The sequence below is a fragment of the Microtus oregoni genome, unplaced genomic scaffold (genome assembly GCF_018167655.1).
Source record: "Microtus oregoni isolate MIOR12 unplaced genomic scaffold, Mior012 000013F_ref0000133, whole genome shotgun sequence".
Taxonomy (NCBI): Eukaryota; Metazoa; Chordata; class Mammalia; order Rodentia; family Cricetidae; genus Microtus; species Microtus oregoni.
Genome location: NW_024543072.1, coordinates 34754047 through 34826135, shown reverse-complemented (window position 1 = coordinate 34826135; position 72089 = coordinate 34754047). Strand labels below are relative to the sequence as shown.

The 72089-nt window shown below is 41.2% G+C and overlaps 2 protein-coding genes across 2 annotated transcripts; both read left to right on the top strand.

Annotated features, from left to right (window-relative positions):
• Positions 1-16906: 16906 nt before the first annotated feature.
• Positions 16907-24345, top strand: Sele (selectin E). The gene is made up of 12 exons (XM_041662243.1): positions 16907-16943; positions 17452-17835; positions 18415-18522; positions 18938-19126; positions 20044-20229; positions 20332-20520; positions 21695-21883; positions 22204-22392; positions 22486-22662; positions 23268-23378; positions 24160-24181; positions 24288-24345. The coding sequence occupies exons 1-12, from the start codon at positions 16907-16909 to the stop codon at positions 24343-24345; spliced, it is 1839 nt and encodes a 612-aa protein (XP_041518177.1).
• Positions 24346-38876: 14531 nt separating this feature from the next.
• Positions 38877-56247, top strand: Sell (selectin L). Its single transcript, XM_041663060.1, has 9 exons — positions 38877-38944; positions 39738-39819; positions 41844-42230; positions 42742-42849; positions 45350-45535; positions 47058-47243; positions 48728-48856; positions 52421-52439; positions 56229-56247. The coding sequence occupies exons 1-9, from the start codon at positions 38942-38944 to the stop codon at positions 56245-56247; spliced, it is 1119 nt and encodes a 372-aa protein (XP_041518994.1). The 5' UTR covers positions 38877-38941.
• The last annotated feature ends 15842 nt before the right edge of the window (positions 56248-72089 follow it).

The window sequence follows — 72089 nt, the reverse complement described above, 5'->3', positions numbered from 1 at the left end:
TTTCTGCACTTGGAATATATGAGTTTTACCTATACTAAGTTTTATGCCTTTCAGGGTGAGCCACTGCCCAGCCCATAGTTTTCTTTCCATGAAGTCTCCTGTACCCATTGGCCTTTAAAGTTTATTTCCTCATCTTCTACCTTGCAGATTTTAAGTTTAATTGTATGCATGCATGCACACATCATAAAGGGTACATATGACTCTGATTTTTTTCTATAGTGAAGTGCATTGTATAGAATAAACTATCCATGTTTGTTTTACATGAAGGAGTAGATTGATCAAGACCTCAGACTAAATATATGCATATATTCCCTTCTACAATGTGTGAGCAAAGTAGTATGAAAGATCATTTAAAGATAACAAGTGTAGCTAGATGGTGGTGGCGCACAACTTTAATCCCAGCACTTGGGGTGCAGAGGCAGGCAGATCTCTGTGAGTTCAAGGCCAGCCTGGTCTACAGAGCGAGTACCAGGAGAGCCAAGGCTGTAACACAGAGAAACCCTGTCTTGATAAAACAAAACAAAACAACAACAAAAAAGATAACAAGTATAATTAAGACGCTGGATATTGACAAATTGTACCTTTGTGTTAGAACAACTTTGAGCAATTCCGGAAATACTGTCGTCAATCAGAAACTAGGCTAACAGAGATGGCCAAAATAGAGCCCAAAAATGTCTTAAAAAATAATTTCAAATTCCCAAACCAATCAATTTTCAAATGTAAAAAACCCTACTTAAAGGCTACATAACCTACCCCAAGACATCACCATTTAGGGTGTTCAAATACACTATTGGAGACCTTTCTTGTTCAAGCCACCAAATGTTATTTGGGGGCTTCTTAATTTTTCTTTTTGTATTGCAAACAATGTTAATGAACAACTTTTAATTTATGTCCTTATTAGTATTGCTGAAGAATGAAATGTAATTTATGGGTTAATGAGCTATTAGCTATTAAAAGTTTCTACAGTCTGTCTTGTAGCAATTTCTAATCCCATAAACACAACCTATTATCTCATTTTAGACCATTCTGTTCTTACAGACATACCCACCCATCTATATCTCAGTGCTATTACTAGACAATAAATCTGTGGAACCAACTTACAAGCTGGAGAATTCTGTAAAAGATAAATATTTGGGCTGGGGACGTGGTTCATTAGATAAAGGGCTTGGTTGTTAAGTATAATTACTGAAGTTTGAAATCTCAGCAACCCCAACTAGTCAACTGTGGGCATACCCTGCCTCAGGTGGAGAGCTGTCAAAGAAGACAGCCAATATCACCCTCTGGCCTTCAAGTGTGTATGCACACCTGAGCACATATGCACCTACACACACATGTTTGCACCCATGCACATACAGATATTCATGCACACCATACATACAAACATACATGAAGAAAAAGAACACTAAGAAGTGAAAACAATGTGCCATTTTATATCTCCTTAGTAATATGCCCTAGTTTAGGTAACTTTCTGTTTCACGTATGTATGTCAAAAGGTAAACAAACTTTATTATTTGCTTTGTGGTAGGATCTACAATGCAGCCCAGATTAGCCCAGGGAAGGTCATCCTTCAGAGGGTCTCAACCTATGGGTCACGACCCCGTACGTAGATCAAATGTCCTACATATCAGATTTTTATTGCAATTCATAGCAGTAGCAAAGCTGGGCAGTGGTGGCGCACGCCTTTAATCCCAGCATTTGGGAGGCAGAAGCTGGTGGATCTCTGTGAGTTCAAGTCCAGCCTGGTCTACAGAGTGAGTCCAGGACAGCCAGGACAGAGAAACCCTGTCTCAAAAAAAAAAAGAAAGAAAGAAAAAATGAAAATAAAAGAATAAATACGTAATAACAGTAGCAAACTTACAGTTATGGAATAATTTTATGGTTGGGGTGTCATCACAGCATGAAGATACATTAAAGGGTTGCAGCATTAGGAAGACTGAGAACCTCAACTCAGCTGAAGAGTCCTACCTTTATTTCCAAAGTGCTGGGATTACCTCTATAATGTCCAGCTAATTAAAAAAGTAAATTAACACTGTCTCATTGAAAAGAGACTAGACATGTCCATTACATATGTGAGGAAATGGTAGAAATGACAAAAAACAGAAGAGTCTAACACATGCCTCTTTGCATGCCTCTTTGCAGAGTCTTTAGTGTTTAGAATTCAAATAATGTGCCAAAATTTTACAAAATTAACCCAGAAAAAAGAACCCAAATTCTACCAATCTAGCACAACCGTTTCGTGCATCATTTTGCTTTTCCGCCCCATTTTCTAGAACAGTTGTATTTGGGGGAGGGGGAAATTTACATGTGATGGAGGAAGGTCATTTCATGCTCAACATTTACAACTTTTATTTTTAACTATTTATTTATTTATTTATTTATTTATTAAAGATTTCTGTCTCTTCTCCACCACCGCCTCCCATATCCCTCCCCCTCCCCCAATCAACTCCCCCTCTCTCATCAGCCTGAAGAGCAGTCAGGGTTCCCTGCCCTGTGGGGAGTCCAAGGACCTCCCACTTCCTTCCAGGTCTAGTAAGGTGAACATCCAAACAGCCTAGGCTCCCACAAAGCCAGTATGTGCAGTAGGATCAAAACCCAGTGCCATTGTTCTTGACTTCTCAGCAGTCCTCATTGTCTGCTATGTTCAGCAAGTCCTGTTTTATCCCAGGCTTTTTCAGACCCAGGCCAGCTGGCCTTGGTGAGTTCCCCATAGAACATCCCCATTGTCTCAGTGTGTGGGTGCACCCCTCACGGTCCTGAGTTCCTTGCTCGTGCTCTCTCTCCTTCTGCTCCTGATTTGGACCTTGGTGTTGTAGTCCGGTGCTCCAATGTGGGACTCTGTCTCTGTCTCCTTTCATCGCCTGATGAAGGTTAATATCCAGGAGGATGACTATATGTTTTTCTTTGCGTTCACCTTCTTATTTAGCTTCTTTAGGATCACGAATTATAGGCTCAATGTCCTTTATTTATGGCTAGAAACCAAATATGAGTGAGTACATCCCATGTTCCTCTTTTTGGGTCTGGCTTACCTCACTCAGGATAGTGTTTTCTATTTTTGTCCATTTGCATGCAAAATTCAAAAAGTCCTTGTTTTTTTACTGCTGAGTAGTACTCTAATATGTATATATTCCATACTTTCTTCATCCATTCTTCCATTGAAGGGCATCTAGGTTGTTTCCAGGTTCTGGCTAATACAAACAATTCAGCATTTACAACTTAACATCATAGCCATCTTCTGTTTTCATCAGCTTCATAATGGGTAATTTAGTAATTGCATAGTAAATGATTTCCCCAATGGACCCTTAGGTTGTTTCCAGTGTTTGGTTGTCCAAGTCGAATTAGGCTTTGTGCTAATAGCATTTTGTGACTAGTAAATTATTTCCTCGGGAAAAATTCCCAAGAGACACATTGTTGAATAAAAAAGGCTATAAACATGTTTATCGTCCTTGCTACATGGCACCACATCATTAGGCTAAAGGACTCTAGTATTCCCACTGAGTGCAGAGTCTGACACGTTCAAAAGACGCCATGATATTTTTTTTCATTTCCAACAACTCAGTGAGTTAGAAACATCAGAAGCCCTTATAAGTTAAAATAACCAAATATTGAATAAAATACAAACATCATGGTGGCTCACAACCATCTGTAATGAGTTCTGGTGCCCTCTTCTGGCCTGCAGACATACACACAGACAGAATATTGTATACATAATAAATAAATATAAAAAAAATACAAACATCATCTACTTAAAGAGAATTACTGAATAAAATATAAACATCATCTACTTAAACTGAATTACTGAACTGTCAAGAAAGTAAAGAACCTAAGATCTTCACAGTGAATCAAAACCACCCACTCTGACTTATAACAAAGCTGTCCATCACCCAGGGGTTTGCAGCACACCAAAGGAAATGTTGAGGCTGCATCTTTCCCAGCGCATCTTACTAGGAGACACAGGATTCTGTGTAATCCACTACTGGTGATGGTAGTTTGCTTACTGGCTCGCTTTCTCCATTATGAAGGCATGCTTTTTTATCTGGAAGGAACAATGAGCAGGGTGATTCTGTAAAACTGTGCCTACTCCGCTCCTCAGCCATCTTTATGCAATGATAATACAGCTGTTAATAAGACTGTCTTGAGCTGGTGATTACAGTGGTCTTTTAAAGATAAGTGTCTTCTCTATTTACTACTTGATAGTCTTCAGAACAACTAATATCTTTTTTCTCCCTTATCTGTACACTTGTATTTTATTCCTTCATCATCTATTATTTTTAATATTTTTTTTGGTTCTCCAATGGTTTCCAATATGGTCCTCAAAGACCACTTCAGGTGACTCCGTGTGTCTTCTTCTTCTATTCCATAAGTCTGTGGGCACTTCCTTACCCCTGGCTCAGGCTTACTGACCCTTCCTGTTCAAGACCTGGAATCAGTAGTGTTTCCAAGAACCCCCTGGTCCTGTTAGTAGATGACAGCATTTGTAAACTAAATTCTGGGCAATAAATCACTTCTACCAGAATATCACTGAAGCATACATTCATTCTTGGAGATCATCTTTACTACAGACTCCTAGAAGTGGAATTTGATTGGTGCAAAGCTAAACGTGTATACTCTCTTGTTAGTCATTGCCAAGGTTCCCTTTAGGGCGATGGCACTGTTTACAGCTGCCCGAGTTGTTCTAGTTAGAGTTAGCCATCAATATGACACAGATTAAATCGCCTCGTGGGTGGAGCTTCGGCTGAATAATTGTCTTCATTAGGTTTGCCTGTGAGGATTTGTTTTGACTTTTAACTGATGGAGGAGGGCCCAGGCCACCGTGAGTGGTATGATTCCCTGGCAGGTGGTCCTGAGCTAGATACAGAAACAAGTGAGCATGAGCCAGAAGGATCCAGTAGGTGGTGTTCCTCCATGGTTTCTGCTTCAAGTTCCTGTCCTGACTTCCGCTAGTGACGGACTGTAACCCACAAGCTGAAATAATTTTTTTTCTCACTTAAGTTGCTTATCATCAGAGTGTTTTTTTTTTAAATCACAGCCACAGAAAGAAATGAGAAAATTGGTGATGATGGATAAATTCTCCTTAGTTTCTCAACAGGGTGCATTGCCAAGCACTTAAAGATGCCTTTGCTTTAAATAGTTTGCCCTCATCTGTCCTTTATTTTACACATGTGTGTGCACAAACACACACACACATACATATATGTGGATAGATAGATAGATAGACAGACAGACAGACAGATAGATAGATAGACAGATAGATAGATAGACAGACAGACAGACAGACAGACAGATAGATAGAACACCAGATACAGCCCAGACTAAAAGTTAACCTTTGATCTGAAACTTTTGTATTGACATTTTGAGAAACGCTACTTATGTGGAATCAGTGTGTCCAAAGGTAACAAGGTTTTGCTTTCCATCTGAAAGAAGAATGGCTCTAAAAATAATACACTAGGAAAAATTCACATCCTATCAGGAGGGATTTTGTGAGGAGAAAAGTCAAATATCCTTTAACGTTCTACCAGTCAGCAAAACAGATTTCCAAACAAGTTCTTCTTGCCTTGAACTTTTACATAGTATTTGCAAAGGGGGAAGATGAGTGTGCAAGCCAGCATAAAGATTGCAAGGTAGGTGGAAAACAGCAAGAAAACAACTTCCATTCCTGCTTAGATAAGTAGAAATGAATCATATTCTGAACAAAATGTTTTATGCATTTTTTATCAATGGTGTTTTTTTTCCTCTGGAGGAGAATCAGTGTTCACAGAAACATTAAGAAGTTGGAATTTGAATTCTGTATTTAGCACACAGAAAGGTAAGTATATATAAAGTGGAAATTTCCCAGCTAGTGAGGGAGCCATTTTCTCTAGGAATGTTTCTCTTAATCACTTACATAATGTATACATACATAATTTGTGAAATAAGTATTATATATTCATATTAAATTATTCTCAATACATTGCTACTAAAATTATAGCATAATGAATAATCTAATGCATGCATTTTTATATTGTCAGTGGCATATTAGAGAATATCACTGTGAGGGAAAACTGTTCATGTCATGTATTAGGGTTCTTTCAAGGAAGAAACACAATGCAAAGAATTACATATGATTATAAAAGTTTTACTCACTGGATTGACATATGTTATTAGAAGATAGATAGTCTATAGCGGCCATCTGTTTGCTGGGAAGTCAGAGAACTGGATGACTTCTTAATTCAAGCAGATAGAAGACTGGGAGCGTAGGTGGTCAGTGGAGTAGCTCCAGTCTGAGTTTAAAGGTCCGAGCTCCTTGGAGATACACCAGTGTGAATGCATGGTAAACGACAAAAGCAGCTGCAGGCTGATGCCCACAGTCAAAGGCATCAGCAACAGATGCGCTCCCTCCATAGGAATGGAGTTTTCATGAGCCCCTTGCTAAAGGGCTACCTTCTTTAGCTGCCATCCCATCTGGGTCCCCACCCACAAGCCGGTGCCACCCACATGCATGGTGGGTCTTTTCTCCTCCTTTGCTGCTGGTCGACAAGTCAACTACTTCTTTTCTTTCTTCCTTCCTTCCTTCCTTCCTTCCTTCCTTCCTCCCTCCCTCTTCCTCTCTCTCTATTTATTTTCCAAGACAGGGTTTCTCGGTGTAACAGCCTTGGCTATCATGGAACTAGCTCTTGTAGACCAGGCTGGCCTCGAACTCACAGAGAGAAATCTGCCTATCTCTGGATCCCAACTGCTGGGATTAAAGGTGTGCCCCACCACTGCCCTGGATGTCAACTATTTCTTAAAATGCCCCATAGTCACACCCAGATAAGTGCTTTACTATTTCTCTCAAGTTATTTCTCAAGTACAAATGAGTTGACATCAACCATCAGGGCCGGCGTAAGGTAAAAATACCAAGTTAGATGTGAAATACCTTTCCCTGTAGAATGAGAATACAAAATGTCCTAAGATGCCTTTAGACTCTTTAAGAAGGGACTGTATTATTTAGTGTTTTAAAAATCATTTGGCTGTGGTATTTTTCTTCCTTGAGCATCTCTGTATAGGGAACATATTTTACTAACTTTTTCTATTTAGCCATTCAGGGGAGATTCTGAAAAGTAAGTCTGGGTCGCCATTTCACAGGAAGGTGAAGATCTCTCTGCTTCACCTTCCATAATCCCATCCACGCTTTCCGGAGCCTTGACAACGCTGCTTGTGACTCCAGAGCTCCACTCTGTCTGCTGCTCCTTTCCCATTATTCTCTCCATGACACGTTTCCAAGAAGCCAGGTCTACAGCATATCTAGAATTCTCCCAGCAACCCAGACTAAAAGGTTTCTCTTTGGAACTGAGGCATGGGGACAGTTTCTATTTCAGGAAAACTTCCAGTTGCTGTCTGATATAGCTACCTTTGGCTGATTGTCTCCCAGTTGCTAAACCTGAAACGAGAGTTTCTCTCTTCACATGCAGCCAGTGGCCATGTCAGAGGAGGACCAGGTGGCACTTGGGCTTCTGGAGTTCGGCCCACCAGAATGCAAGGCACTGATTGGTGAAACTTGGATAGGCAAGGCCCCGAGGTCTTCGGCTCCAGAATGTCTCTTGCTACCACTGTGCCTTTACATGCTTGCTGCTGCCATTTTTCTCTGGTATCTGGCATGGTATGAACAGGTGTGTGGGGATCCCCACTGCCCTTAATGTAGTGTGATTATCCCGTGGAAATATTACGTTCCACTGGGTGCTTTTACCTATGTATTATTATGAAGATGATTCTGTTTAATGGAAGTAATGATTTTATATAATAATAATGTTAGTTTAAATAGAATTTTGATTACTAAGGGTTTAAAACAAATATAGTAAGGGATTGTGATAGAGGCTATTTTAGTGAAAAAAAAATAATATAGGTAAAGGTAGGATATAGTGTTGCCCCCGGACCTTAGGAAGCAGGGGCTTCAAAGCGTAGAAAGCAGGACCAAGGGAGTGTCACACAGCTAGGACTGATGGGTTTCTCTCGAGGAGCCGTACAGACTGTCGCTTAGGCTAACGATTAAGGAAAACACCTGAGTCCCAGGAGTTAGCTCAAGTTCTTTTGGATGTTGGGAGATGTGTTCACGGATTCCCGTGTGCATCATAACTAAAACAAAGCTTTAAACAACTGACTTCACATAACTAGGAAACCAAGAATTTGATGGTTAGTTAAGATATCTGGACAGCACTCTAAAAAGCAACCTGCTTTTCTGGGAATTATAACAACTGCTGCCTATGTACACAGTTACAGCAGCAAGGCTCCTGCTCTGTGAGGAGTCTAAAAGACAATGTTTAACTGCTCTGGGTTGTTGGGGAAAACTCGTTTTTCACCCACAGTATGTAAACTGTTGACTCACGTAAGGGAAATGAGAAACACGTTGTTTCCTTTTTTACTTGTATTCATTATAATCATTCACTTAAAAATAGAATGTTGCCACATTGTAATTTTATATTGGTAGAAAGATTCTGCTGGGGTCTATAAGCCATAAGGGGAAAACAAAGAAATGAGAAGGAAGACATCGGGAGAGACACAGAAGGGAAACATTAGGGTAGAAGAACAAAACAGAAAAATAAAATAGAGTAGAACCAGCAACCAAAGGAAGAATAAAATGAAAAAGAAGCTTTTATGTCCCAGAAATGAAGTTTGCTTGTTTTTTTCTCACTGACTACATCTCGTTCCTGGTCTCTCCGACCTGCAGAAGGCTGGCCCCTCTATCTCATGCTGTATCAGATGACTGTGTATGCCCGTGGGCTTTTACACATCTTCATCTTCCTTTATCTTTTTTATTTATCTTCTTTTTCTTTTTGAAACAAAGTGTCGCTCTGCAGCCAGGATGGCCTGGCACTCATGACTTCACCCATCCCAGTCTCAGATTCTTTGTGCTTCTCCTGCCCAAGCTCCCATGTGCTGGGATTTGATTACAGGGATAGACTCGGGTTTATATTTGTTTTTAATTATTATGATGTTTTTAAAAAAGTCCTCCAGTTTTTACAGATACCATATCAGATTACACAAGAAGAGCCCGATGTCCAGAGAGATTTAAAGTCTTGCTTGGGGTCATGCAGCCAGCTTGTGGTAGTACCCAGAATATTCTGTTGGATTTGCAGATGTATGGACCACTAGAAACAGATTTTCCTTCTATTCTATACTGAGTCTCAGCGATCTGATAAAGTGGGAACTTTAGTGTATTAGACAATGAAAGTCCAGCAAAGCATACTTAGGATTCAATTTTCTGGGCATTTCCATGTGACTGAATTGCTCCTTCCCATGCACTCTGAGGGTGCCTGATTTCTCGCAAGCTGTCCCACGGCAGGCACGGTGGCACGGACATGTCTGAGAAAGTGGCTCATTTCTCAGAGTCTGTCAAGATTCGTTAATTAAAGGAAACATCTCACTTGTTCAAATCATAGATAAAGACTCTCCTATGCCTATTACCTCAGCCAGACCGACCGGAGGTATCCCTTAATGAGATAAGATGTTAAAGCGGGACTTCTTATAAGGTATTATTCATCTCTTGCTGTCTGCTAGGAGCAGAAACAAGGGCTTACTGGCGTAGTGACATTGCCATCTGTATTCCTGTAACATTCACCAGGGAGGGATCTCTGGAGACAGAACTCTTGTTTATTCTTCGAAATCAACATTATTCAACAACACAAAGGAACCTCTGAACACCAAACAGAGCAAGGAAATTCTGTTTGGAATGTCAGCCCAACGTCTCCCATGGTCCCCTCTCTGTATAATGTGTGCACGCGACTCGTCGTCAGATGTATCTGAATACCTTCTAATTGCTCCAGCGCACACACAGTAGCTTTCAACCTGGGTCTTTGGTGAAGTTGTTTATGGACACAGCTGACATCACAGATAGGTGGCTTTGTCTGCAGACAGGACATTGCACTAGGAGGTGGTGCCAGGGTGGCTGGTGCAGTTGGAGTTTCCATTACCAGGCACGGTGCCCATTCTTCTATCTGAATGTTTCCCTACATTTCTGTTATTAGTGTTGCCCAATTTAGATGTGAGGGTTAGAACCTGCCGTTTGTTGGAAAGGCCCAATTTGCTCTTCTCAGAATTTTAACATACTTAAAAGGATGTGATCTGTTTTGGGAAGCACTGTGGTTAGTTTCTTTTTCTCCAATTTTCCACAATGTAGTATCACCAGGAAGAGGGTCCCAATGAGGCATTGTCTAAATAAGGTCGACTTACGGATGTGCTTGTGGAAGATTTTCTTAGCTATCTCAACTGAAGTGGGAAGACCCACTCTGAATGTGGGTATACCATTTACGGGTTAGGGTCCTGGCAGAGAGAGGAAGCTGCTCAGTAAGCGTGCATTCACTCATTCTCTCTCTGCTCTTGACGATGGATGCCACTAGAATAGCAGCCATAAGCTCCCGCCTCTTCTCCACAGTGATGGGCTATGATCTAGAACTGTGAGCCAGGATAACTCCCTTTGCATCTCAGTTGTTTTCTCTCCATGATTTTTATCACAGCAATGGAAATAAACTAGGAGAGAAGGTGAAGGAGGCACGGACCAGGCAATGTAGCTTGTTCTTAGCTTATGGCAAACAACCAGAAAGTCACAAGAACCTCGGTCCCACGTCCACAAGTTCTGCCTACAATTTGAAGGAGCTCAGAAGTAGATTAGTTTCTGAGGCTTCCGATAAGAGCCCAGCTGGCTGACACCATGATGTTGGCAACATAAACCCAGGAGAGGAAAACCCAACCCGTTCACAATAAATGTGGGCTGTTTTCACCCACATAGTTTGTAATGAATTGTTAGGATAATGATAGAAAATGTACAAGCTAGACTGCTGAGCTCGCTCAGAGGGCAAAAGTACTTGCTGCCAAGCCCTAAAGATCCGAGTTTGATTCCCAAGACCCATGTGGTGGGAGGAAAGAAGTAACTCTCTCAGGCTGTCCTCTGATCTCCACACCTACGCTGTCGTATGTGTATATTCATGTGTGCATGTGGTCACACACACAACTAAATAAGTCATAATAAAAAAATGAAAAGGAATGGAATAAGCCCATAGTATCCCAGCATAGCAAATCATGTCCGACTGAGGCCCAAGTACCTGTAATTCATTGTGGGTGACTTTCTCTGGCCACAGACACCCACCTGGCAATGCAGGAGAGTTAACCATGCCTTCCCAGGACTGTCTTTCAGCCAGTAGTTGATGAATGGTAGATACACATTTTGAGGTTTTCTCATAAAACTGAGTTCTGACTGTACCAGGTAGTAAACCCTTCTTGTTAGAGTCTTTCCTTCCTGTCTCTCTTCTTTACTGCGCTGTGTCATTTCTTGGGACCATCTCTCAAATAAGTAACTTACACTAACCATGTTAGGACTCAGGTTCTTCAGAAAAATCCTCTCCAAGGATGCTGGCCCACAGTGCCAGGGTGGGAGAAAGCTGCTGGACCATTTACTTGTGTTAAAACAAAAGTGTACTTTCCAGGTGAGAACTCTGAGCTAGTATGACTTTACCAGAAGAATATAAGCTTCAGGATGATGCAGATGTGGATTCAAACCCAAGTTCTGCCAGTTGGTAACTGAAACAAAACCAAAAACAGATACATTTTTTAACTTCTCTGGGTCTCTGTTTCATCTTCTGTAAGATGGGTTTAATGTCTTCCTTTCATGTCATAAGTATAAAGCAACATATGTAAAGTAGTGGCCAACAGTAGTTACTCATTAATGATGTATCTAAATCATCTAAAAAACTGTTAGCAAATGTTTTCTATTTGAATGAACCATATCAGTTATGGGTTCCATGACTGATAGGAGTGTCAAGAGATCTAGGAACTTCAGGTGTGTTCCTACTTCTCTCAAATCACCTATTTTTAATTTAGAGAAAAAGTGATCCCCCTGACCATTTGGTATCATTTTATGCTATTTGGAACTGCTAAATTGTCTTCCTGATAATAATAAAAAATCAAAGTTATATTTTCAAGCATCACAGGCTGAAGCTTTTCTCCTGGGAAGGACTGAAAACAAATCTTGGAATAGTTCCTTAGGAAAAAAAAAATCTAACGTTTAAAATAAGCTGCACAAATGGCCGAGAAAAAAAACAAACCCGGGCTTTTCTCCCATCCTGAGCATTCTCTTGCCCTTGTTAGTATCAGACCCCAGGCAGCCTGGCTACACTCAGGAAAAGTTCAGCTAATTAACCAACCCAGCCCCATTTGCTTCTTCCGCTTGGGAATTCACCAGGGTTGGCTCACTTAGAAGATATTCTCATTAGTTATTCCTTAAATCCCTGAACAGAAAGTTTGGAAGCTGGGAGATAAGGTGCTGCCAAGCAGGAAGCAGAGTCACGGCAAGCTAGGAACAAAGCCATGCCAAGCAGGAAGCAAAGTCACGGCAAGCTAGGAACAAAACCATGCCAAGCAGGAAGCAAAACCATGTTAAGTTTCTCATCATTTTGGAAGGTCCAGAAGTGGGGTTAGAAAGTACAGAGTCCTCCTGAACCCAAGGGGAATATAAATAAAACAAGTGAACACACACACACACACACACACACACACCTTTCTTCCTTGGTAATAAATAAGCCATCTACTCCCCATGTGTAAGAATTAAAAATGGCAGCTCATCCTAAACACCCTTTCTATTTGCTCAGCACCATCACAGAGCTAATCATCTCTGTGCTTCAGTTTTCCAGTTTGGCCAGAATTTTGATACCTAAGGATGTGCTTTCTTTTGTTTGATTTTGGTGAACATTTTGTTTGTTCAGTTTTGTTTATGCTTTAAGGCAAGCTTCTGTGCAACCCAAGCTGTCCTCAAACTCACTATGTAGCTATCTACATCCTCCTGATCCTTCTTGCGTGCCTCCACCTTCCAAGTTCTACAGCTGTTTGCCATTACTCCAGTTGTGTGTGTGTGTGTGTGGGGGGGGATCCTCATGTTCTTTCTCTTACAGTCCTTGAACTTACAATGTAGTCCAAACAGACCTTGAGTTGACAGTCCCCCTGCCTCAGCACAATGAACTCTGGGATTTCAAGCTTGTGACACCACACTCAGCTAAGGTCCATTTTACTGAGATGTTCAGGGGACTCTTCTCCACTTCTTCCCAGGGGTGTGAGAAGCAGAGTGGGCAGCACTGCTCCTACCTTAGCTGCTTGTCTGAAGGTGTTGACAAATCCCAAGGGAATTATTGGGAAATGAATTGAGGGGTAGCCAGACCAATTTGACATCAAATGAACTTATGTTTCAATCAAACAAGGAACACCTCTCTGTGATGTTGTGGCACAATGCTATTATATTAGCCTTTTTGTATCATTTGGCTGTGGAAAAGAAGTATTTGCATGCTATAAATAAGATTGGCTCTTCACTAGGATTTTCTTCCACTACCCATGTTTATCACGATAATTTAGATGTATGTTCTCAAAGTAGGAATTTGGAGGTACCGAAGCTTTTTAAAATCCCAAAATAAGAGGTAAAATAAGCCTTTTCCAGAGGTAGGAGAAGGCGGAGCTGCACTCCAGAAGGCAGGAGGGGAAGCTTCCCAGTTACACTCAGCAGTGACGGTTGAAACATGAATTGACATATCTATAGAGGGTTGTTTGTTTGTTTGGTCATACATGGTTATGACCGGGGTTATGTTCCACCTTACCCCACAATCTGCCTTCTTTATGGGATGGTCTTGATTAGAACTCTAACACTTGTCTCCGTGACCCCGCATCCCCTGGTGGAACCTCATTGTCTCAGGAGTACTGAAGTGGTTAAAATCCTCTGTGTGAAGGGTGTGGAAGGAAAGTGCTAAAGAAGCAGGGATATGTGGTACCCAGAGGAGCAGCCTAAGGTGTGCTGTGTTTGCATCCTCTTCCTTCCTTCAGTGGATCACCTCCATGTCGGGCATTCCTTCTTCCAAGGTTGAGATTCTCAAGCATCTATACCAGCCTAGGTTGAGAACTGAGCAGCTCAGAACTAACTGGCTACATCTTCAGAGCTTGGGAGACTTAGTGCAGACTGAGGAACCACTAAGCAGCTTGTTCCTCCTGAAATTTGTATTGCTTGAAGGGAATTAATAGTCAAAACGCCAACCATTTATGTCTCAGCCAGTGTCCCTTTCCACAGCCCAGCAAAAGTGATTGCCTCTCAGCAGTACTAGACGGGATGAATCAGATGATGCTACTACAGAAGGCTGGCTAGCCCCTCACCCCCACACCCAGGGCTTCCTCAGGAAGCCTGTTTATGGCTTCTCTAGCAACCCAAGCAAGAAGAGCAGCTCCAGCAGCTCCCAGTGCCCACCTGCAGGATTTTCACCCTCAGTCTCAGGGGCAAGACACAGGAAACATCCTGGGACAATGCAGGATGGCAGGGTGAGTGGGTTTGGAATAATACACCTCTCATTATATTTGTGTGTATATTTAGACATAATGAATACAAAACCTCCTTTATATGAACCCCCTTTATTGAGCAATCTCTTCTACCACTGCTCTTATCTTTCTTTCTTATACTGAGTTCTTTACCTAAAGAATATAATATTCTTTAGTATAAGGATATAATTTATAAATATAAATTTAGAATACACACTTTGCCCTTTGGCCTCAGAGAAAGCTTGCCTCTGATCAGGATCTTTTGGCAAATGTGACTTAGAATCCACTCCTCCTTCCAAGCAAGGCACAGTTGCCTTGTCTGTTATTTTCCCTTTTCAACTTATTTTCTATTTGCTGAGGAATCAGGGCCTGTTCTCAGGCATCCTTTCCTTGTTATTTACTGTTGTGGGCCTTTTAGCTGTCCCCACGCCTCACATTCCTTGGCAGAAAGATTCAGTGATTGAGGGACTTCAGGAAGAAGAAGGCAAAGACTGGGAAGTGAGAAAGAGCAGAGACCTCAGCATGGCCAAACAACAGCAGGCACCACCACCACGGCCTGGGCAGTCAAGGGATGGGGCCCTGATGATTGGTTGCCTGGGTTTCAACAGCATATCTTTGTGCAGTTAGATGAGATGAAAATTAGTTAGATAGGTAGATAGATAGGTAGGTAAATAGATAGAAAGAAAGAAGAAACTGGTTCCTTAATTTCCTCAACTATAAAGTAGGGATGGGGTACATAATATCACAACTGATAGACTTAAAAAACAATACAAACAGACATGGCAACATTCTCAGAATAAAGCCTGCCACAGAAGAAGCACAGAAGAGATTATAGTCAGAGATCTACATCGTTAAGTAAGTATTGTATCCCTACAGATACTGTACCATGAATGTTGAAACTAGAAAATTAATTATGAAAAATCCATAGATGCAAATGTATGATTGAGGACTGTTTATGACTAATTTTCAGGGTAAAATTTATCTTAAGATTTAAGTCAATGCACATGATTTTTTTTTTCCATTTTGAGATGGTGTCTCACACTTGTAATCACGACTGAAACACAGGGTGGCCTCCAACCCTCATGTCAGCCTCCCAAATGCTAGGCTGGTAGGCAGATGTCACACTTGCTTGACTACACTTTTTAAAAAATATTAGACACATATTTGTCATTCATGTGTAGATAGACAAACATATTATGTATGAACAGAACTTTAAAAAAATTTTTATACTTCATTGTTTTTAACTGAACTATACATTTTCCTCACTCCTCTTCTTTGCTCCCCTCTCTCCTTCTGCCTTTGCCCCTGTCCCCCATGCTCCCAATTTATTTAGGAGATCTTGATTTTTTTCTCCTTCCTAGGCATATCCATGTATTTCTCTCTTAGGGTCTTTATTCTTTAGGTTTTAGATTTAATCTTACCAAAGATCTGAGTAAGCAGTATGTGGGGTTACATGTCTACAACTGGTGAACAATAACAACCATATTTAGCTACATAAAATGAAATGAAGGATTGAGATAGTGACAGTATCTAGAAAATGTAAGATGACAGGAAGGTCACAGGGGTAAATTTTTATCTCCCACTTAACCCTATTTTGTAGAAACAGGGCATTATTTGGAATAGATGAGTGAAACTTCATCATAACTGTAAGGATATGTGTGAGAATACGCGTCTACTTCACAAATCTCTCCACTGTGCTTGGTGCCCGTTGGAATGGGCTAAGGCAGCAGACGAATGAAGGGAAAGTGGCTACTGATGTATTAATGATGGCTAAGCATGAGAAAATGAGAGTGGCGGATCATGAGTGATATTTATAGCTTATGTTTATGAAACTAATTTCTACACATGAGTGAAAACAGTAGCTAGGCTTTATGACAAGGGAATTAAAATCACATGTTTGCATCATACTTAATAAAATTGCATACAAATTATGAAAGCCTAGAACAAGGATTAGCTTGGAGTTTCCAACAACACTATGAAAGTTTTTTTTTTAAGTGCGGTGCATATTTCCAGAAATCTTTTTGGATGTGGTTGAGGATTTCCTTTTTAACAGATTTTGATAATTATGTCCTGTGACTCACAGGAAGCCAGATCTCCTTTAAAGAGGCTCCAGCAGAAGCAATACTCAGTGGTCCTTGACTGACTGACTACACATCAAAACTGCTAGAAGAACGGAGGGACGGAAGCAGCAGCAATACACCTGAGAAATCCAACACCCCAGCGACCATTCCACAAAGCAGTAAGTGCAGCTTCCAAGTCAGAGGAGCCTCGGGCATAAAGCATAGATTTATATGTGTGTACACATATGCAAAAAACTCTGATAAAGAGATCTGTCTATGCTGTTAGAGCATTGTCATTAAGATCTGCCTTTTCTCTTTGCTTAAAATGATGAAAATCTTCAAGTTTGCGTCTATCCACCACAGTAAATGTCTCTGCAATAAGTAATGACGTACAGGAATCCTTGCCTAAAACCTCATGGTGTCGCCTTAAATGCTGTGACAGAAGGGTGTGAGTAACCCAAACCTAGAATTTCCTTCTGTGGTTAATTCTGCACTTTCTCTCCTCAGAAGAGTATCTCCAGTCCTGTCTCTGGGTGAGAGGAATCACTGGAGCCATGAATGCCTCACGGTTTCTCTCCACTCTCACTTTTGGTAAGGTGGCGTCATCGGAGACCAGATTCTCTCATCTTCACCCTCCTGGGTCTTCAGAACAGGGTATCTTGATGTGTGGGGCTGCTCTGTGCTTTGCAGTGGGGTTAGCAGGACTGCTGACCTCTCTCTGTAGGGCTCTGCCCTCTGGTAGGAATAGTTAGTTTCCTTACATGGGAAGGATGGATCCTGGGTGACCTATTCAGGCATTGTGAAGATTCATCCATTTGCTTCCTGAAATGGGGCCTCAAATAGGGGTGTCATAGCAGCCAACAAGGCTTTGTTTTCTGTGACATGCAGTGGTCTGTGGAGTTGGAGTGTTACATTATGATAAAGCATCAGCGGGTGGCCAGGCATACAGTGATACACAGACATGCTACACCCCACAGATGGGCCTCTTTTTACTTTTAAAAAAATCATAGTTTGGGCCATCAGAAAGATCTCTATAAGCCAAAAATAAGACAACATAAAGCAGGACTAAATTTTCTATTCCTTTCTTGACCCAACCCAGTGCTTCTCATTGGAGAGAGCATAGCTTGGTATTACAACACCTCCATCGAACTCATGACATACGATGAAGCCAGTGCGTACTGTCGACAGAAGTACACACATCTGGTGGCAATTCAGAACAAAGAAGAGATCAATTACCTGAACTCCAACCTGAGATTTTCACCAAGTTATTACTGGATTGGAATCAGAAAAGTCAATAACGTATGGATCTGGGTGGGGACCCAAAAGCCTCTGACCGAGGAGGCTAAGAACTGGGCACCTGGTGAACCCAACAACAAGCAGAAGAATGAGGACTGTGTAGAAATCTACATCAAAAGACTCAATGACCCGGGCATGTGGAATGACGAGAGATGTGACAAAAAGAAACTGGCTCTGTGCTACACAGGTATGAAGCTTCTGAATGGTGGTGGGGTGTTTCTATGGGGAGGCAGCGTGGCATGTTTAAAGGATGCAAACTAATCAGTCTCTGCTGTGCACATTTTCTGTTTTTAAAGAGACGGCTGTGAAACATTCCAGCAATAATGATATCTATTTGTTTTTTACTGATTGGTGTGAGTAAAGGCAAGAATGTATGGTTGTATGTATACGAAGATACATGTGTATATATATATATATATATATATATATATATATATATATATATATTTCTACCAATATGCAGAGTATATATACTCAGATACAGTACATAATTTTTAGCATGACACCATCTTCAGAGATGTTATGAAATATTTTTTCTTGCTTGGTGCCAAGCGCAGCTATTCTGCTGTTGTCCATTTATTATCACCAAGTTATACAATAGCCTGGAACTGGAATCAGATGTGTCAGTAAAAATTCTGAGCATTAATGCCATTAGTGTTATCTGGATTGCACAGATTATAGGCTAAAACCAGACAAACTCAAATAAAAAATGCATGACAAGCACCATACGAATTGATCGTCCTCATCTGTTTTGTGCTTTCTGTAGCTTCCTGCACTCCTGCATCCTGTAGTGGCCACGGTGAATGTGTAGAGACCATCAACAATTACACTTGCCAGTGCCACCCTGGCTTCCTCGGACCCAACTGTGAGCAAGGTAAGTCTTGTCCTCACCTGTTCCTTTTCCAAAGCTGGGAACTCCCTCCTGTGGTTCAGATGGCTTGTCAGACGGGGCCATGTGTTTCCTCCACCTGAATACACACAATAAGAGCACTTAGTAACTGAGACTATCAACTCAGACCCTCCTGGGTCAAACTCCAGACTTACTACTTATTACTTATGGCACCTTGACAAAGTAGTCTTATAGAATGTCTGAATATTTCAGTCGTATTAAGCTAAACAACTTCATATGACAACTATCTGTATGAAGATAAACCAGCTTCGTAGTCTAATGCTTCCATAGAGCCCAGACCACAGGAAATGCTCAATGGGCAATAATTATGGTGTCCAGTGTTCACACTCCTATGCAAGGTGAGAGAGGAGCCGAAGTGTGACTTCGTTCTCTTTTTCAGTTGTGACGTGTGAAGCGCAGAAGGAGCCTGACCACGGAAGCCTGGACTGCACACATCCTTTTGGCCTCTTCAGCTATAATTCCTCCTGCTCTCTCAGCTGTAACAGGGGCTACCTGCCAAGCAGCCCAGAGACCACCATGCGGTGTATGTCCTCTGGAGAATGGAGTGCGGCTGCTCCATCCTGCAAAGGTAACTTTCAATGTGCACTAAAGCTTCTCAGTCCAAATTGCCTTAGTTCTTACCCAACTTACAACTTCTTTGTTGTTTCATTTAGTAAGATGTATTCTCTCTATGAGTGGTGGGCAATCTGGTACCTGCTTGGTTTAACATGGCCTTTTTTCCATTTTTTTTTTTTTTTTGAAATGGGTGTTTCCGAGGCCCTGGTGACATGGAAAGGAAGGTGTAAGGAAATGGTGGAAACACATCTAGACAGCTGCATGGCTTTCTCGTGGACTTTCTTGTTTAACTCTTCCACGCAATGGGACGAACTTTAGCACTGTGTCGGTCAGGGAGCTTCACTATCTCTTTGTGCAGTTCTCTGGTCCCATTACAAAGATTTATTGCTCAGGTCCTTCGAATGTTCATACTGCTTTTACACCAAGCCATGAATCTTCATCTAGAGGCTGTTATTTTTGTTGTTATTTATATATGTAGTAAAATAGATCAGAGATCGTCCAGCATAGTCAAAGCAAAAATTAATAAAAGAAGAATGAATTATGACTAAAGACTAAAACATTTGTTATGGGTTTATCTATATGATATCAATAATTGTTATCAAGAATATGTTATCAACAGTTTGGGTTTTGCTGGGCTGTGGGAGTACACGCCTTTAATCCCAGCACTTAGGAGACAGAGACAGGCAAATCTCTGTGAGTTCGAGGCCAGCCTGGTCTACAGAACTAGTTCCAGGACAGGTTACAAAGCCACAGAGAAACCCTGTCTCGAAAAACAAAAAAAAAAAAAAAAAAAAAAAGAAAAGAAAAGTTTGGGTTTCACCCTTTGAAGATGGGTTTCACCTTCTTTTATAAACCCTACTTCCACGGAAGATGAAAACATCTATGGAATTTTCTTTGTGTAGAACTCTCTCTTCTCCTTCATCTCCTCAGTGGTTGAATGTGAAGCTTTGGCACACCCTACCAATGGAGTCAGGAAATGTTCCCCGAATCCTGGGAGCTTCCCATGGAACACGACCTGTACGTTTGCCTGTGATGAAGGGTACAGGCGAGTTGGAGTCCAGAGTCTGCAGTGTACCTCCTCCGGTGTCTGGGACAACGAGAAGCCCTCGTGCAAAGGTAGAGTTCTTCCATGTGGCGATGCATCATGTTCTCTTCCTCAGCTAAGGCTTGAATCGGGCAAACCAGGTTTACTAATTTGAATGGGTGCTTGGGTTTCAGCTGTGACCTGTGATGCCATCCCTCAGCCCCAGCATGGCTCTGTGAGCTGCAGCAACTCAACAGCTGGAGAACTGGCCTTTAAGTCCTCCTGCAACTTCACCTGTGACCAAAGTTACATGTTGGAGGGGCCAGCCCAGGTTGAATGCAGTGTAGAAGGGCAGTGGACACCACAGATTCCAGTGTGCAAAGGTGAGCAGTAAACTGTATCTTCTAATACTTTCATTTCTAAAACATCCATCATCTTCTGTCTTGAGCACTGACAACAACATCAGGCGTCCCCTGTAACTATAGATACCAATTAAGAGGGCAACAGCAATACCTTTGAGATTAATTTAAAAAAAAAAAACGAGCCGGGCAATGGTGGCGCACACCTTTAATCCCAGCACTCGGGAGGCAGAGGCAGGTGGATCTCTGTGAGTTCGAGACCAGCCTGGTCTACAGAGCTAGTTCCAGGACAGGCTCCAAAGCCACAGAGAAACCCTGTCTCGAAAAACCAAAAAAAAAAAAAAAAAAAAAAAAAAAAAAAAAAAAAAAAACGAATGCACAGCCAGAAAGCAGCTCTGCAGGCAAATAACATATGGATTTTTGTTTGTTTCTAAACTAGGATATATTAAGAATACTAATGTGTTAGCATTGGTATAATAGAGTAAGGAGAATTCATAATGTAAGAGAAATCCTATTTAAAATGCAAAGTGCAGAATAATGAAAGCACTGCTTGAACCTGTCACTTTCATCACAACACCTCTAAATTCACAGCTAGCAGCAATGACAATGCCCCCAACTTGAGGTCTGTCACCAATAAGGATTGTTCTGATACAGACATAAAAGCAATAAAAAATTAATTCACTTTCCAGCAAGGGCAAGAATGTTCAGAAGACACAGCTTTCTTTATCCAGTGCAGGCATCTTCAGAGACAAATTTAGTATTGAGTGAGTTCCAGGAGCAAACACACACACACACACACACACACACACACACACACACACACACAAAACACCAAACTTAAGCTAAGAGCAGGCAAATTCTGCAGGGAATCTTCTTTTCCTTTTTGACACCACACGGAAGTCTTCAGGACCCGTACCTTGTTCTTTGGTGATGTAAAACCTTCCCCTTTACCCTCCCTCTACATATCAACCCAGTGTGGAGGCACCATATTCTTGTTAATGGTTGCCTCGTATTAGATGTTATTATCATAGAGATATTGGGTAATGGTGAAAACACAGTCGCCTTTCTAGGAATTTGTGATGAAGAATTGTCTTGAGTTCTTTGAGCAAAACTTTGTGCCTCTTGAACTTGGCCATCAAAAGACAAATGGTCTCCGGTATCACCATGGTATTTTCTCTCCCTTTCTCTGATGTCTCAGCTTTCCAGTGTAAAGCCTTATCCAGGCCACCGTGGGGCTCCATGAAATGTCTTCCCAGTGATTCTGGACCTTTCCACAGTGGATCCAGTTGTGAGTTCTCCTGTGATCAAGGATTTGAACTGAAGGGATCAAAAAGGCTTCAGTGTGGCCCAAGAGGGGAGTGGGACAGCAAAAAGCCCACATGTTCAGGTATTTTCTCTTTAGAAATTCTCTTTCTCTGTCTCCTTCCCTCCCTCTCCTCTTTCTCTACTGCAAGTTCCATGTGTGGAGATCAGAGGCCAACTTGCAGAAGTCGATTTTCTCCTTACGTATGGGTCCCAGAAATGAAATTCAGGTTGTGGGGACTGGCGGCAAGTGCCTTTCCCTGTTGAGCCATCTTGCTGGCCCCCTGCGACATACTTTGAATTTCACTACAAGACAGACACTACTGAACATCTTTGTGGCTTGGTTACCCTAAGACTCCTACGATAGTCCAATGCTTAAACCTGTGCATGGCTCCTCTATTGCAGCTGTGAAATGTGATGCTCTCCCTCAGCCCCAGAACAGTGTAATGGAGTGTGCTCATGCTACCACTGGAAACTTCACCTACAAGTCCTTGTGCAACTTTCAGTGCAACAAAGGCTTCAAATTACATGGATCAGCTCAGCTTGAGTGCACATCCCAGGGCCAGTGGACCCAGGAGGTGCCCTCCTGCCAAGGTACTATTGAGTTCAGATTCTCAGGACACACATCCAGTTAGCCGTTCTGTGGTGAGGTTTTTCTGATTCCTACCATGGCTGTGTCATTTGCAGTGGCACAGTGCTCAAGCCTTGAAGTGCCAGGAAAGGTGAACGTGAGCTGCAGTGGGGCAACTGTTTTCGGCACTGTATGTGAATTTACGTGTCCTGATGGATGGACACTCAATGGATCTGCAGTTCTGACGTGTGGTGACACAGGACACTGGTCTGGGATGCTGCCTACCTGTGAAGGTGATGCATTGATTGGTGGTAGTTGCCTGGGGGAGAAGGTTGCAGAAGGGGTGTTATATTGCTAAGGAAGCTAACTGTCCTTTATGCCAAAACCAGAATGGTAGGTTATAGGGATGGATAGAAAGAAAACAGAAAATTATGCACGTCATAGGAACAGGTAGAATGTTTTGCTCTCATCTGTGACCCCAGTTCCCTCTTGAATACTTTCCACTGGCCCTCTCCGCTATCACGATTTATTTCCATTGCCCTCCCTTTGACTCCCTTTAGACCTCTTTCTGCTCCCTCATAATGGGATTCTGATCTTTGGAAGGGGGAGATCTAGAGACTGAAGGAGGAAATAAGAAGCACACGACAGAAGGCAAGGATAGCAGTTTAGTGTTAACCGAGGTGTTGTGTTCTAATGTCGAAGAGCTTGACGAGGCTGAGTTCTGCCTGGAAACACCGGGACCAGCATCAGTGGTAGTTTGGGAGGAACTGTTTAAATCTTCAATCTACATGGTTCTGCTGGCAGTCATGAATACACAGAGGAAAGGCCAAATGGACAGGCCAGAAAGACTCTAAAGCCAATTGTGGCTTACACTGTTTCCTGTGGCTTGTTTCCTCAGCCCCCACAGACACCACCCATCCCTTGGTACTTGCACTTTCTACAGCAGGAACCTCGCTCCTGGCATCATCTTCATTTTTCTACTTGTTGCTGAGATACTTTCGAAAGAAAGGTAAATTCAAAAAGTCGAAAAGTGTGTGTGTGTGTGTGTGTGTGTGTATCACTTATGAGCTATGGTCTTTTGAAACTTTTCACTAGAATTTAGAAAGTAGAACCCACTTGTGAAATAGCCCCCGCAAATGCCAATATAATCAAGGTTTCATGATAAGATTTCTTCTTACTCAATTCAGTGTTGAAAGTTTTAGGAAACGGATGTTGGCTGCACTAATACTGATTAACTCTAGGGGGCACTACTCACTTCCAGTTCCACAGTGTCTGCGGAGTTGCTCGATGAGAATTATGGAATTACACTATGATTCTCTTGGGAGAATACGTGAAATGATTTCAAGTAACAGAGAAAATTGCTTGGAATAGCCTAAATTTTTGAATATAATATATATATATTATATATATATATATATATATATATATATATATATATATCACCAGGTATAGGAAATACAATATCCATGGTCACTTTGGTCCACAGACTATTTAAATGTTTCTAATTAAAACTTGAAATTTAGACATTAGGGAATTTCATGTAAAAGAATGCATTTTGTACTTCTCATGAGAGTTTAAAAGAAGAATCAGACAAGCTGAGCATCAGTTTCTTGGGTCAGCAAGCTGTTCTTTTCTTCGGGCGTTAATCCTCGGCATTTTACCTTAATTGCCACCAAATGTCTGTCACAGAGCGCATGGTACTGAGAGTATAAACCCAGATGAGAGAAGTAAATCAGTCTAATTTGCTTAAACATCATCGGTCCAAATTAATACTTTCCTCTCTCTTGCAGCGAAGAAATTTGTTCCTGCTAGGTAAGGTGAATTCTTGTGCAAAGCATGCCATTTAATACTCCATCTTTAATTTTTCTCTTCATGTGGGAAGGCAGTGCTTGATGTATTTTTTTTCTTGCTTCCACAGCAGCTGCCAAAGCCTTCAATCATATGGCAATTATCAAGTACCTTCTCACATTATCTAAGTTCACAACCATCAGGTATGACTTAGGCAGGTCGTGTGAAAGAGAGAAAGATCCCGTTTCCAAATGGTGTCCCTCGCTGGCACCCTCAAGCCTGCCATTGGCTAGAGGAAATCCCCATCTTCATGGAAGTTCATAGAAAGTTGTTTGGTTTCTTTGTGGAAGGAGAGGGAAGTCCAGATTTCTGTCTTTCTTGCATCATTTTACTTGTAGATGATAATGGTGGTGGTAGTGGCGAATGCTAGCCCCATTCAGCAATCAGGTGCTTAAGCATGGATCTAAGCTGGGGACGCTGAGAATGTGGGACTGTCCCCTTGTTCCTCTGAGATGAAGAAAAAGAGGCACAATATTTATGGGAACTTCTCTGAGTTTCCAAAGCTACCGTGCAGTGTGGCTAGGATTCAAACCCCAGCGCTTGTGTGCTGAGTCTGGACATCTGTGATCCTCAATAGCTGCATTGCTTCTGGGAGTATAGCAGCAAGGTCAAGACTTTCTAAATCAACTTTTCTTATGAGCAGAATTTGTGGTGTAGTTTGGAGCTTAGAGAAAAAATGGACAGAAAATAGATGTTTCAATTTGCCTCTTCAGCCCCCTTATTTTCCTTATTATTGGCATCTTTCCTCATAGTTCTTAATGGTGACCAACATAGTGAATTACTATTATTTAAAGCCCAAGGTGCACCATTCAGGATTCATTCTCTAGGTTGTACACTCCATAGATTTAACAGTTATAAATGGCTGATATCCACCATTACAGTATGATAGGCTAGTTTCATTATTGTAACTCAGTGACATTGGGAGTTCATATCTGAACCATTCCCAAGAGCCTGTTTAAGAGATGTATTTTGCTGTTGCTTCAAGCATGCAGGATATTTGTAAAGTTTTCACTTATTTTTGCAGGAAAACAGATGCATCCTGGGAAACAGAATGATATGCAGAAAATGAGCTGCCCGTGGGACCCTGGTCTCTCTTGTCTGCTTAATAACCAGGATCCTGACTCTGTGGCTCAAAGTTCAGTGACAAGGCCAGCCCTCCACTGTTTCCTCTTTCCTAGCTGCAGAAGGTTTCGGGTACGCTCTTCAAAAGAGAGTGAAGGCACCAAGGCCCCGGAACAGCAGAATTCTACCTTAGTCACTCGAGAATCTGGGAAGAGAAACAGCATTTTGTGGCTTTGTTTCTTTCTCTTGTTCCCCATACAGTGTCTTGATTGTTAATGCCGTTATTGTTGTTACAGGGATAAATAGTATTTGTCAGCAGTTGTGAGCAAACAGTTTTCTATTTCTATTGTGAAAAAAAGGCAAAAGTGTCATAGCTTCAGGCTGTGGCATGGGAGTGTCAGAGGTGCCAGGTACAGATCCTGCTGACTGCTGTTAGCACTGCTAGGCAGGCTTACTGGATTTATCCCCATGGGATGCAGTGGGCTCTGAAATAGTCTCAGACATTGTGTTCTGTGTCCTTGTGTTGAATCTACCATGTTGTCCAGCATTCTTATTTCAGTGCAAGGATCAAAAGGACTTTTAAAAAATCAGAAATTCTATGACCTATGACAAGGCAAAAGTTATCTTAATTCATTTTTATTGGCAAGCTCTAATGTTTTGTCTGTAGTAAACTTATCTTCAGGATGAGGAATTACTGATAAGTTTAATTCCCGAGAATTAAACTGCAGCTGTTTTAAGACATGGTACTACCAGAATAATAGATTTGAAGAGAGAGTTTGCATGCTTGGGGGATTTTTTTAACCCCTAAAATGTGTTTTTTCTTTAGAAAAGAAAGAACTTCCTTGAGGCCAAATGTTCTGATTTAGTAGAAGTATAAATACTAAAAAGTGGAGGTGCATTTGAAAGTGTTTGTTTGAAAGCTCATCTAAGCATAAATATGCTTTGCATTCCTATAAAGGAGGTTCTTATGTTGACAAGTAGACACCTGATTCTTGTATATTGTATACAATTCTAAATCCATGATGAGGGTTCACCACATAATAGATCCGGGCAGTAGATTTTCACAAAGTGAAAGTGTCTAACAGTTATTTTGTAGCTGTTTCATTCTCTGTGCTCATATGTTCTAGAAGAGTGGGAAGCTTGTCTACACAATGATTATGTTGTCTTATAGACATCAAAACTCCTAAGGAGTTTCACCTCTAGTTGGCAATGACAAATCCTTGATCAGTAAGAACCCAAATTGTTCCCATCAAAAGCACTCCAGCTTCTGAATTAACATATTAGAGAAAGAAAGGTTTTGAAAAGTGCTTATGGAGTAGTGGCAATGGAGAAACCAATGGTGAGCAAGGAGTGTGACAAGCATTAGGACCAAAGGGGTAGGAGAGAGGAAGAGAGACCGCAAGAGCTAGAGAAAGAGAGTAGCCATTGTGAAACTACACACTGTAAATGCCTATCTATTTTGTATCAGAAATAACTGTGTGAAATATGAATGTGGTCTGTATTTGAATTTTATAGAGTATTTTAAATTATGATTTATAATATTTTATGGTTTAAAGTATGTATTTATTTAAATATGTCAAACTTGTATTCACATGTCAGTATAATTGAAAATAAATAAGTTTCTACTTATCTTTGTGTATATAAGTGTAGTGGCATTTCAATTGTATTTTAATAACTAATACTTGTCTGAGGATCAGAAAAGTAAAACAGCCACACTGGCCAGCCTTGTAGATGAGGCAATAATAACACACACCTTTAATGCCAGTAGCCACACTAGTTGCCATAGAAACCTTTAATCCTAGTGGTACACTCCTTTAATCCTAGCCCTAGAGAGAATTATAAAATGGGAGGAAACAGCTATCAGACACACATCTCATTCTGAAATCCCTGGAGGCAGGATTGCCATTTTTGGTCTGAGGTTAAGGTAAGAACCAGTGGCTGGCTATTTTGCTTTTCTGACCTTCAGGTCAATCCCCAATTTCTCTCCCTGAGATTTTATTAATTGTGCATCATATAAGCCTTCTTTTTAAAAATCTATTTATTTATTATATATACAATATTCTCGGTATTCTGTCTGCATGTATGCCTGCAGGCCAGAAGAGGGCACCAGATCTCATTATAGATGGTTGTGAGCTACCATGTGGTTCTGGGAACTGAACTTAGGACATTTGGAAGGGCAGGCAGTACTTTTCACCACTGGGCCATCTCTCCAGCCTTCCGTATAAGCCTTCTTAACATTTTAAATTCATCTAGATAAAAATCTGTATGCCATAAAATTTACATGTTAATTTATTTTATTGATTGATAATGCATAGTTCCGTATTGCCATTGTAAATGTCTGGAGATCAGAGGACATCTTTGAGGACTTAGCTTTTTCTTTCCACCATGGGCTGTCCAGGCAAGTGCTTTTACTCACTGAGCCATCTTGTTGGCACAGAATTCACTCTTTTAAAATGGAATATCAGTCAATCATGTACCTACCTCTGCAGCATTTCTATTGCTGTAGAATGAAACCAAATACTTAGCAGTTAGTTCACAATGTTTTCTCTCCTTCTCATGGCAATATTAGTCTACATTCTACCTAGGGATTTGTCTATGCATCACATTTTATACCCATGGAGTACCTTCTGCCTCTGTCTAGCTTTTTTTACTTAGCATACTGTTTTCTATGGTCCTCCATGGTGTAGCTTGCATCAACACTTTGTTCCATTTACAGAGAAATTACATCCTTTGTATGGCTTGACTACTGTCTCTGAGTTTTTTCCACATTTGAACTACTGTGAACAATGCTATTTTGAATGCCTGAGTGCCACAGTTTGTTGTAGGAGGCCGCTAGTTAGTTCCTGGCTGCTCAGCCTCGGGAACCACATAGAAATTATATTATTTGTAATACTGTTTGTCCAATAGCTTAAGTGTATTTCTAACTAACTGATATCTTAAATTAGCCCATCTCCATTAATCTGTGTATTGCCATGAGGCTGTGGCTTACCAGGTAAAGTTCTGGTGTCTGTCTCTGACAGAGCTACATGACCTCTCTGACATCACCTTCCTTCTCCCAGCATTCAGTTTAGTTTTCCCTGCCTATCTCTGCTCTACCCTATAACAGGCCCAAAATAGCTTCTTTATTAACCCACGGTATTCACAACATTCAGGGGGGAATCTCACATCACCTCCCCTTTTCTGTTTAAATAAAAAGGAAGGTTTTAACTTTAACATAGTAAAATTATGTATAACAAAACAGTTATCAAGCAAGAATTACAGTTACAATAATTATCTACTTTATCTTTTATCATAACTAAGGAAAACTATAACTATACCTATATATTCTTCAACTCCATCAAAGACTCCAGAAAGATATAATATTACCTAAGTTAACAGGAAGTGCATTGCAAACATCTTCCAAAACTCTAGAATTGACAGAGATATCTCGCTGACTGGACACTCATCACCAAAAGATTTTCTGTATCATCGGGGTATCCAATCTTCAGCCCACAGGCCCATAGTATCCAGCAGACTTTTCCACAAAGCAGGAAATTTCAAAGACAGTTTTGCCTATATTGGCAGTTTATCAGTTACTTTCTTCTGTATCCTGCAGAATGTCTGGCAGATTCTTTGATGAAGCAGGAACCCTGAAGATCATCTCATCTTTAAGAAAGTCATTTCTTGTGCAGTCATTTCTCTGTGGGTCCTGTGTGTCCAGTTCATACAGCATAGCATCATGCAGTCCAGGCAAGAACAGTTTCTTACCCAAATGGCTAACCACCCCATAAGGAGCCTCTTCAGTGCCCAACTTCCTCTTGAAGTAGCATAGTGCTGCCAGGAGCAGATGTGTCTCACTGTCATGAAATGTCCTAAGTTCTTAAACATTTTAAATGGCATGTTCTATAGTCTTCAAAAGGTTTGAAGAATGCCTATCCAACTGAAATATATCTATGTACATCTAGAAAATCTAACTAACCTGACTACAAGATTGACTATCTATTATCCATTAACCTGTATTTCTTAATTATACATTACATTTTTAAATGAGCTGCACAAACACAATACCTTAATCAAGAGCAGAAATATACATATAACAAAATTGACCTTAAATTTATATCAATAAACCAAGAGCCATACCAATGTAAATCTATATAGCATATCCTTTAAATGTAAACAAACATTTATAAACAATAATTTAGGGAATGTGGGCATAGTTCTTTCCAAACTGCTTTTTGCTGTTTATTGGGCAAAGTAATTTTTTGAGAGGTGTTCAAGGTGACCTTGCAGGGGATCTTGGTCCATCAAACTACATTAGTCTGGAAGGATTCCATAGGTTCTCATCTTCTGTGGAAACAAAAGCAGAACCTCCTTTTCAAAGCAACATATCCTTAGATCCAAATTTTGTAGACAAGATACCTTTAAAGTATATTTGTTTGTTACTTAGCTTTTTCACAGTTAAAAATTTCAAAGAAAACACAATAATATACACAATCTAGGCTCCCTGTATTTTCCATCTTTACCTGGCTTATTTGCTTTTACTTTATTACTTTTTTAATGTTTATTTTATTATCTTTACTCCATTAATCTATGACTGTATGTACTGTCTCTTTAAAGACTTTGTTTTTTAAACCATTAATTTTTTTATAACTCTCTATGCTCTTTTTATTTTCTCTCCCAAGCCTACATACATTAACTCAATATTGTGACTCATTTAGAGTTCTTTTATGTCTGAATCTGTCTTATTGCATGTCTGTAATTCTTTTCTGTACAGGAGAGTTTCTTAAAATGCTAAGTGCATTTAAGGCTGCTTTGTCTTTTGGCTCTGCCTAGTCCAACATGACAGGGCAGAGGTCTGTTTAATGTGAGCTATGGTCACATGTGCCATATTTTTAGGCACTTGGTGGGTATATGTTGTCATTAAGCAAGTTGTAGCACACTGCTCACAAACCACATTTAAATGCTTGGCCACCTGAAAGAGCCAGAGTTCTCACTGGCATCATGGCCCAGAAATCTGCCATTTTAAAACCATGCAGCTTTTTTTTCTGTTACCGCTGAATCAGGAAAACCTCTCTTAAGGGAGCTACAGCATGCTGCCAGCTGAAAAGATGCAGCTAAATTTTCTTTTTCTGTGTCTAGAGTTCCTTTCCAAGCTTTCTCAGGTTTTATGTGGATGTAGTCAGCCCAATGTTGGGCACCAATTTGTTGTAGGAGGCCACTAACTAGTTTCCAGCTGCGCAGCCTGAAATAACCACACAGAAACTATACCATTTGCAATACTGTTTGGCCAATAGCTTAAGCATATCTCTAGCTAACTCATAACCTAAATTAATCCATCTCCATTAATCTGTGTATTGCCATGAGGCTGTGGCTTACTGGGTAAAGTTCTGGCATCTGTCTCTGGCAGTGCTACATAGCTTCTCCCTGACTCCGCCTTTCTTCACTTAGCATTCAGTTTAGTTTTCCCCACCTATCTCTGCTCTACCCTATCACAAGCTCAAAACAGCTTCTTTATTAACCAATGGTATTCACAGCATACAGAGAGGAATCCCACATCAACAGTTGAGGCACAACCTTTTCTCCATCCCCTTTAGCATTTTTCTGGAGGAAGGTCACATAGGAACTCTTCTATTTTTAAAGGAACCATCCTGCTTTCTCCTGAAGAGACTGTTTTACAGTTGCACATGCAATGAGAAGGACTCCAGCTTCTCCATGTTCTAATTAATACTTCCTCTTGTCTCTCTTTGATCATCACTATTCTAGTGTGCATATAGTCTCTTCTGCCAATGCCAAAAGATATCCAAACATGTTAATAGTCTAAAAGAATTACCAATACCAAGGAAACAAAGCCTATGCTGCCTGCCAGTCTTAGTTGCTGTTATTCAAGAAAGTTTACATCAATTTACACTAAAGAGACGATGCAGGCCGCAGGTGGCAGGGACCTGCGGGGACTGGAGCGACACAGATGGAGGCGGCAGGGACCAGCACGCAACACTGAGAGCAGATCGCCCCACTACAATTAAATCAAAGAGGTAGGCCTTTGGTTGGTGAGGTCCCTGGAAAACGGGGAGCCTGATCCTCTTCCTGAAGACCCTTCTGAGGGGTGAGAGGGATCTTGGCCTCCGGCAGGAGCCAGGAAACAGAGTGAGGGCATTTTGTAAGAGGAGCCCCTGGCTAGCAGAGAAACCTGATCCGGTTTTAAAAGACGGATTAGATAGCATCGATGGGAGGAGATGGGCAGGTATCAAGGCAAAAATTCACCCAATAATCTGAAAAACAACATGAAAACACCAGAACCCAATGATCTTACAACAGAAAGACTTGAACACCCTAACACAGAAGAAGTGGAAAAAATGGACTTTATGAAAGCAATAGAGTCCCTTAAACAACATGTAAAAAACGCCCTTATAGAAATGGATCAGAAGTATAACAAAAAGTTTGAAGAAATGAGTAAATACGTACATGATATCCTGGGAAACCAAGAAAAAACGATCAAACAGGTAATGGAAACAGTTCAAGAATTGAAAACTGAAATGGAAGCAAGGAAGAAAACACAAACTGAGGACCAGCTGGATATGGAAAATCTAGGTCAACGAGCAGAGTCTACAGAAACAAGCATAATCAATAGAATACAAGAGATAAAAGAAAGAATCTCAGATTCTGAGGACACCATAGAGAAAATAAACGCACTGATCAAAGAAAACAGCAAAGCCAACAAATTCTCATCACAAAACATTCAGGAAATATGGGACACAATAAAAAGACCAAACTGAAGAATAATAGGACTAGAAGAAGGAGAAGAGTCACAGCTCAAAGGCCCAGAAAATATTTTTAACAAAATTATGGAAGAAAACTTTCCCAACATAAAGAAAGATATTCCTTTGAATATTCAAGAAGCATACAGAACACCAAACAGACTGGATCAAAGAAAAATATCCCCTCGCCATATAATAATCAAAACACTAAATACACAGGTTAAAGAAAGAATATTAAGAGCTGCAAAGGAAAAAGGCCAAGTAACTTATAAAGGCAAACTGATCAGACTTACATCTGACTTCTCTATGGAAACCATGAAAGCGAGAAGGTCCTGGATAGAGGTACTGTAGAAACTAAGAGACCATGGATGCAAACCCAAACTACTATACCTAGCCAAGCTATTGTTCACTATCAATGGAGAAAACAAGACATTCCAGGAAAAGAACAAATTTAAACAATACGTAGCCACAAATCCAGCCCTACAGAAAGTAATAGAAGGAAAATCACAACCCAAGGAATCCAACATTGCCAACACTGCTTACAATAACTCAGGCATCTAGCGACCCTTCACCAGCACAACTCAAAGAAGGGAGACACACAAACTCTACTACCAAAAGCAATAAGAGTAACCGGAGTAAACAACCACTGGTCATTAATATCACTTAATATTAATGGTCTCAATTCACCTATTAAAAGGCACAGGCTAAGAGATTGGATACAAAAACAGGATCCAACATTCTGCTGTTTGCAAGAAACACATCTCAACCACAAAGACAGGCATCTACTCAGAGTAAAGGGTTGGAAAAGCAAATGGTCCTAAGAGAAAAGCAGGTGTGGCCATACTAATTTCTAACAAAACTGACTTCAAACTAAAATCAATCAGAAGAGATCGAGATGGACACTTTATACTCATAACAGGAACAATTCATCAGGATGACATCTCAATCCTGAATATCTACACCCCTAATATAAAAGCATCCACTTATGTAAAAGAAATATTACTAGAACTCAAGGCAGACATCAAACCACACACAGTAGTAGTAGGAGACTTCAATACACCTCTCTAAGCAATGGACAGGTCAATCAGACAGAAACCTAATAGAGAAGTAAGAGAACTACTGGAGGTAATGAAGCAAATGAACTTAACAGACATCTATAGAACACTGCATCCAAATAGGAAAGAATATACCTTCTTCTCTGCAGCTCATGGAACCTTCTCAAAAATTGACCACGTACTCGGAAACAAAGGAAACCTCCATAGATACAAAAAAATATCAGTGTCCACCTGTGTCTTATCAGATCACCACGGATTAAAGTTAGAAGGCAACAACAATGCTACCCCCAGAAAGCCTACAAACTCATGGAAACTGAACAGTCAACTACTGAACCACACCTGGGTCAAGGAAGAAATCAAGAAAGAAATTAAAGTCTTCCTTGAATTTAATGAAAATAAAGAGACAACATACTCAAACCTATGGGACATGATGAAAGCAGTGCTAAGAGGAAAGTTCATAGCACTAAATGCCCACTTAAAGAAAATGGAGAAAGCATACATTGGGGACTTAACAGCACACCTGAAAGCTTTAGAAAAAAAGAAGCAGATGTGCCCAGGAGGAGTAGAAGACTGGAAATAATCAAACTGAGGGCAGAAATCAACCAAATAGAAACACAGAAAGCAATCCAAAGAATCAATGAAACAATAAGTTGGTTCTTGGAGAAAATCAACAAGATCGACAAACCCCTATCCAAACTAATTAAACAACAGAGAGAGAGAACACGCAAATAAATAAGATCAGAAATAAAAAGGGGAACATAACCACAGAAACAGAGGAAATTCAGAGAATCATTAGATCTTACTACAAAAGCCTGTATGCCACAAAACTGGAAAATGTAAAAGAAATGGACATTTTTTTTAGATAAGTACCATATACCAAAGCTAAACCAAGACCAGGTGAATGATCTAAATAGACCTGTTAGTCGTGAAGAACTAGAAACTGTTATCAAAAATCTCCCTTCCAAAAAAAAAAAAAACCCAGGACCAGATGGTTTCAATGCAGAATTCTACCAGAACTTCCAAGAAGAGCTAATACCTATACTCCTTAATGTATTTAACAATATAGAAACAGAAGAGTCATTGCCAAATTCCTTTTATGAAGCTACAGTTACCCTGATACCAAAACCATACAAAGACCCAACCAAGAAAGAGAATTACAGGCCTATCTCACTCATGAATATTGATGCAAAAATTTTCAACAAAATACTGGCAAACCGAATCCAAGAACACATTAGAAAAATTATCCATTATGATCAAGTAGGCTTCATCCCAGAGATGCAGGGCTGGTTCAACATATGCATATCTATCAATGTAATCCACCATATAAATAAACTAAAAGAAAAAAACCATATGATCATTTCATTAGATGCTAAAAAAGCATTCAACAAAATTCAACACCAATAAAGGTCTTGGAGAGATTAGGGATACAAGGGTCATACCTAAATATAATAAAACTATTTACAGCAAGCCAACAGCTAACATTAAATTAAACGGAGAAAAACTCAAAGCCATCCCACTAAAATCAGGAACAAGACAAGGATGTCCACTCTCTCCACACCTCTTCAATATAGTGCTTGAAGTTCTAGCAATAGCATTAAGACAACATAAGGGGATCAAGAGGATTCGTATTGGAAAGGAAGAACTTAAGCTTTCGTTATTTGCAGATGATACGATAGTATACATAAGCGACTCCAAAAACTCTAGCAAAGAACTCCTACAGCTGATATACACCTTTAGTAATGTGGCAGGATACAAGATCAACTCCAAAAAATCAGTTGCCTTCCTATACACTAAGGATAAGGAAACAGAGAGGGAAATCAGAGAAGCATCACCTTTCACGATAGCCACAAATAGCATAAAATATCTTGGGGTAACTCTGACCAAGGAAGTGAAAGATCTATTTGACAAGAACTTTAAGTCTTTGAAGAAAGAAATTGAGGAGGACACTAGAAAATGGAAGGATCTCCCTTGCTCTTGGATTGGGAGGGTCAACATAGTAAAAATGGCAATTCTACCAAAAGCAATCTATAGATTCAATGCAATCCCCATCAAAATCCCATCAAAATTCTTCACAGATCTGGAGAAGACAATAATCAACTTTATATGGAAAAACAAAAAACTCAGGATAGCCAAAACAATCTTATACAATAAAGGATCCTCTGGAGGCATTACCATCCCTGACTTCAAACTCTATTACAGAGCTACAGTATTGAAAACAGCTTGGTATTGGCATAAAAACAGAGAAGTCGACCAATGGAATCGAATAGAAGACCCTGACTTTAATCCACAAACCTACGAACACCCGATTTTTGATAAAGGAGCTAAAAGTACACAATGTAAAAAAGAGCATCTTCAACAAATGGTGCTGGCAAAACTGGATGTCAATCTGTGGAAGAATGAAAATAGATCTATCTCTATCACCATGCAGAAAACTCAAGTCCAAGTGGATTAAAGACCTCAATATCAGTCTGAACACACTGAACCTGATAGAAGAGAAAGTGGGAAGTACTCTACAACACGTGGGCACAGGAGACCACTTCCTACGTATAACCCCAGCAGCACAGACATTAAGGGCATCATTGAATAAATGGGACCTCCTGAGACTTAGAAGCTTCTGTAAAGCAAAGACACTGTCACTAAGACAGAAATGCAACCCACTGACTGGGAGAAGATCTTCATCAACCCCACAACTGACAAAGGTCTGATCTCCAAAATATATAAAGAACTCAAGAAACTAGACCGTAAAAGGCTAATCAACCCAATTATAAAATGGGGCACTGAGCTGAACAGAGAACTCTCAACAGAAGTAGTTCAAATGGCCAAAAGACACTTAAGGTCATGCTCAACTTCCTTAGCGATCAGGACAATGCAAATCAAGACAACTTTAAGATACCATCTTATACCTGTCAGAATGGCTAAAATCAAAAACACCAAACGCCTTTGCTGGAGAGGTTGTGGGGAAAGGGGTACACTCATCCATTGCTGGTTGGAATGCAAACTTGTACAACCACTTTGGAAAGCAGTGTGGCGGTTTCTCAGGAAATTCGGGATCAGCCTACCCCTGGACCCAGCAATACCACTCTTGGGAATATACCCAAGAGAGGCCTTATCATACAACAAAAGTATATGCTCTACTATGTTTATAGCAGCATTGTTTGTAATATCCAGAACCTGGAAACAACCTAGATGCCCTTCAATAGAAGAATGGATGAAGAAAGTATGGAATATATACATATTAGAGTACTACTCAGCAGTAAAAAACAAGGACTTCTTGAATTTTGCATGCAAATGGATGGAAATAGAAAACACTATCCTGAGTGAGGTAAGCCAGACCCAAAAAGAGGAACATGGGATGTACTCACTCATATTTGGTTTCTAGCCATAAACAAAGGACATTGAGCCTATAATTCATGATCCTAGAGAAGCTAAATAAGAAGGTGAACCCATAGAAAAACATATTGGCATCCTCCTAAATATTAACCTTCATCAGGCGATGAAAGCAGACAGAGACAGAGACCCACAATGGAGCACCGGACAAAAATCTCAAGGTCCAAATCAGGAGCAGAAGGAGAGAGAGCATGAGCAAGGAACTCAGGACTGCATGGGGTGCACCCACACACTGAGACAATGGGGATGTTCTATCGGGAACTCACCAAGGCCAGCTGGCCTGGGTCTGAAAAAGCCTGGGATAAAACCGGACTTGCTGAACATAGAGGACAATGAGGACTACTGAGAACTCAAGAACAATGGCAATGGGTTTTTGATCCTACTGCACGTACTGGCTTTGTGGGAGCCTAGGCAGTTTGGATGTTCACCTTACTAGACCTGGATGGAGGTGGGTGGTCCTTGGACTTCCCACAGGGCAGGGAACCCTGATTGCTCTTTGGGCTGATGAGGGAGGGGGACTTGATGGGGGGGAGGGGGAGGGTAATGGGAGGCGGTGGCGGGGAAGAGACAGAAATCTTTAATAAATAAATAAATTAAAAAAAATTTACACTGAAGATTTAATTATCTTCCCAGGACTAGATTCACAGTGATTCCCCCCCCCCACACACACACACCATTAATGCATACATTCTTCCTATTACTGTAGGATTAGTGCACAGTCCTGATAAGGGCAGACCTTATCCAACTCATCACGTATCCAAATTGAATCAGAACAAAATCACCCTGAATTATGACGTTCATTTTACCCTGGTCTAGAATGATGGTAATTCTGATTTTCAAGCTTTGGGCCCTGAGCTGAATTATATCACTGGGTCTCCTGGTCCTTCTCTTGCATATATGCTTGTAACTGGAGGTTTTTTTTTCCCACCCACCAGTTCCCGAATAACCACTCTGAGGCTTAATATTAATTATAAATGCTTGGCTGATGGTTGAGGCTTATTAATAGCTAGTTCTTACAACTTAAATTAGTCTATTTCTATTAATCTATGTATTGCCACATGGCCATGGCATTACCTCATTTTATACATGTCTTGCTTCCTCAGCCCCTGGCTGGCATCTCCCTGACTACACCCTTCTTCACCTCTATCTCTGCTTAGATTTGTCCTCCTGGCTCTATCCTGCCTTTCCAAATGTTAAAGTTTCTTTATTTATCAACCAATGAGAAAAACACATATTCACAGCGTACGGGATCCCACAACATATACTCCCCTGTTTCTCAGTCACTGTTTCAACCTCCTAATCTATTGATGGAGCTGTTACACCCATGAACTCGCCTTAGGCATGGCTATCTGCACATGTTCAAGCCAGGAAAATCAGCCAACATTCTTACATTGCAGAACTACTTAGACTTTGTAGGTTATAAAAAGCAAGAAAGCACATGAAGGTGAGAAATGAGTTGGCGAGTTTCCAAGAGATGATAGCCAGTCAGATTGGAGGTGGATTAAGTACCAAGGAGCTATGAAATTACCTAAGAACAAATAAATTTAAAACAATAAGACTAGTAGTGTTCCTCCCCCACAGTGTTTTAGATATTAAAAGGTAATTAAATGATAATTTAATTTAAACCTGTTAAATGATACTGTTGTTATTGCTATTACTATCTTATTTTGTGTGTGTGTGTGTGTGTGTGTGTGTGTGTGTGTGTGTGTTGGCACAGTGTATGCATTGATCTTTGTCACTATTACTAACTTTTTTACAATGCAAGCACTATGTCAGTAACTGATTTCAGATTGCCTTTATTGGCTGAATTCAAATTTCATATATGGTTTCATTTCTTTCACATTTTATACTCAAGGTATTTCTAGGTCTCCAAACCTTCCTAAGGCAAAAGGATAGAGTTTGGGGAGTGTGTTTAGGGTTTAACTTTCATAAGAGCCATTAACAAGTACTTCCACTAGGGGGTGAGCAAGGAAAGAGGGAGGGAAGGAACAGAGTTGGGGCCAAGTCTTCTAGAGAGAGCTAACGAAGTTCAATAGAATCATAACTGGATCTGAAATAAGTTTTTATCTGTGGCACTATCAGGGCTTCCTATTTCACAGTCAGGTGTTTCTGCTAAACAAACCAAACAACAAGAAACACAGAGGGAAGCAAGAGGAGAAGGAAGGAAAGAATGCACAGGTGAACAGAAAAGAGTGGGAGGATGTGCAGAAGAACCCAGTGGCCACAGCTCCTAGTCAGCTATTGTGTTCTCAGGGCAGATAACTGAGATCAGTTTAGGAAAGGGGCGGGGAGAAAGAAAGAGAGATGAGAAAGGGGAAGAAAAGGGGGAGGAGGATGTGAGACTGGGTTAGAGAAATGAAAGAGAGCAAGTCCTGTTGGTGATACTTAGCACATTCTTCCTGAGCACAGCACACCCTCCTTGTGCAAGAACCCAGAGCTGCTGAAGGCTGGGGGCTGCAGAGGAACTGCAGAGAGACCAGCAAGCCATGGTGAGCCTTCCAGCCTATACAATCTCTAGATATTCAAATGTTTCCTGGGGCTTGAAGAGGCAGGTGGCAAGGGGTTTTAAAAAAGAGAGAAACAAACAAGCAAGCAAACAAAAAATCTTGTTTTCTCAAAGAAGTGATTCTAGACTGTTTCTTGTTGATTCCTTCCCATGGCGTTTGTGCTGAGAAGATGCTGGAAGAGGTGCCATTGAGATTATGACTTTACAGTGACACAGAGTGGCTACCTGAGAAGTGATACAAGCAAAGTGACAGCCTTAAGATGTGCAGAAAATTTTATGGATTCATTGTTTGGGCTATTCGGAATGTATTGCTTCTTTCTTGGAGCAAAGAATTGCTTTCCTTTTTTGGTGTCTAACTATATCACTCATTTATGAATACATCATGACCTAGTGTGCTAAGACAGCAAATTTGAACATCACTAGTCCATTAAACACCAACTAACGTTTAAAAAAAATGCACTCAAAATAGTGTTTAGTTTAATTTAAAGCACAGCCCAAAAGCACATAGAAAGGTTACTAAAATAAAGAAAAACATCCCATCAATATGATCAACAGCTTGGGACTGAAACATGGAGACAAAATGAAATAAAACAGCGCAGCATTTGGGAGTGAAGTTGCTGCCATTGTCTTCAGCTACGTCCCTCTAATATTTTACCTTGGATAAGGTACTAGGCTGCTGAGCTTTGTTTTATTTTAAGAAAATTGTGGGGCACTGCCTTAAGGGAATCTAAGTTTGTAGTTCTGAGTTTAAATAACATGTTCCCTTTCATTTACAGGTGTTTCCATGGAGATGCCAGAGTACTTGGTGGGGCCCATGGAGCATCCTCAAGCTGTGTGTCTGGACAGTGCTCTGTTGTGGTATGTCATTTGTATTCTGCTAAGCTTTTATACCTTGTGGTTATTCTTTGCTTCATATTCATCGAGAGTATATAGTCCAGTGGAAATAATCAGATAGATGGCTACTGATTCTTTTAAGGACTCTGTTCTTCCTCTGACTTTCAATAGTTCTCTGATCCCCGAACACCTGCCTCACATGCCACAATCTCTAGTGAAGGACACAAATCTTGAGAACCACACAATGGCCTTCCACTATGAAGGAATGCAGCTAGAGAAACCTCAAATAATACACTTACCGCTGGAACACTTGCTTTACACTCTATTTTCTATTAGTAGCTTTCTGTGCACCAAGTGAGCTTCTATGGTCATAGCATGGGTTGCCTGGGAGCTTGGTTTTAGTTTCTGTTTGGGGGCTTTTTGTCTTTCTACTGATGTTGCATGTTTTATGTTTAAGCCTTAGAGACTCTTCATCGACAAGTCTGAACTTTTTAAACCATTGCTTAAAAAACTCATGCCTCTGTCTTCCCTAACTTGGATTTTCAGCTCAGAACAAGTGAACACATACTGTCTTTGTCTTGTTAATTTTTCTTTACTTTTGAGAGTTTTGTGCATGTACAATAAAATATGATCATATCTATATGCCCTTTCCCCTTCAACTCCCCCCACCGTGTCCCTCCCAAGATGCCCCTCCCAACTTCCTGTCTTTATTTTTTTTTCTTTTTTCTTTTGATAACCTGTTAAGTCCAGTTAGTGCTACCCATATATTCATGGATGTGATCCATCCACCGGAGCATGGGAAACCTAGCAGAGCCCACTTCCTCAGCAAGAATGATGTTCTCTCCCCCCAGCAACTATGAATTGCCGATGGCTCCTCAGTAAGGGTGGGACCTGGAGACCCTCTATCCCATCTGTGCTGACCTTGTGCAAACAATCACAGCTGCCATGAGTTCAAGGGTGCATTAACCACATCATGTCTAGGAGACAGAATTTCACAGTATCCATGCCCATTCTCTGGCTCTTACATTTTTGTGTCTCTTCTGCAATGAGCCTTGATGGTTGTGGGGTTAATATAGATGTCCCATTTAGGGCTGAGCACTGAGTTTCTTATCTCCATAACTTAACAGTTATGCATCCCTCTATTGACTGCTATCTACTTCAAAAAGAAATTTCTCTGACCCAGGTTGAGAGCAGCTCAGGACTAAGGGTATAAACATGAGCATAAACATTTAGAAGGCAGTTTTGGTATTTCCCTGTAGTACTCGCCTTATGAAAAAAAAATCAATGAGCAGATGGCTGTTAAATCTTTTATCTTACTGTAAAATCTTATTTCACAGAGATCAGACCATACTTAGAAGGTCAATATCCTCATGATCAGCGTGTACAATGATGTTTTGTATTTGATTTCTTTAAAGCCCTCATGTTTGAACCCCCCCATGTTTATTGAACACCATTCTTTGAGTATCTTTGAGTGTAGAACACAATGTAACCAACTTTGTGTCCTTGCATTATTTTTATGTATATTGTTCTTTCTTTACAATGAGTTTAGATGCACAACAATTTGACAGTGTACTTCCCAATAGCAGCCTATTCTACAATAAAGCACTACCTTTTAATGTGACAAGAAAGTATTTAAAATTATGTCATTGTTCTTCCTGATCCTATTTTACTTTACCTAACAGAGAAATTTCATATGTGTACTGTGTTAACAGTAATAAATATTGGCCTTTAGGAGATTATCCAAGGATTTAGAAAGTATAGAGTGGATTTTAAAGCTGTTAGTGACACCATTTCTAAAGTCTGCTGGATAAATAACACTTGAAGGAATTTTGAGAAAGAACTTTCATTAAAGTAAAACTACAAAGATATATTTATGTATAGTAGTCCTTGAGTATGCTCCAAGTCTGCCAGTGGCTAATATTGTGAACCTGAGATGTGCACCTGCTCTTTTGGAGTCTTGTTTCTGCATCTCCGAGTGATGGGCAGCCTGCATCTGTGTCTGATCCTAGAACAGCCTATGAGTCATCACATTGTCTGGTGTTTTTCAGACTTCCTGGCGCACCATGGAACTCACTGTTGGACATACCACTATTCTGAAAAATCCATGAACTGGGAAAATGCTAGAAAGTTCTGCAAGGAAAACTACACAGATTTAGTGGCCATACAAAATAAGAGAGAAATTGAATATTTGGAGAAGACATTGCCCAAAAACCCTACTTACTACTGGATAGGAATCCGGAAAATTGGAAGCACATGGACATGGGTGGGAACCAACAAGCCTCTCACTAAAGAAGCAGAGAACTGGGGAGCTGGAGAGCCCAACAATAAGAAGTCCAAGGAGGACTGTGTAGAGATCTATATCAAGAGGGAAAAAGACTCTGGGAAATGGAACGACGATGCTTGCCACAAGCGAAAGGCAGCTCTCTGCTACACAGGTGAGCAGTGACCAGACTCCTCTCCATCTCTGATTTGGGAGGATCAAAGTTAGAATTGTCAGACTTATTACCCAGAAACTGCTAGTTCACCATGAAAAAAAATCCCAAATAAATCTTAAGCATAGCACTTCTGGGCATTCTGTATGTAAAGATGCTCCCTATGCTCAACAACTAGGTCAAGTTCTATCCAGGTTGCCAGTATGTTATGTGAGAAATAGGGTTAGACAGCCTGTGTCCTGGTGACTGGCAGGAAGACGGTGCTGAGAGTTGGATGGTTTTTCAAGGTCTTCCGCTAACACCTCCAAAACCATATAAAGTGTTACTATGAGTTAATTCATTCTAAAACCAAATAAATATCTATGCCAAATGGCTAGACTAGCCCATAAATAAAAATTTTAGCATGGACTATTATGCAAAAAACATTGTTGAATACTTAAGCAAATCTTTCTTGTGTGAAGAAGGGACTATGGATGCAATCCCACCAAAATGTCTTTGTCTAATCTGTTTATAGCCTCTTGCCAGTCTGGGTCTTGCAGTGGCCATGGAGAATGCGTGGAAACCATCAACAATCACACCTGCAACTGTGACGAGGGGTTTTACGGGCCCCAGTGTCAGTATGGTAAGCCTCCTCCTTTCCGTTTGTCTGTTTTTTCCTGTCAAAAGTCACCAGAACCATAGTAGCCTAGGATGGCAACTGAATGGGACAAAACGATACTGCGGGAACAAAACAATATTGGCCATTCTAAGAAATGGGAAGTTCTGAACAGAAAGTTGGGTTTTCACAATGTTATCTTCCTGTAAAGATTTCATAAGTCAACATGCAGTTTCAATTTACTTCACACATGTTTTTGAAGTACCACAAGGGACAGGGTGTTAAGATTTGCCAAAGCTGAGCAGATTGCAGTAAGAAACCAGGTGTTGAAGATCTTGCCAGTCAAGGATGTAATAATCTAATGAGCTTGCTGGATTAAGTAGAACTCTGAAGTCTGACAGAAACAATGATATTTGTCATTAGGAGAATGAGGGATCTGGAAGGCCCTCCTGCTCTTCTATAGACAGACATGGTGAAGAACAGTAAAGGAAGAACTCACATATGATACATAGATGACGTCATGGTTATCTAATAACAAATCCTATGCACTAAATTTGACTGCGTATTTCTGAATTGTTAAAGATTGTGTACTTATTGGATTTACATTTAATTAATAGAAATCATGTAAGTCCATTGATCAAGTTTGATGAAAGGTGATACGAACAGGAATAAGCTCATGGGGAGAGCTCCTAATAAAGTCGCTTGTCCTTTATTTGTAACGAGTGGCTACTCAGTGTCTCGCCACCAACACCGAGGACAATTATCCTAGAAACAACACAGCTCTGCAAGGATTGCCAAGAAAGAGGGGATGGGAAGAGTCACTGGGAGCCTTACGGCATCTCTCAGAGATGTGGTCGTAGATTGGAAAGGAGAGCATGTACATGTGCAAAGTCAGAGGCTTGGACTCAGCCAACTCCGCCTGAAAGGAGTATTGGATCTTTTAATTGGGGCTGGCTGAGTTTCAAGATGTGTTTGATGTGTCTAACACATACAATGGAAAGTTGTAAGAAGAAAATTAAAGTTTTTGAGGAATAAAGGACTGAAACTAAAATTAATTTCGGTATTAACCACCTGGATTAGATCTGACTAATTCACTTATCCCCAAAGCTGTGCCTCTTCCCATACAGTGTACCTCCACAGTATTATTGGTCCGCCCGTCTATTTCACTCCTTTTTAAACCTCGTCTTTTCTCTCTTGCTTCCAATCATATCCTTTTCTGATGTTTTTTAAGTATAACAATTTCTCCTGGGGTCTTCCTCGGTACTTATCCAAGGCCATGAACCCTTAGTCTCAGCATCTATCTTTTCTGTTGTTATTCTGATTTGTTTCTTTCATTAAATTTCCTAAATTTTGCGGATTTATTCTATCTATATGATCTTTGGAATGACAACTCTGTATTCAGCTATGGCCTCCACCTATCCTAAGGATGTTGTCTTGGATGTGTTGTACAAGTTAAGTGCCCCCAGCCACTTTTCTTTTGTGCGGTTTTAACCACATTACATGGAAATGACACTAGTGTAAAACTTTCACCTCCTCCAACACTTGGGGATGATAACCTAACGCTAATTCAATTTTCAGAAAGGCCATTGATTTTATAGGGCTGAGAGATGGTTTAGCTGAAGAACACTAGCTGCTCTTGTAGCAGCCCTGAGTTCCATTCCCAGCATCCACATGATGGCCCACAGACATCTATAGCTCCATTCCAGAAGAGACAATACCCTCTTCCAGCCTCCTTTGGCTCCAGGCACACAAATAGTGCACAGATACACGTGCTGGCAAAAGACCCGTATACGAACAAATCAATAAGATAATTTTCAATTGTTTTAGTTTCCTGGCACCACCATACCGGCACATGATGCACCGTGGCTGCATTCACCTCCTTTCCCAATCCTACTTCTGCCAATCTCCACTCTTCTTCCCAACCAGTGCCCTTGTTAACTACGTATTACAACTCAGGATGTCTCTAGTTTCTCTTCTACTTGTCTACTCCTCTTGCCCTTGTTGTTTCTCTCCTGTTACTGCTGTAGTCCCCAGATGAGCTCCAGAACTTTAAATTAGCTCCCTTCAAGTAAGTCACTCATAGTGCAGGCAGGCTGACCAATGAAAAAGAATCAGACATACCAGACACATAAGACCACTCACTCATTTATCCCTATTATTTGTCTTGGTGAAATCTGAGCTCTTTAAGTTGAGGAATGATGCTTGATACGTAACAAGTGCTCACTGAGGGGTGAAGACGATGAACACCTTGTCTCTGTTCCTCTCCTTATGTCAGTCTCAACGGTTGGCAGTTTTCTACTTTCCACATATACTTTGTGTTCTGTTGACATTGTATAAGATCTTCTTTCTGATTCTGCATGTGGACAACACATCTGATCATCTTTAAAACATAGTTCAGAGACCATTTCTTCCTAGAATACTTCTTTAGACCCCAGTACAGACCAGAGATTATCAAGCGGAGACAAGACTCAAATCCATCTGAATCTCATAGCTCTTTCCAACCCTGCTACTCTCTCTATTAATAAAGTGGTCCAGTGTGAGCCATTGAAGGCCCCAGAACTGGGTACCATGGACTGCACTCACTCCTGGGGACACTTCAGCTTCCAATCACAGTGTACTTTCAACTGTTCGGAGGGAACAGAGCTTCTTGGGACTAGAGAAACCCACTGCGGATCGTATGGAAACTGGACATCCCTAGAGCCTGTCTGTCAAGGTGAGTGACTTTAGGTGGGAAAGTTTGCTGTGGCAAGCTTGCACCTATAATCTGAGAAAACACAGGGGAGTCTTGAGTAGAAGCCTGTCTCTTCTTCTGCTATAAAATTCAACACAACTTTGATTGTAGTTTGATGCTTTTCAAGAGTTGTGTTTTTCCTTACTAAAATGAAAGGCAAAACTCCAAAACAAACAAGTAAAAAACAAACAAAAAAAACCCCCCAAAATCTTTAAAGCCACCTGACATTTTATAATGTGACTTATGGCAATCCATTGAAGTTATACTCTATATTTTATTTTTCTCATTGTCATCGCATAAAGCCTTGATGAACCTCTGTTGAGTTTTGGTTCTTTCCTTCCAAGAACACCCATTTTATGTGGTGCCTTACTTAGCACCAACCCGTTTCCTTCAGAGGTAGTAGAGGTCTTTCTTGGTTGTTTCATTTGGCATGTTTTAGACGTCGTCATTTATTTGTCTTTCTCCTGTGTGACTCTCAGGAGAATAACAACTGCTGTGAAAACAAAGGCCATGCTCTCTGTTTGCATTTGAAACAGAGTAGGTTTCATCGTGTTTTGGCTGACAAGTTTTGCCACACATTGATGGAAAAAAAAACTGGTTGGGTTTGTATGTATGAAGTTCAGGTTGTGCTGTCTACATTTATATTTCTGGTTTCCTAGTTCAATTCTCTAATGAAAACCAAAAATCCATCATTGAAATTATAGAACTGAATCAATGTAAGGGATGAATTCTATAAAGTTAAGCCGACTTAGGGGAATGGGGATGTCTGTCAAAACTGCTTGACTGGATGTCACGATCCATGAGAAGGTTGACATCTTTGAGATCACCGAGAATGTACCATGCAAGCTCTTACATTTGTCCAAGGTTGCATGGTCTGACATTTCCAGCAGGGTTGGCACAATGCCTTGCTAAGGCAGCAGCCTGGAATGGCTTACCTTGTACCACCATGGGCTATCAATATCTTGTTGGCTCCACCCCTGACAAATTGTTACTCAATCGCACATTAAGAAAACAATCCTGGAAGCACTGTCAAATGCAATTCCTACAAATTAGAAATTTCTAGGTTCACATGGATGGTTCCAGTGATGAAGTCTGGTGGCTTCAGTCTAAAAGTCTTGACTGGGGGCTGGAGAGAAGGCTCAATGCTTAAGAGCACTTGCTCCTCTAGCAGATGACCTGGATTGGGTCACAGTAGGTAGCTCAGTATCAGCTGAAATTCCAGTTGAAGATACTCCTATGCAGCATATGCATACATGCAGGTACTCATGTGCATAAAAGCTAAAAACCAAATGAAACAAAAAGCCTCAAGACTAACAATGAGATTGAGAGTGGAATTAGAGAAGCTACAGCAAGTGGTTTGAATGTGGTCAAACTACAATCCATATATCGTCTATAGAAATGCCATGATGAAATCCATTATGATACATAATTAGTTTAGGCTAATAAAAGCTTGGAAAATGCCTTTGGTCACAAATACTGTTTTGTTGTTGCGTTGCCACTGAAGTGACTCAGTGCCAGCCTCTCACAGCACCTGACCTGGGAACGATGGAATGCAGTCACCCCCTGGCCAACTTCAGCTTCACTTCTGCCTGTACTTTCACCTGCTCAGCAGGAACTGACTTAATTGGAGAGAGAATAAGTGTCTGCGGGACAGCTGGCATCTGGTCTAGTCCTCGTCCTCTATGTCAAAGTAAGTAGTTATGCTCAGAAATACTAAGACTTAAAGGTGGCACTGATCAACTAGTAGGTGGGAAAAATATAATACACATTCAAATTCCATTTCCTTCAATACATGTGGCCTAAAAAAGAAATTTATATGCATTCATGTACTATAAAATCCTTGGCTATTCTCAGCCTCTGCTTTAATGATAATTATTTTATTTTTTCAACCTTAACTGCCCTCTTACTTTTAAACCCTTTGTCTATTTATTTGTGGATTATCCATATCTTCAATTCCACCACAACCTGATTTCTCTGTTAGTCCTTTGAGATGCCTTTTCAAAGGTCACCAATAACCACCTAACTCCCAACACAATGGACAGTTCTCCATTATCTTAAGCTGATTCTACTAAATCTATCTGTGCATGAGAACCATGTCTTCTTCATCTCTGTGTATATACTCCCTAACAGAGTAGAAAAAGATAAGATCTCCTGAGTAAATTGGGAGCATGGGCACCTTGGGGGAGGATTGAAGGGGGGGGAGAGGCAGGGAGGGGAGAGAGAAAAATGTAGAGATCAATAAAATAAAAAAAAGCTAAAATAACGGTGCATTAAATCAGCTTATGAAATGACAGCTATCAATGTCTGCCCTGATTCCGTCTGCACAGAGTACAGAAATGATAGGCTCCGAAGAAGCTGTCAAGGAAGATCTCGGGGTGTTCAGAGTAGAGTGGGGTAGGGTGTGGGCAGGGAGGGGCAGAGCAGAGGTACAGTAAGGCTGTGTGCCAGGCTCACTAAGTACATTTCCTTTTAAGTCTACTGAGTTTTCATTTCCTCATCTTTCGCAAGCCAACAGTTGCCAATATATAAAAGTAGATTCCTTCATCTGGAGGTATCAGAAGACAGACTCTTTTTTTCAGATGAATATTCTTTTCAAAAAAGGCTGTAAACAAGACTAGTTTGCATTTGCAAAGGGATATGTAGAGGTGTCCTCTTAATTTATTTGGATAGAAATGAAGGGAAGTGGTACAAGTGTTTCCCTTTAGATCATTGCAGATCCTGGACATATAGACACTGTAACATTTTCGCACACCTCCTGTAAACTAAGGAGTTGGAATGGCTTCCTTTGATTGACAAGTTGCCCAGCTCAGATGGCTGACTTCCTTTTCCTTGCAGTTCTATGTTAAGCTTGTAGCCCTTCTCTATGCTCAGAAGTCAGTTTTTAAATGATACCAGGGACAGAACATCACGGTAATTACTTCTTGTCGGTAATTTTAGCCTCATCTCCAGGAATTCCATGGATTGCAGATCTGAGAAGTGTGTTCTTGTAAGCACTAGGCTAGAGGCGAGCCCTGTCTCATACCCATCATGGACCTTGCCACGCTACTTTCCTCATCTGTGGTAGATGTTATCACTGGGGGACTATCAGGAGAGCAAAATGACAAATATCATGAGCTGGACTATGGGAATAATGCTTTGGTCTCATAGCATATGCTTTAATGACTCCTCTTTCAGAGACAGACAGAAGTTTCTCAAAGATCAAGGAAGGCGACTATAACCCCCTCTTCATTCCGGTGGCTGTCACCGTTACTGCATTCTCGGGGCTGGCATTTATCATTTGGCTGGCAAGGAGGTTAAAAAGAGGTAGGTGTGCTCAATAACATCAAAGTAAAACAATTTTAAAGTGGAAAGAGAAGAGAAAAGAAACCCCACAGGAAATAAAGTGCAAGAGGTTTAGCTGAAGCAGGTGCCAAGCAACTTCTATGCTCTGTAGGCAGAAGTCCCTGGAGACCCTGAACTTGACATACATATTTATTTAAAAGAACCAGCCAATGGTTCACACTAGGTAGACCTTCTCATGAAGGCTTACTATGAGGAGCTTGCCAGATGAGACATTGTAATGACTCTTTGGTCCTATAGCTGTTTGAAGAGAAGATGCATTTGCCACTGTCTTTCGGGACCCTAGATGACTTTGATCTTAGCACTACAGTATCATTGGGAAGTGAATCTATTATTATCTAAGGTTTTTAAACATCTGATCTCCCTGGGAGTCACATAACTGTCTGGGTATTGACATGTGGAAGTTGTATTGCCCTTGGAAGAAATTCTTGTGGATTCTCTCTAGAATCTCTTCACTGAGGCTGTAACCTAGTATACCTAGTATACTATATATATATATACATGAATGAAAGAAGTTGGGGAAAGAAGAAAAGGGGAAAAGCTTCCTCAAAACTTTATTCTTTGTCACCCCACCAGGAAATAGATGGAACACTACACAAGAACACAACATTGTTCCTTTGGCTCCCTTTCTCTCTTTTGAATATTCTTTTGCCTTCAGGTGAGATCAGTATACCAGCCATAGGCCCACAGTCTGCAGCAGGCTTTGGGTGTTGACTGCCACCTTTGTCCAAGTTCATCCAACAGATCTATTCAAAACTGTAAAATGCATAGACCCCTCTAGCTTTGAGATCCCCAGTATTAAGGTCAGGGGCTATGAATGACCTGAAAGCAATTGCTGACTCCTGTGCGCTTCTTCCTGTGATGTAAGCTGATGGCCACTTACGTTTCCCTTCCACTGGAGCCATTAGTGTGTGTTTCACTAACTATAATGGGTCACACTGGACAGTTTAAACGTCTTTTCTGTTGATAGAAAGTCCATGAGTTCGGATACTACCACCACACAAGACTATTCTAAATAATGACTCCAGCACCAGCACAAAATAAAGAATGACATTTTTCTTTCACCACTGATTAGTCTTTTCACCGAGGTGTCAAACCTCACTTTGACTGTCTGGCTGCCTTGAATGGAGAACAAGGAAGCCATTCATTACACATGCTCCCTGAATAAGGTGGGTATTAGCTCAATAACTCCAAGGCTGTTACGTCCTATTAATAAGAAGGGTAATGACCCCCCCAAGTTCCATTCCTTCCTAGGTGATTGTAGATACAAAGGAATGGAATCCAAGTCCCATGAGCTTGGTGGGTGCCAGCTAGCTACGGCTGCATTATGCGTGCCTTGAGAAGAGCTGTGGGTTGTTTTCAAAGCTTTAACCTTGGAGTCAGTCATTTCTGTACAAGATCTCAAACTGATAACCTGAAAATGGCATGCCCCTGCTGGGGGAATCAGAGTGGGGCAAACAGGAAACAGATAACGGGCTCTTGGGCTAGTGACAGTTATGCCACCAAAGAGAGTTGCCAGCTCCCAGAGATCACTGGCTCTGGAGGGAAATTCAGAGTAACTATGTTGTCTTTAATAGCCTTCAGCTGTCAAACATCTACTGATCTCTCCCGCTTTCAAGTGAACGACTTTGTCCTCCAAAAATTTTAGCCGTAAGTTGGCTCTTTACAACATGGATAGTATCCCTTTCTTCCCCCTGGAGAGACACTGGTAGAATTGGTAGCTAGGCTACCAAGTAAAACCCACAGAGATCAAACAGACACATTTATAAGAATCATAGTGAAAATAATGATTCTGTAATTATGCATTATTACACACATGTTATAGGTTTATTTGGGTTAATCAAACAGGGAAGGGGGACAGGTGGCAATTCAGAGTGCGAGAGCCAATGAAAGGTGCAAACTCTGTTCTTTCAGAGGGATCCTATGAACCTGGTGCAAGGGCTGCCCGTGCCCTAATCATCTTGGGGTCTAGTTAGTCTTTAGCTCTCTTTTCCTGGGTCCATAAACAAGCGCTCTGGCTGTGGGCTCAGCGGAAACACTCGGTACTCCTAGACTTTCTCGTTCTCCAAGGCGATGACATTTTTAGGCCAAACTCTAAAACTGTTCATTAGCAGCAGTTTGAGTCAGAGATGCCCCTTCCACCCCAAACAAAAAGCGTTTGCCTTCGGGTTCATTAGGCTGTTTGTTACTCGGGTGGAAGAGTTTTCCACCTGACCCAACACACAGGGTTGCTCCAGTACACGAAACTGAACATGGTCTCCCTCAGTTCTCTTTTCTTTTAAGACACTCCCTCAGTAGAACCAGACACTTCCTCAGCAGGACAAGACACCCCCTCAGTAGAATAAGATTTTGTTTATCTGTTGTCATTGTTTTCATTGCTGCTAAAAGAAAAAAACTTCTGTGAAGATGAACAAATGGACTTGAACTTGATTATCCCCAATCAATGTATTTGGTCCATATCATCTGAAAGCTAAATTTTCAAAGAAAATGGTTTTGCAATACCATTTTCTAGAACTTTAAACATATTTTTGAAAGCAATTGGAGCAGTGTATAGTATATGTCAGGCCTTAGCCTAAACATTGTAAATACCTCTTCTTTAATTAACCCAATAAGAAAGCTAAAATCTGTGTGGGGCAGTTCTAGAATACTAGCTTACGGTCGCAGAAATACACAAAATCCATTCCCCTCTCAAAGAGCCTTTTTCCTCAGAGAGCTTTCTTTCTATTTTTTTTCCTTGTCTTTCTGACAGACATCAGTTCATCAGACCATCAAGTAATCAATCTTTACTTTCTTCTCCACTAAAAAGAATGTGATTCGGTTCACAAAACGTTTGATACAGTCAACCAAAATTACCTAAACAGCAAGGAGAAGAAAAACCCAATCGAGTAAGCAAAACTAAGTTGGAACCGAGGCTTATGTTAGCACACAAATGTGTGTCATGGAGTGCTGTCCACTTGACAGAAGTGATTTTCAGATCTAGCTCCCAGGCAGCCCATCAAAAGAGAAAGGAAATGAATTGATGAGATATGAATTGTACATATGATTGCATAAGTAGGTGAAAACACATTAGTTACTCATGTTAGGCTGCACGGTTCCCACTGATTTCTACTGACTAACCAGGCCAGAGTAAAATTCTCAAGATACACTTAAGAGAAGCTGAGCGACCTTGACCCATTTGTTTACAGGGTTGAGACCTAAGTCCTTTAGGGAGGGAATGGAGGCAGAATGAAATGCAATAGAAACTTACGAATGGGACCCTGGGCCTGATCAGGAGGGAATTCAGCCCAGGCTCTGGCTTCATGAGCAGCACAGCAGGTGGAATGGAGTCCCAAAAATCACCTGCATCATACTGCAGCACCAAATGCTCGCTGGTATCCAGAGCCACTTAGTCACACGTGGGTACCTTCTTAGCAAATTCATAACGCACTTCAAAAGACAGTCATAGGGATAGGCACAGCCTTTACTTTCAAAACTGAAATGGTCTACTTTTTAATGATACCATTTTTCTATTCTCTCTTCTATTTTTAGGCAAGAAATCTCAGAAAAGGTAAGTATTTCGATGAAAAATGTCCACATATATTTGTCTCTGTTTTCCATAGGGTGCTTTCTGTTATAGACAGAACAAGCCCATGGTAGTTATTTACACAGGGGTCTCATACTAATGGCATTTCCAGGTAAGGTGGTCAAGTACTGGCTTCTATTAAAAACTTTATGTCTTTGATGCTAGTGGAATTAAATAAATGGATGTACAAATATGTCTATTAAGAAAGGAGATTTCCTATGATGGGAATGTTTCCTGGTTGTCTCTGAATTTTCCTTGAGGGTTAGAAGCACGTTGTTATGTTTCTTCTTTACTATACAGGACCAACATCTAAATAAGCAAGAAGCATCCAATTCAATGAGCATTTCCAATAACTAGCATATCTGTAAAAAGGGACTGCCCAGCCACAGGCCTTTATACTTAACACAAAAGGGTGATCGGCTACTGTTCTAATAAGCACCTGCCTTCAGAAGCAAGGGAAAGCTGTGGAGTGTGAAATTTCCTCTCCTCCCTAAAGAAGCATTTGCCCAGTTTGTTCTCAATGTTCTAGTTCTTTCATTAGACTGATAGCAATAGAGTGTAGATCGCGGAGGAAAAACACAGGCACATGGAAGTGCCTGGCCTACCTGTTAGGAAGGAAGAAAAGGAAGATAAAAAGAGGTGGCCAGAGACACAGACACAGATGAGGGAAGATGAAGAATAACTAGGGATCACAGATACTAAGGAAAGACAAAAGTGGTAAGTCTTAAATTCAGACAGAAGAACTGTCTGATTTCCATTGGTTGCTTTAAGGACATCGGTGGGAAGGCCATTTTCACTTCATAGAACAAGACAGAAGTCAGCTGTGGAAGGGATGAGGACAATCAGTCAGCTGGAGGCAGAACGTGTTCTGCTTTCTTTAGAATTTGCCATGAAGAAGGGGAGAGTGATAGCGGTGGGGACATGGGATCAGTGGAGTCTTCTTACTCTGTAATTATGTGGATGGAGTCCTAGTAAGAAAAGGGTCTCTGTGGGGACTGGCCTCCTATCTCTGTAGCAGGAAACCCACAGGATGTAAAGATTTCTTGTGTTCCCACCCACTGAGTGAAAGTCTGCTGGTACATTCTATCTACCCAGAGTGGTGTTCTGGCCACAGAAACACCTGCTTTGATAGCTCCAGCACAAAAGTAGTGCGGTTCATTTTAAGGATTGGGAGGCCAGCTGAAGATGCTGACCAAAAATAGCGTAAAATTAGTTACTGATTGTTTATTAGTTTTTTTACAATTACTCAATTAATAGTTGTTTATTGAACTTTTTTTTTTTTATTTTTCAAGACAGGGTTTCTCCGTAGCTTTTTGGTTCCTGTCCTGGAACTAGCTCTTGTAGACCAGGCCGGCCTACAAGACCAGAACTCACAGAGATCCGCCTGCCTCTACCTCCCGAGTGCTGGGATTAAAGGCGTGCACCACCACCGCCCGGCTACTGAACATTTTTGTATATTGGAACAATGTTAAGCGTTAACGAGACACTCAGAGCAATAAATCATTGACTCCAACCTCGGGGAAATTATTATCCAACTGGGGAGTTAAGACAAAAACAAGACAAAAGACAAAGCAGAAGTGCAGAGCAATAAAAGCCAGGAACAGTAATGGTGATGAATTTTGTACTGAAGAGAAATCATTGGTCTAAGTGATCACAAAAAAATCTGGGTGATTTGGCAGAATCTCGGAGAGAATCATCAAAAGGTTCAGGATAGGAAATAAATGAGATAACAATGGCAAAGTCAGGTGGGCCTAAAGCAAATCGGGGGGCCAAAAGTGGAGTTTCCTAGAGCCCCTGGTTTACTGAGGATCTGTGCAACAGAAGCTGAAAGGCTGTCTCCCTCACACCCCCATGTGTCCAGGGCACTTCACCGCCAAGTGGTCTGGCTGCCTTGTGACATCTCTCATTGATTAGCTAAGGTGATCCTTCTTCATAAAACTTTAGGCTAGGAAGATGGAGGACATCTTATTGAAACTATCTTGGTGATTAAGTAAATAACTTACCTGCAGGCCATGAGCCAGTGACAGAGTTGCAACAATAAACACAGATAAAGATCAACTTTGATCAGATATACTTTCTTGTTGCCTACTCTTCTGAGTGTTTTAAGTCCCAAATGATTAAATATTGCCTACAAGTCAGTGTAGGGAGGGAACACTGCTATCCCTAATTACATTAAAGAGACAGAAGAAGGGGAAATGGCAGTAGCTTAAGGGAAGTCATTGAATAGGGGGAGAAGCTGACATCTGTCACACCCGCATCCAGGGATAATGCTCTGATAACTATTTTGCTTCTAGTGCTCAGGCTCCTTGACTTCCAGGTTAGAGTCGTTAGGACCAGAGGCCCTCCTCTTCCAGTAATGTGATTTATTTTCACACTAAACTATTGTGTGATGGCACTGAGGAAGGGTGGGGTGGAAGAAATAGGGTGTGTCTCTAGAGCAAGCCAAGGGGAAGATGAATACTATCACACTAAACACCGAATGACTTTTTTTCTCACTGTGGTTGATTCTCACTGTTCTTTGCACTCACTCCTATTAGTGTTTGGCTAATGAATGAATGACTCCTTGGGCATTTGTGGTTTTGATTCTTGCTGGTTATTTTGACTCTTCTGCAAACGGGTTCTGTTTGTCACCTCATTTGGTTTCTAGTTTCTAAATTCTACCTGGGTAAAAGCTACGCCCAAGATACACAGGAAGATATGATGCCAACCTCAGAGGAGGAGGGTGCGTGTGAAATTCTGCTTTCAGAGACATTTTTATTTCTACCCTGGCAGCAAGTCTGCAGCTGCCCTGGTGGTTTACCCTGACACTTCATCACGAGACCAGAGCCTCAGAATCTGGTTCTCCTTTTGCAAGGTGCAAAGACACAGAAATGTGGTTCTCCTCCACCCTTCCCAAGAATGGCACAGCTGAAACAGAGAATACAGGGGCACCCATATTCGTGAATCTAAATTTGCCATCAAGTCTCTAAGTCATGTTCCACCAGAATCTGGCATTTAGAACAAATACCACTGTTTCCATGGGTTTTCATTTTCTCTGATCTCATGTTCCATTTGAGCACATATCATCTTCCATGTCCCCTCCTCTCCACTGTGATTCAGCACACAGTGTCCTTCAAATATTAGATGTGGAAGTTAGCAATGTTGCAGAAATACTACCAGATGTGATCTGTGGACCAGCAGATGTTCCAGTGTGAGCATCTGTGAGGAGCTTCTTAGAGAATCGGGACTTCCGGTGGAATTAGAGCTGACATTTAAAGTATTTACTTGGAGGAGGGATGGGGTTGGGGATGGTGCAGAGAGCTGACTCAGCAGCCAGGAGTGTACTGCTCTTGCAGAGAATCCAAGTTCAGATCCTAGCATCTGCACTGGGTGGTTCACAACGGCCTGGATCTCCAACTCCAGGGACTCCAACACCCTCTTCTGGCCTCCTCAAACAACTTCACTCATATGTGCATACACACACACACACACAACTAAAATAACTCTTTAAAACATTAATTTGGGGGTGGTAATACATGAGGGTGTAAAATGTTGCTCTAGTGTCTCTTCTCCAGTTGTTTAAAAAGATTCCATACCCTGTCCACAATTCCCAACGGGAAGCAGTTCCTCGCTCCTCTTCTTCATGTTAGTGGCCCCTTACCCCTTACTTCCGTGTTTGCAATTTCCTTGCCTCTCTCACCTAAAAATATTCATCTATATTAGTAACATTTTAATATTTTCCATTTTTAAAATTCTCCTTAGTTTAATTTTTGTAATCTTTTGTTTCTGTTTCAGGATGGATGATCCATACTAATTCATCCTCTATGAAAGGAAAAGTCACAAGGTGCCCCCCCCCAAAAAAAAGTTTGGAAACAACTTCAAATCCTCCCTCAAAGATTTTGCACACAGGCATCACCCACAGTGAAGATGAAATGTTTGCTTCAGGGTTATCTGGAAGGATTTCTACGTGATCGACAGATCCTCTAGCCTCCTCGCTGCTCACTCAGCTCCTTGACCCTAGCCTGTAATTTTTGTTTATATAGTTCAGGATTTTATTACCTTTTCTGTGGAGAGAAAAAGGGTTGCTCTGGGGTATGAAGAAGTCTGACCTTGCTCTTTCCTGATTCCTGTTTCCTACTTCAGTTCAGTACTGGATCTGATACCAAACACTGAAAATTTGATAACACATGTAACTGAACCGGATTCCTTGCACACAATCCACAAACTATGAAGAAGATGATAAAAACCGTTGTTTTCCACCTCCAAAGAAGGCTGTTTTGTTCAAGTTAGACAAGTTTCATTTGCACTGTAGTGGAAGCCACCGTGGCCATTCACACTCACCTTCCCCGTGTCCTTTCCTTAGCTGGCTAACTTCCACACATAGCATCTCGTAGCCACGGAACAAATAAGAGAAAATCACCTTTACTGACTGTTAGTTTTGAAGTTTCCCTTCTCTTTAGTACATCTCTTTAGGTTCTTTGAGGTCAGGGTTCTGACGACTACTTACTGTTAATAATGACATGACCCACTATCTTGGAATGTAGGTAATAAATATATTTCTGATATTATGAAGGTGAGTTAAAACAGGTAGAAAGATTCCTGGGCTCATGCTGGAATGACACCTTCCCCGTGCCCTAATATCTCCTACTCAGAAACATGAATTCTAATTTTAAGTTTTAGGACAGCTGTCCTTGTCCCTTGCTGCTTCTTTTATAGCTAGCTCTTTAGCTCACCCAGCCCACAGGCTATGGTGTTTCTCGGCTTCACTCTGGACGGTGCATTTAAACACAGCCCATTTTAAAAACTGTTCGGTAGCCTGTTTTTTGTATATGAGAATACATGTTGTTTTCCCCTAGATAACATTGTACATCTCTTGAGGGAAGAGATTGCACCAGATCTCTGGAGTTCCTAGTTCGTTACTTGAATGAATGAAATTTATGCTTGGCAATGCTGAAGCATATGTGGGCAGCCCGTATATGACGGTTCTGTTGAACTTGTCCATATTGGGTTTCATGATCTAAGTTGATGAGGATGACTGACCAGGCCTCTTCCTCAACAGTGCACCAGATCACATTACAGATGGTGTGAGTCACCATGTGATTCCTGGGAACTGATCTCAGGACCTTTGGAAGGGCAGGCAGTGCTCTTAACTGCTGGAGCACAGTCCATGGATAAAGTTGTGTGAGGCGATTTCTGAGAGCTTGTGAGAACACTCCAACTACAGAAGAGACCTGTAACCTCCATCCCTGTGTAACGTGCATTTGTTCTCAGAATGTGCTGTCAAGCCTGTCCTGGTGTAAATAGGAGTGTGTTTACTTCAAATTACCCATCATTTTACTCTTACAATTTAGATGATATTTCCAAGCACGGATTGTCCTCGTGACTGTATACGGCTTGAACTAATGTAGCCTTGCCCGAGACTGTATAAGCCAAAAAAAAAAAAATGTGACCTTCCTAAACTCATGTGACCTTGCCCTCATGACTGCATAGTGCCTGAACTCTCAAATTGCTCGTATGACTTTGCCTAACCCTCAGAAGAGAAATTTCTTGATGCTCTGAATAAAGATGACGATGGCCTGAGACTTTAGTCCACTTTACTTTTAGTCTCTACTCTCCAAGGTTCACAGCGCCCACTAGAGCTGTAGCAGTAAATGGGTAAAATGCGTTCAAATAGATTAGAAAAACTCTACAGGTGCCGTGATAAGTATTCAGCTAACTTCAGCACCGGAATCCCTACAGGAAGGCAGTACATTGTAAGAAACCGACTGGAATTGGATGTGGTTGTGTATGCTTTCAATCTCAGCACTTGGGAGGCAAAGACTGAGGTAGGCGGAGGTCTGTGAGCTCAAGGCCAATCTGGTCTACATAGTGAGTTTCAGGCCATCCAGGGCTACTAAGTAAGAGCAAAACAAACAACAAACAAATAAATAAATGGTGAGAACTAACTAACTAAATAAATAAATAAAAGAAGGAAGGGAGGGAGGGAAGGAGGAAGGGAGGAAAAGAAAGAGAAAAAGAAACTGACTGGAAATATTTTTCCTGTTTCATGGCCAATGCTGCTTTTACGCACATTTTCACATCTTGTGAGACTATATTTTTAAACAAGGACTTTTTTTCTTTCTTCAAGTCATTTCAGATTCTATCACCATTGCAAAAGACCTTTCATCTTGTGTGTTTACTAGCAGGTATCAATCCCACTCACATAGCTTAGGGTGCACCCTTCAGAGAAGTGTGGTGTCCAGAGAGCAGACTCATGCTCACAGCCCTGCCTGAGATGCTTCGTCACTTCAAACATCAGGGGCAAGGGACCAAAAAGAAAGAGAAGTACGGTCTTCTGTTCATGACATAAGGTTAATATGTGATTTTAAGAATTTTATTACAATGTTGAGATAAATCCCCTTCAAGACTGAGCTCCTTACATTGAGATTTAGTTAATTTGCTTGTAAAATAAGGAAGTCTACCTGTTTACATCATAGGGTTATTGTGATGTTGTGTCAAGGGTTATTGTGAAACTGCTTTGTAAACTGAAACCTTGTTTTGTTTTTGAAAGAAAAGTTATAGTCAGCTGTATTTGGTTCTAACCTGGGTCTCTAGGTTGTCCTGCCTCTGGCTCCTGGTCATCCAGGCAGTGTCAGCTGTGGGCTCCCTCTTGTGGTTTGGACCTCAAGTTGGAGTAGTCGTTGGCCACTCCCACAAGTTTTGTAACCACCATGACCCAACACAGCTTGCAGGCAACACAGATTGTAGGATGAAGGTTGTGTGGCTGGGTTGGTGTCCTGGTCTCACTGCTAGGAGCCTTGCCTTGTTCTAGAAGATGGCCAGTCCAGGCTCTACATTCCCCTATTGCTAGAAGACTCGCTAGAGTCACTCTTGGAGATTCCAGGGAGTTTTCACTGCACTAGGCTTCTACATCCGCCTCCAAATAACCCAATTCGGGTCATCTTTTCCAGTACTCTCTCCTTTTTTCCTCTCAGCCCCACCTGATCCCTCCTGCTCCCATCCCACTGGCACTGAGTCCACTCACAAAATCTATTCTATTTCCCCTTCCCAGGGAGAGTCATGTGTCCAAACATGACTGACAAGAAAAAAAAAATCAAAGAAATGATTCCCAATGATTTCCTGCTATATTCATAGATCTGTGCATGTTGTTATAAGAGGGGCAGAAACTAATGGGAGCAGCTGCAGAGACCTACAGGCAGAACAGGGGAATCCCACAGAATGTTGGGAGGAAGGATTGAAGGAGCCAGAGGACTCTAGGACATCACAAGAACATGGCCCATAGAATCAACTAAGCAGGGCTCATAGGGACTCACAGAGACTAAAGGAATAACATGGACCTTTATGGGTGTGAGCAAGATCCTCTGCATACACTTTAGGGATATGTAGTTTGATGTTCTTGTGGGACTCCCAATAATGGGAGTAGGAATGTCTCTGACTCTTTTGCCTGCAATTGGGGCCCTTTTCTTACTGCTGGGTTGGCTAGTCCAGCCTTGATATGAGGGTTTGTGCCCAGTCTTAATATATCATCTTAGGATATCCCTAGGAGGCCTTGCTTTTTTGTTTGTTTGTTTGTTTTGTTTTGTTTTATTTTTTAAGACAGGATTTCTCTGTAGCTTTGGAGCCTGTCCTGGAACTAGCTCTTGTAGACCTCGAACTCACAGAGATCCGCCTGCTTCTGCCTCTGGAGTGCTGGGATTAAAGGCATGCGCCACCACCACCCGGCTTGTTTTGTTTTTTAAAGGGAAACAGAGAAGTGAAAAGAAATGTTCCTGGGGCCTGTTGCTATGCAGACAAATATCACTGTCTTAAAGAAAAGCAGAGAGAGGCTTTTCTTTCAATTTCAAGCTAAAGCTCACGAAGCTTGTACCGCAGTCTTTGGAAAACGAGAGCAAGAGAGGGAGAAAATCACAGCTGCATCTGGAAGACAAGTATATCTGATGATTTAAGAGGGGGGAAAATGGAAGCAGGAGATGCAAGTCATTAAATGTAATTATCCAGGCACGAAGATGATGAGCCAGGAAGGTCCCTAGGAGGCATCCTGAAGCCTTTGTTCTCTGATGAGTGGGAGGGTGGAGAATAGGAGGGAGTCTAGAAAGGAAAAACATAAAACAAAGATTCTGGTTAAATATGGCTTATGCAAATGTCCCCCTTTTCAAAGATCTTGTAGGAAAGTCCCTCCTTTGTTATTTTTCCCCTGCATGAACTTATCTTCTTTATTCTTAATACAGGAGCAAGTCAAGGATGTAGCCCAAATGCCTGTAAACTCACAAAGACAATTGGAGAAGACTGGGAATGGGAAAAGGCCCTAGATCTAAAATGCTCTTCACTATTTGGTTGGCAATCAATTCTTCCCACTCCCAAGAAAATGAGTTTTTGCAGTTTTACAAACACAGTTTAGGTAGAGACACTGATACAGGCTGGTCAGCCTCGGTCAGGATGCTGGGGAGCCATCAGCAGTTTCTGCTTGTGAGGCCCACATTTGCCTGTGAGGTTGGTTTCATGTGGATTTAGGGCATGCAGATAGCAAGCATGTTGAACAAAGGACCAACTTACACAATTGTACTCTTTGCTCTGGGGTATTTCATAATCTTCTAGATAAATTAGTTCTCCTTAGAAAGCATATGTCTGCATCAATAACTGCTGGAGTTTTCTCTCATTGATGCGTTTATTAAACCACAAGGGGGTACTGACATTTTGATATTTAGAAGTAATTAGGAGAGCTATAGGAACTCGCACATGGTCAAGCTGTAGTCTGTGACCTCTTGCATAAGAAGGCTCTTGAGGCTGCTGGTGGTGTATGACTGAGTAGTAACAGCAACTGCCGGGCAATGCTCCTGCTCACACTCCCATCACCCAGGGTAACTGTTTTGAGAGAGCAACTCTTGCAGATCAGATAGCAATAATAAGCGAGTGTTTTGTGATTTGTTTTTTAAAAAGATTTCTCACCCTGAGAATACTTAAGACTTCTTACACCCTGCAATACTTTCAAGGGCTCACTTATGCTCCTCATCAACAGGAGATCTGAGCTTCCCTGGAGGATCCACATGTCAAAACACCCAAGAGCAGCACACGACCTCTGTCTCTTGATCTTTTGTGCTGAAATGGGAAGGGGGATACCTAGAACTCCTTCTTGTTTTGTTTTCTTTCAGTATTGGGAGCTAAACACAAGGCCCTGTGTGTGATAGACAAGTGTCCTATCATTGAGCTCTATTCCGAGTTCTAGCTTTATTCTTAATGACTATGATTCCAGGTCTCCTTCTCATGCATTTAAAGTTTACCAGCAAATAGAGCAACATTATGACGTCGCCATGTCTCTGTGCTGTGTGGCTTGAGCAAGTTACTAAAGCCCTTTATGCCAGTTTTTTTTTTTTTATCACTGAATGGTGAATGGTGGTCAGTTTAGTTCAGCTTCATGGGTTAGTTATATGGATTAAATCAGTTGGTTAATATATGCAAAGAACTTAGGAAAGTGACTGGAAAACACTGGATAAATGATAGCTGCTGATATAATAGTAGTTATTATCACTAATTCCAAAGGTCCGTGTTTCTGGTATCTAACAGCATTGTGGTCTGAGATATATTACTTAGACTTTTCTATTATCCTACTCAGAATCAGACAAGAGACCCTGTGCCTATCCTCTGCTGGGAATTGTGAAAAGTAGAGAGAGATTTATTTGATGTGGTCACGCTGAAGAGAACATATAGAGGGGTTCAGTGATCCCCCAAGCCCATTTTTACACTACTGACATGAACTTTATCCTCAAAGAGTGGACGAGCTGGAGCAGAGGGGCAAGAGTGAAGCAGACCTGGTTAAGTCTTGTAAGACAGCTGCCTCCCTGTTCTAGCAGCCCACCTCACCATCACAGATAACTGTCCATCCTGCAAGGTTTGCTTATTCTAGAATTCAAGATGAACTGTGAGTCCAAGCGAGTAATCAATGCTTTTTTAGCAAAAGTAGCAAGTGCCTAGTTCAGACCTAGGCTTGCCGGGCAGTGATGGCACATGCCTTTAATCCCAGCACTCAGGAGGCAGAGGCAGGTGGATCTCTGTGAGTTCGAGGTCAGCCTAGTCTACAAGAGCTAGTTCCAGGACAGGCTCCAAAGTTACAGAGAAACCCTGTCTCGAAAACAAAACAAAGCAAAGCAAAACAAAAAACAAACAGATAACAGACCTAGGCTTATTTTCAGTACCGAGATTCTTCATCGGTAAGGTAGCATTATGAACAGAGGGGTAGTGGTAAAGGCAGAGACTCCTGAGTTCTCAAAGTGAGAGAATAAATGACTGAGAATGCTCAGCCATAGACAGAACGTCTGTCTCGCTCACACCCACACCCTCCCACGTGCAGAGAACATCACAGAAGAGGGTGGAGGGTTGCAAGAGCTAGATGACAAGAATGAACGTTGTCCTCCGAACACGACATGACATTGCACTCAGGAACTTACAGCAACTGCCCTTATTTGCCCAAGATGAAACCAGTTACATATTCCAACGTGGAGACAGGAGAAGATCCTGAGGTTCCATAGCTGAGGAGCTATTGGCAGTTGATGGATACTAGAGGAGGGACAATTAGGGCTTTTTTTTTTTTTTGGAGGGGTGACCACTGGCTGCTTGCCCATGCCCCCAGAGGATAACTTCACAGCCATGAACAACTGGGCAGCACTGATTAAACTTGGTGCATTACTAAGACAAGAGGACTTGAAACCGTAAAGGAGACATTTTTGGGAGCAGAGAAGACAGCTCAGTGAGTAAGATGCTTGCCGTGAAACTGTGAGGACTGGAGTTGGGATCTGCAGAACCCACATTAAAGCAAGGTGGTCATGCCAGATACTGTAGACCCTGCACATGGAAAGCAGAAGCAGAAAGTCCCTCTGTCCAGCTGGCTAGCCAGACTAGCACAAGATCAAGTTCTGAGTTGAGCAAGAGACCGTGCCTATATATATATATATAGTGGAGAGTGATGGACAAAGTCACCCGTTATCATATGTGCACACATGAAAACATGCATATGTACATGCAGGTACACACACACACACACACAACAGTCAAATGAATAAATTTGTTAAAAAACCTCCTACTTCTCAAAGATATTCCTAAAGACACAGGAAACCTAAACATCTCCTATATTGAAGACAAGATATATTTTACTTAACATTTAATGCTTGAACAAGAATGTTAAAGTTCTTAATTATAGACTATGCTGGCCTTCATCTGCATATTGCTCCATTCTTTGTCAAAACTAAACTAGAACCAGGCTTTTTTCTCCCTTTTTTTTTTTTTTTTTTTTGTTTAAAGAATGAATTAAGACCAGCTGGACTGTGACTGAAAAAGCATGGGATAAAACTGGACTCTCTGAACATGGCGAACAATGAGGGCTGATGAGACGCAAAGGACAATGGCACGGGGGTTTGATCCTACGTAACGTGATGGCTTTGTGGGAGCCCAGCCAGCTTGAATGTTCACCTTCCTAGATATGGACGGAGGTGGGAGGTCCTAGGTCTTACCACAGGACAGAAAACCCTGACTGCTCTTTGGACTGGAGAGGGAGGGGGAAAGGAGTGGGGGGAGGGGGAGAAGGGTGGGAGGAGGGGGCGTAGGGGGGGAGGAGGGGGAGGGAAATGGGAGGCTGGGAGGAGGTGGAAACTTGTTTTTTTTTCTCCTTTTCTCAATAAAAAAAAAAGAATGAATTTCTAACTGAAATAGGATTACATCATTTTCCCTCTTCTCCTTGCACCCTCTTGCCCCTCCCAGTTGCCTTTCCTTGAAGTCCTTCCGAGTCCCCATACCCTCAAGATCAGTGGTTTTCAACTTTCCTAATGCTGCGACCATTTAATACAGTTCCTCATGTTGTGGTGACCCCCAACCATAAAATGATTTCATTGCTACTTCATAGCTCTAATTTTGCCACTGCTATGAATCACAGTGTAAATAAATATCTGATCTGATATGCAGCCGCTGGGAAACGAAAGTCTGACCCTCCAGTGAATCATGACCCACAGGTTGAGAACAACTGTTCAAGACTCTAGATTCTTTTTCTTTGATTATTATTGTTGCATACATGCATATGTATGCATGTGTATTGGTTTTAACTCTCAGGTTCATCAGAGAATTTCAATAGAGCAATGAAACTTTTCCCATAAAGAAGACAATGGAAAATGGCCTTCCAAGTATTCTTTACATTTCTAGACACAAAAATATGGACTATTCTCCAAATATTATGACTTGAGAACATCTTGATTCAAAAATCAGATAAACACTTGGCAACAAAGGAAAATTTTAGACTAATCGCCCTTGTGATTATATGTGAAAAATCTCAAGCATAATATTAGCAGGTCAAATGCAGCATTGAATAAAAATATGCCACCTGATACTCAAGTTAGATTTATTTCCAGAACGTAAGAGTGGGCTTTTACTACAATATCCATATGGATCTTATTATTATTAACATATCCATGTTAATAACCATATTAACAGATGGGAGAAGACCCATATGATCATCTCAGTAAAAAAAAAAATCGTGACTATTAGAAGGAAAAGAAAAACATTTATTAAGCCAGAAAGGAGAATTCCTTAACCGATAAATACAATTTACGGAACACTGCCACAAACACGGTCCTTGACGAGTTTATTAGGTGTTTGTCTTGCTACTGTGACAAAACCACCTGAAAAGGCACATAAAGAAGAGCTTATTTTGGTTTACAGTTCCAGGGTACAGACCATAATAATCAAGAAGTCCTGGCAACAGGAACTTGAGGTGGCTGCTCACCAGGTATTCAGGCAAGAGGCAGAGGGATTGTGTTTGCCTTCGGCTTGCTGTCGTCTCTTCATTCAGTCCCAGATTCATGGGCCCTGACATGACAATATCTCATTAATCTGTTCTAGATAATCCCTCACGGATGTGCCCAGAGACTTTTTTGTTTCCAGGAGCTGACAAGGTTAACCTTCACAATGGAAACCATTAGAAGCTGGACCCCTGGGCAGGAAAAATTCAGTGATGCCAGTTGACCTGGAACCCATGAAGACTCACCACCCTGGCCTTCTGTATTGCAGAACTAGGCTGACGGACAGCCCCAGGCTCCTCCCTTCTAGGATCTGACACGATTCTGCAGGGAGGCACCATGGTCCTCAAGCTTCTCCCAGTCGATGATGGAACACAGGTACACAGCACAGGCCCCTCCCGCAGGTGTGAGGATTATACAGTAGACGATGTGCCTGAAGGACTCTCCATCCACCTGGCTGTAACTGTTCCAGGACCCTGCATGAGTCTGAAGTGTTCCCTCAACTTCCCTCTTCCCATCCCCTCCTTTGACAGGTGTTACAACTGCACTCTATTCTGAAGGCTGCTTTAGCTACTCCTCATGTTCACGTGTTTGGGAAAACACATTCATTAATTGTCACTGCTTCCACCCAACATCTCTAGCATTACATGCTAGAAATCTGGCCAGTGCATTACCCAGAAGCCTCTGCTCCCTGAGCTGGTGTTTTAGGCACACCTCAGCAGTTACCTTTTCTTGAATTGTCTGCCTGCGTTTCTGGCACCTGATCTTTGATTGAGCCGTTGTCACCTCTGCTCTTTCCAATCATCCACCTCTGGAAGCTGAGCTGGGGATCTGAAGTGAAAAAAAATTCTCTTGAATCCCCAAAGTTAGGTAGCCTCAAATTCTATGGCTTTGCTTTATAAATGTTAGAGTTGAATCAGGTTAACATTGCTCTCCACCACTCAGGGTTTGCAGGTAACAAAACCTTTCACTCATCTTTGTACTTCATTACAAGCGATAACAGAATGAATACAGTATTAGAGTTGGACCCAAAACCTTCAGAGCAGCAGTTAACTGCAGGATCATTTTAGACTTTTTCCTTCTTAAGGCCCAATTCTTCCTGAAAACAACAATAATTTTTTTAAAAAGCTTAACATTTAATTAGCATTCAGGAAGCTCCTTTGGCTTTGGCTCTGGTGATCCATTATACTTTGCTTTTGGAAGGAGCACTGGTCCAGACAGATGTGATTGGCTGACTCGCAACAATATTGAAGCTACATATGACACAAGAGAATTTATTTCTGCAAATATTTGAATGTTTTAAAGAGTTTTAGTAGAAGTTGGTGGTATTGGTGATAACTTTGCTTCCAGGTGTAGGGTGACAGCAAAGGCTGCTTTAGGTTTGCTTTTCTCCACAGTGAGGTACTGCTTGCAGGCTGTTACTTCCTCCGGGACAGGGCCAGAGAGGAGTGGACTTTTGGCAATATTCCCTGAGGTTATAGGCCACCATTTCCCCTTCCTACCACACTGACATGCAATCCCTGGCCAAGCCCTAGCAATTCCCTTGGTTAGCTCTCTTGTGTGCTAACTTATGACTCTTTTCCTTATTTCCCAAACATTTGAAGACGATGCCAGTAAAGAAGTTCTGGGGAAACTTGTTGGTTTGGGTCCTGATTCACAAACCAGGCAACAGCAGAAATAAATGCACAAAGCATTTGTGCTAATAGGGTGAACTGGTGCAAACTGAAGATAAATTTAGTCTTTTGCTCTGTGCTGTTGAGTATATCATCAGACTCACTTTTCCTTAGTGGCACCTAGTCATGCCAAATATCTATCCTGTTCATCTGTTTAGCTGTTGATTCATCTATTGTTCACGAAACAGGCAAGTAACGGTCTAAGCATGAATTTCCATTCTTATGTGAATGCTGTTGATCCAAAGGTACAAACTGTACTGAATCTATTTCTAGGTGCAGGGGAACGAGAAAGCATGGGATACAGACCTTTAGCTCCGAGCATCTGGAAGATGCTGAAGGAATAGTAAATAAGCATATGATGCAAACAAAGCACTAACCAGTTTTCTCAGGAAGTTGCTTAAAACAGCCTTCATCCTCGAGTATTGGGTATCGTTGATTTTTCAGGTTAATAAATTTGGAGCCTAAACTTAGATCTAGAGTTCATAGTTATGTCTCATTTTCCATGGTTTAAAATGAGTGTATTAGTGACATCAGCAAGACAGACAAAGAGAGCTGCATGAAATTGCCTGTCATTCATTCCCGAAGGCAATAGGTGAAGACGAAGGACTAATAACTCTGATGCTGGAAGTTATTCGCAAAAAGCGCCTTAGCCTAAGTACTGCCCCTTTGACTTCAGACTCCATTTTACCTGTAGGGTGAAACAAAGTTCAGGTCCCCAAGCCCTAGGGGAGCTGGGATTTTTCCAGTAGCTGACCACCTCCTCCTTAAACCATAGAAAGAGTCACTGTGCATCTTTAGCTCTCTAGAAGCATCATGGCGGTTCCTACCAACAGAAGGAACAAATGGATCTGATTGGTTGGACTGAAAAGCTTGCTCTGTACATCGATTGACAATGATGGAACATTCAAGGAAGCCCCTTAATCTCTAAATCATAATCGATGAAAATTGTGACTACAATGTGGCAACAAATGTTTGTGATTTTTGTGCCTAAATACTTGCTTCAGCTGACATTTAGGGGTTCAGAGTTCAGCTCCCAAGTCTTTTCTGTGACCCTGATGGATCAGCCCCTCTTCTTCCTCCTTTTTTTGTGTTGCCCTGCAGTGAAACTTGCCGTTAGGTAACCTCTTGTGTCTGCTTGGGTTGATATGGAACCTCAGACCCCAACAACACAAGACAGGATAAACGGGAAAGTCTGTGAGAGAACGGTAGAGAAGTGGTTGAATTCCTGTGGGGTTTTGCTGTGTGACATTTTACTCTTTGGACTCCTTTGGGGAATCCCACCATTCAGTTCCCTAGTAAATCACATATGGAGGCTTATTCTTTATTATGAATTCCTGGCCTTAGCTTGGCTTGTTACTTGCCAGCTTTTCTTAACTAAATTATCCTATCTTTTGCCTCTGGGCTTTTATTTTTGCTTAATTCTGTATGCTTTACTTCTTTCACTGTGACTTGCTGGGTAGCTGGGTAGCTGGATAGCTGACTTCCTTGCCTTCTCCTTTGCTCCTTGTCTTCCTGTTATTTATACTCTCTCTCTCTGCCTGCCAGCCCCACCTATCCTTACTCCTGCCTCGCTATTGGCAGTTCATCTCTTTATTAGAACATCAGGTGTTTTAGACAGGCACAGTAACACAACTTCACCAAGTTAAAGAAATACAGTGTAAACAAAAGTCACACACCTAAAAATGATATTCCTCAACAGGGTCTGGAAACACAGCCCAGTCTTGTAGAAAGAAAAATAAGAGGCCTTGCATGTTTTCCACCCTGAAAGCCATTTCAGAGCCAGGACTCCTGTGGTAGAAAATAAGCTGCAGGCTTCATGTGGTCTCGTTGCTGCTTCTGTTGACAGTAAAGGAGACTCCTATGTCACCACAGTCTGAACGCAGCGTGGAAGCCTGCTCAGTGTGCACAGCTATACAGCCCCAGAGCTCATGTCGTTCACACCTAATCTAAGCAGCTGAGACTCATAAATCCTCTGGCAGAGAACAACCATCTCGAGGCTGGCTACTGTTCGTAGCACATCTCCATTCTAGAGACTGCCGTCATTCAACCATGCTAACACAAACAACATCCCAGTAACCCCAAATATTCTGCCTGCACCTAGCAGCAGGGCCCCTACATTGACTTCCCAACATACGCAATGCTTTATTTTCCTAAACAGGTGTACCTGAGGAAAGAGAATTTGGCAAAGATTTTGTAGCGTCGTGTGGCTACCTGGCCTAACAGCCTTGGTGCCTGCACTGCACAGGCACTCAGCCTACGGGACCTTTGTCCTTCTGCCACCATCCCAACAACCATCGGAACTCCCCTGCCTGACTGAGAGCACACCACACAACTGGCCAGCCCATAATAAGTGTATAATCAAACTCAATCTGACAGCTATTGGCTGGTTGCCAGGCCCATCTTGGTGAGTCTGCCATACAATCAGCCTGTCTCAAATGTCATCATCATAAATTGGCAATGGCCCCCTAAACCAAACAAGTAGTGACCCCACTCCTCCAGAATGCCCTCTGTGTGACTAATCTGCAATGCCTACACTCATGTCTGAGATAGTGCCAGAATCAGAATCAAGATGGCAGCCTCCCCAGTGGCCCTGTTAACAGCTGGCTAGACTTGGCCCACGTGACTATATATTGCATGGAAGAAATCCCACCACATAGTCACTGGCCTCACACCGTCTGCAGGTATATGCTACAGCTGCACAGTCATCCCACGCCCAGGAAAATCCTACCATGTCGATCATATCTACAGACACCCACAGTCTGGTCCTCTAACACATCTGTAGAAACCTTTTACAAGGAGTGTAGCTGAATAAGCAACAAGACAATACCAGCTGGACACAGACTCAACACTAACTAACTACAACTAACCAATACCCTAGCACACATTACAGGAAAACCTCCTCCTCTTAGGGGGAAAATAAACCTCCCCAAGCTGGAAAAGGCACCTGCTTCACTAGATATTCATATATCAGTGTAGGGACATACGAAACGAACAACAACAAAAAAAAAGTAAGAAAATCTAATATTCTTACAGTAACAGACACAAAGGAAGGAGATACAAAGCGTGGAATTTGGTGTATCAGTGAGAGTCCAGAGAAAACTTCAGAGACATCTGGATGACAATTCACAGGTATTGTGATAATTTCAGCAGAGAGACAGTCTCAAAGATGAATCAAACAGAAATTTTTCGCTGTAACTAAACTCAGTGACTAGAATAAATTATTAAGTTCCACAATAACAGACTAGATTAAATGGAAGAAAGACTACCTACATCTCAAGGTAGGTTTTGTTGTAACCTAATCAGAGATGGTGAACGGAATCTGTTGGAGGGAAATTCTACAGAACCTGTGAGACACCAGTGAATGGGCAAATGCTTATATTATGGAATTCAGATCCAGGAAGATGAAAACCACAGAAAGCATATCTGAAAAAACAATATATGTGAAGATCCTAAGCTTTGAGAGAAATAGGAAACACCCAGACCAATGAATCTCAGAGTCCTGATTAGACTCAAACCAAAGAGGCCTTCTCCAAAGTGCTATATTTAATAAGTCAAAAGGCAAAGAAAGAATTCAGAAGCAGCGTGGAAAATGTGTTGAGTCACCTACGTGAAATCTTTACTGAACCAACAATAGCTTTCTGATTAGAAGTCTTAAACTGGGCGGTGGTGGCGCATGCCTTTAATCCCAGCACTCGGGAGGCTGATCTCTTTGAGTTCAAGGCCAGCCTGGTCTACAAGAGTTAGTTCCAGAACAGGCTCCAAAGCTACAGAAAAACCCTATCTCAAAAAACAAACAAACAGAGAAGTCTGGGAGCCCTAAAGAAGATAGGATAATATATTCTTAGAACTAAAAGGAAAACTAGCCAATGAAGAATACAATACACAGCAAAGCTATCCTTCAGAAATGAAGATGTAAAGCCTTTCTCAGACAAAGAAAGCCTGAAGGAGTTCATCAACACTACAAAAGATTTGAAGAAGCTCCTTAAAGGGTAACAGTGATCATGAAAACATACAAAAGCTTCAAACTTACTGGCGGAGTGGATACACAGCTGAGAAAGAGCAAGAAATCAAAGCTTTACACTACAGAAAACCCCAAACCACAATGATTCACAACAAGAGAGGAAGAAGAGAGCAGCAGATACACAAAACAACACAACCAACGCTGTGACAGCCATTGGTTTCTGCCATCAATAGCAACTTTATTGTTAAATGGATTAAATCCCTCAATTAAAAGGCATATTTCTCAATTAAACATAATGTTAGCCAGGGTGGTGTGGTGCATGCCTTTAATCCCAGTACTCAGCAGGCAGAGGCAGGTGGAACTCTGAGTTCAAGGCTAGTTTGGTCTACAAAGCAAGTTCCTGAACAAACAGGGCTACACAGAGAAATCCTGTTTCAAAAATCCAAAGGCATAAAGTCAAAAACCAACCAACCAAATAAACAAAGAAAGAAAACCCCAAAACATAGACTAGAAAAGAGGTTTCTGTACAGAAAGCAAAAGACTGAATCAACAGAGTGATGTCTAACACCAGATCATCAAAATGTACAAATCATAAATTATAATATAGAAAGGGAGATAGAACCTGTTATATATAATAACCAGGGACTTCAACTCTCACTTTAATCAGAAGTCAGATCAGCCAGAGAGAAAACTGACCAAGTTACACTGCACTATAGACAAGGGAATCCAATAGGCTTATCTGACATTTCACTTACTGCTTGCAAAACACGCGTTCATCTTATTGTCTCATGAACATTTTCAGAACAGGTCGTGTTTTGTCATAAAAACAAGTCTTTACAAATCAAAAACTTCAAAATTATAGCCTGTATCTTCTCTGGCCAAAATAGGATAAAATGAAACACAACCATAATAGAAACTGTGAAAATTGTAAAAATGCAGGAAGACCAAATCATATAATTTTGAATAACCACTGAGTCATGAAGCAAATTAAGAGTGAAATTTAAATTATTTTTTCTTGAAACAAATGAACATAAAGAAACAGTTACCAAAACTTATGAGATAGAGAAAAAAATGATACTTCTGAGTAATGCTTATAGCAACTAATACATGTGAAAAGGCTTCAGAGAGAGGGTTGGGGAGATGGCTCAGTTGTTAAGAATGCTTACTGTTTGTCTTGGTTAGAGTTTCTATTGCTGTGATAAAGACCATAACCAAAACACTAAAAAACTGCATATAGTAGTAAAGT

Bases quoted from the DNA above. Each gene is read 5' to 3' on its own strand.
- Sell (XM_041663060.1), top strand. The intron at 39,820-41,843 runs GTATGTCATTTG...GGTGTTTTTCAG, and splicing joins CTGGACAGTGCTCTGTTGTG to ACTTCCTGGCGCACCATGGA. The intron at 47,244-48,727 runs GTAAGTAGTTAT...CTCCTCTTTCAG, and splicing joins TCCTCGTCCTCTATGTCAAA to AGACAGACAGAAGTTTCTCA.
- Sele (XM_041662243.1), top strand. From the start codon at position 16,907: ATGAATGCCTCACGGTTTCTCTCCACTCTCACTTTTG. The intron at 16,944-17,451 runs GTAAGGTGGCGT...GACCCAACCCAG, and splicing joins TCTCTCCACTCTCACTTTTG to TGCTTCTCATTGGAGAGAGC. The intron at 17,836-18,414 runs GTATGAAGCTTC...TGCTTTCTGTAG, and splicing joins ACTGGCTCTGTGCTACACAG to CTTCCTGCACTCCTGCATCC.